General features: G+C 44.4%; 1 protein-coding gene across 1 annotated transcript; it reads left to right on the forward strand.

The window, feature by feature from the left end:
* Positions 1–11,595: 11,595 nt before the first annotated feature.
* On the forward strand, positions 11,596–60,675 carry polrmt (polymerase (RNA) mitochondrial (DNA directed)). The gene is made up of 21 exons (XM_036521317.1): positions 11,596–11,787; positions 12,444–12,542; positions 13,066–13,778; positions 14,530–14,663; positions 26,066–26,252; positions 31,441–31,590; positions 32,398–32,565; positions 32,659–32,829; positions 33,417–33,656; positions 34,661–35,452; positions 35,927–36,049; positions 36,675–36,797; positions 37,582–37,761; positions 39,295–39,381; positions 40,552–40,665; positions 51,214–51,266; positions 54,450–54,548; positions 54,939–55,011; positions 55,906–55,997; positions 56,947–57,020; positions 59,958–60,675. Exons 1-21 carry the CDS (start codon positions 11,646–11,648, stop codon positions 60,005–60,007), a joined length of 3,864 nt encoding a protein of 1,287 aa, XP_036377210.1. The 5' UTR covers positions 11,596–11,645; the 3' UTR covers positions 60,008–60,675.
* The last annotated feature ends 11,076 nt before the right edge of the window (positions 60,676–71,751 follow it).

The following is a 71,751-nucleotide window of genomic DNA, read 5'->3' on the forward strand; positions in this document are numbered from 1 at the left end:
TTTACTGTTGCTCCATTAGTGACCCTTCTTTTCACTATCCTATTATCTGGACTGTTTATTAATTAACATGACTGTTGTCAACTGGAGGGTGTTCAATTCAGCATCTTGGCTGCTTTTCAGATGTGTTCAGGTGATGATTGACAGGTCTTGGTCAAACCAGGAGAAGAAGCAGTCATTTCATGTTGTACAGTGATTGAGAGTGGAACTCTTATTGAACCCTTTAACTAGCGGGGTAAAGGTACTCAGGGTAAAGTGGGGGGGGGGGGGGTCATTTTTTATCCTCATTTCACTTTAAGATAGCTGAAATGGCTGGTTAGAACGGGGTCAGATCTTACCAATCATGTGTGTAAATGGTTTTTGTTAACAGCATAATGCAGAACACCTTTTCTGTTGTGATGTGCAGCCCCTTTCCCTGTGCACACATGCCCTCACTCGCTCTAAATGAGAGGGACAGAGCAACATGTGCACAATGAGGACAGAAAGTAGCGATGCAACATGGCAATAATTTTCAGATTATCATTCTGATTCTCTTCATTTTGTCTGAAAACCTTCTGACAGGGAGACACAACTCCGGAGCGCAAGCTTCATAGAGAATCCAACGGGCAGTGTTCTTCTCTATTGTGAGAGGGTCCAGCTTTCAGTCATGTGTGGCATCCAGGGTGATTTAGGGGTGGTGGTGTGCTGAAGGGGCGCTTACAGTGGGAGGCTCTTTTTAACAGCTCCCAGAGGCAGGCCCATTCTCTCATCATAAAACTGAGCCGGTCCACAGGCCTGGGCCACTCTTTCCTTCAACACCCCCCCAAGCCATTCCTGTCTATCTTCTAGTGCCGGCTATTATACTGTCTAGTGCAGCTCATCAAAGGCTCCCTTCCCCTTTATCAGGTTCGGCTTAGTACAAATCGCAGTCCTTCACCCCCGGTTAAACCTCGCTGCAGTCATCCTTCACTCCCAGATCAGAGGTAAACCTGCAGTCCTTTCTTCACTCCTCCCTTCAGCCTCCATCCAGGTTGCATGAGCGCATGAATCCAACTATTTGACTTAGCAGCAAAAAATGTGTGTCACTGCCAGCCTGCGCATCAGACAGGCTGGGAAAAAATGCACTTCGAGAACACATTGTCGATGTGTTCTTTATTAGCATTGTATAAAACCATTCCCCCATCTTCAAAAACACTGTAAATTCCTCTCAGGACAGCTGAGTATTCACAGACTGCCTGTGTAATTGTTTTAGGGTGCTCCAGCTCTGTCTGTCTGAGCTGTAATGGAAAACAATATCTGTCTTCCAATATGCGATGACACTTTTATCAGTGATGGTTTTACATATGGCCACCAAAAATGTGAGGAACTAGATACAAATTCAGAATGCCAATTTCAAAATGACTGGGGTCAACAAAAAATTCAAGGTGACATTTGAGGATATGGTTAAGTGTTAACAGTATTCCCTTTCAGAAGGAAACATGCTCACACAGAAAGAAAGACTAGTTTTGTGATGTGGGAGGCCAAAGTTGAAGAAGCTGTAAAATTTGGTGCATGACGTTACAGAATTCTGTCAGTCGTTCTTCTAGTGGGTCGGAAGTCTTGCGTTTTTCATTTTTGCATCATCTCCTCAGAGGGAACTCTTTCAAGGTCCAACCGCCAATCTCGTACCCCGCTGGCATTCTCACATAACCCCCCCAGGAAGTTCCGATTCCCTTCCCTTTGAAATTGACTGTAATTAAACTCACACAATCGTGCAATGTTGGAGTCGTTCACTTTAAAGCCTGGCTGCCCTAGAGGTCAATGGCAAAGATTTTACATTCATCTGAACGTCAGATGTGGTGAAAGATTGCTTTACTGTGTCCTGGATGCAAATGCTGACTCGCTGTGCTGAACAGGGCAACATACACGCTCCTGTACTGCTATCCATTCCATTACGGGACTCTGTTACAGTCAACTTCTTAATTATTTAATGGTGTTGGTGTCAATTAAGTAACTACAGAGCTGACACAAAAAAAAATCTTTGGAGGTACGGTGGCCCTCCTTAACAATTCAGCTGTTCATACACTAGATTTTTAGAGATTATTACAACAAATCAATTTATATTAAAACATACATTTACTTCATACCATTGAGATGCACAGAGGACATAATGCATTGCATTGGCCTTCAGTGTGGACAAGAGGTCTGCATTCAAAATATAAAAACTTTTAGAAGCAGAAAGGTCAGTCTGTTGTATTGCATGACCTAACATTAGAGCTAAACCCTATCAATACAGTTCTGTTTTTAAAAAATGCATGCTCATTTTGCGGACCAGTTGGTGGGGGGGGGGGGGGGGTCCTCCAATATGAAACAACAGAGTCCTCCCCAGATGAAAAAGGCTGCTTGTTGCAGAACTGAGTGCCCCCCATGCCTCCCTCCCTCTGTCTATATCGCTCCCACGTTGTGTCTCTCTGCTTGGGCGCGCCCTGAACTGAGAAATCTCCGCAGTGAGGCGGTCGAGGAGGATGTTCACAAGCGCAGGAACCTAATCTTTCCCAGCAGGGATCCAAGCGGCTCTGGAAGTGTATGAATGGAGATAATATCTCTATAATGAGGCCTGTTTTGTACCATCAAAGTCTTCAAAAGGGCCTGAAATTCGACCTCCCTCTTAGCGCTCCCTCCGTAATAGCTCCTATTATTAATTGTTTTCTCTCTCTTTCTTGCTAACTCACTGGCTCACTCCCTGTTTCTCTCTCACCCTCTCTGTCTCTGCCATCATACCTTCTGTTCTGCTGTTGTAACTTATTTTCTCCCCATGCCACTCTCTCTTTTTTTATTATTACCATGTGACTTTTCTTCATTCTTCTCACTCTTATTTTGGGTTACATGCTTTGGGTTACATGCATAAATGCTCGAACAGCTCGTACTGAGTTTCATAAATCCGTTCAGTAACTGCCGCATGACCAGCATAAACTACTTCCTTTCCAGCAATTATGCAACCCAGCTCCTTAACTACTTTCCAATTTTAGACTTCCTGTCAGCTTCACGCCAAGCAGGTGTTCATGATACCTTTGCATCGCTCAACCTGGTTGGTTGTGTAAACATCCACAGCTTCATACAGGAAGAGAGCTGGCCACCACATCCAGGTCTGAGCGATGACAGGGGAGTTTGCATATCCCGCTGCGTGACCATTGTCCATTGTTGTGTGCTAGGCGATAAAACAAGAGCGGCTATCTGATGGACTGAGCTGTTCAGAGAGTTTCTGCACCCATCCCCAACCTCGCAGGACACCGCACACAGATTTCAAGGTGATATTTCAAACCGTGACTGTTTTGAAATAAAAACAAAAGATTGGATGTGTGATAGTGCTGATTTGTATCTTTTAGATAATCCAGATCCCAGATACGTTACTTCAAGAGATAACTCTTCAAGGTGATTTGCGCTCAGCATATTCAGTGCATTTCATATGTGCTCTGCACAGATACATTTCTGCACACGTACATTTCTCAATGTGTCTTGTGTATTTGCTTTATTTTTGCTGCTTTTAGAATAGCTCTGTTGAGGCATTTGAACTTGAACTGAGACACAGTCGATACATGTCAAATGGACACTGCAGCATGTGATATTGTATTAATGTTTGTATCAATGACAAATGTTCTTGAAAGACGCATGCAGTTGACAGAATTAAAGAATAGAACAAAGACCCTATCAGGCCATTTAAAGTCCCATTCTGAAGTTGGAAAAGAGCAAAAAAAGAGATTTTTGACATCACTGCTAAATGTAGTGTTTAATTAGTTAAACATTCCAAGTACAACATATATTTTTTGAAACTTTGCAAGCTTTCTAATGGTCTGGCCAATTATGACCCAGGAGTCATATTATAAACCATTGTAAATCATGTGACCTCACTTGATATTATGACAAAGCGGGAGTGTGCCCTTTTATAAACTGGGTTATGGCAACATTTTTAGAGATGTGCCTCATAGCCATGTAATGCTCGGCGCCAATACTGTGTGGTTATAAAGAGGCTATGCATTTTTCTCCCTACACAAACAGTCAATACCACATACATACTGACGATAGCAGGTGGTGTTTTACAACTGAAGAGCAAGGAGGGCAGGAGAATTTCACAATAAACAAATATTGAATAAGTGAATACTCTTTTTTGCTTCCTTACACTTGACTTCTGTCCATTCATCACACTACATGATTTCCTACAGCAAGGAACATAAATGCAGAGCAAGAAAATAACATAACTTCACTTATTCAGATTTTTATATACCCGTACAGTTACATTATGAATTATAAATTTTTCACTGAAATGTTGAGTCGACTGACTCTCCACTGTTCCAGATCTTGTAAAACTAGGAAGTTAAATACTAACATACATATATTGCTGGACATACAATGTTGGACATTTAATTTTCATAATCTTTATCCAAATGGTAACCTGATTTAATGCTTGTGCAGTCTTACAGCTATAATCTCATTGCTTTTCACTGGGAATTTTACAAATTAGGGTTAATAATTGAATGATGATTATAATGGGTTGTTTGGCAATATGTTCCCAATAGTGGACAGATAAGTCCATTTGTTTATTGAACATTTTTTCCCAATGGTTGAAGTGTTGATTGAATATTCTTTCCAATTAGTTTATTTTCTATGCTAGGCTTCAGTATTTTTGATTTAAAATATGCATTCACATTTGCTGACTTTCTGTTTGAGAAGTAGTCCCACTCACTGTCTGGTGCATTAAACATTTCCTCATCTTCCATTTTGTGTATTCAAATTGTATCAGCTGAATGTCTTGATGAAATATGATTGCTGGACAGCCAATGTCACCTGTGGGAATTTGCTTTTTATATTCTGCAAGGACAACTGTTGTTCCAGACAGGAACCGCAGCTTATCTTGTCTGCTCTCAGTCAATGTAGATTGGCAATGTGGATGCAATATAAAGTAAGTACAGAACTATTATGTTCCTCCTGGACAACTTCCTGTTTAACCCTGATATCCTGTGCTACTGAGATATTATCTGAATTACTAACATAAAATCCAAGACCTGCTAAACCATGCGATGAAAGAAAGCCACCAGGTGAGAAGTTTAGCATTCTAAAAAAAGGTATTCAAATTAAAATGCAAATTGCATAGTACTTTCACTACAATGACAGGGGCACATTTTTCATTGATGCTGCTATTTTTTTTTTTAGAGGAAACAATGCGACTACAAAAATGACACATCATCTTTTTGTGATCTCTTTAGCGTGTATAGTTCACTTTCACAGAGAGAATGATTCTGTAGGGGAAAAATATACTTTTTCCAACTGTTTCCACAAACAAACCTACTTTTCCCTCCCTGGAATATATTTTTCTATTGAGTATAAACTCATGCAAAACTCAAGCATCCCTGCCAAGTCTCCTGTCCAGGTGAATCTCAGAACAGTCTCCATCTGCAAAACAAATAAGCAGCCTCTACAAAGGTGTGCAGGGATTCCTGATGATCAAAGTTTGCAAGAGTGGCAGCCTCTCCTCTGTGCCCTGGCCTGGCTATTATCAGGGGGATGAATAGCTCTCCTCTCTCCCTTTTGTCAGGCCACACATTGACAGTCAGTCACCCAGCAATGACTGTCACACCACCGCAAAGAGGCAGCCGCCGACAGAAAGCAGCCACATCAAAGGGGCCGTCAGGGGCCCAGCTGATGAACCGTGGCGACAAACACCTTCTGATCCTCACCTACATCTCAGCAACAGACACCCTTTGCTGTGGCCACTTGCTGTGAAGGCAACAATAACAGATACGCTTTACATAACGTTATTCACTTGTTTGGCAGTCTTGGGTCAGGGTTAAATACTTTACTCAAGAGTACAACAGTAGGGCCCTACCTGGGGACCAGGCCACCAGCTCCTTTAACCACTGTGGCACACTGCTACCCCTGAAACACTGCATCCTGTCCCTCTTCCCCCTTTTTGGATGGCCTGAGAGGGAACTTCTACATTTCCACTCAATTGCACTGAAGCTGTTCTTAATTTTTTCTGCATAAACAAATAGAACAGACAGAAATATGACAGTGTTTATTTGACAATGAACTTAGTGCAGAATTATTTCCCTCTGCAGAGGTATTTTACTGATTCTCAAGGAGTACGCTATTCTTTGTCACAAAGGTCATGCAACCTTGTGAATCGCCACATTGGGAGAGCAAGCCGATATTTAATTATTAAATTGAGAACTCAACATCACATTGCACAGCCATGGTGAGACTGTGAGTAATATCAGAGCTCATAAGATATAATTAAGGATGACCTTGACTGACATTTGAACTCATAGGATAGAGGGCGCCTCCTACAGGAATTGTAAGTGCATGGCATGTTAGCAGACAAACTCCAGTGGGTCGAGTGCCATCAAATAAATTTTTCATAATTAATCTAATCTTCAAAATCAATATAAAGATCAACAGTATAAGTACATTGCATTGAACATCAAATTCAATAATTCCCCATAGAAACATAGGGCCAAACTATCTCACACTTACACATTGAAGTCAAAAACGTCAAAATACAATCTAAAACGTACATTTTATGACCTCTATTTTAAATCTGTTCGGCCAAATGAATGCATGTGACAAAGTGTGACAGTATTTCACTTCATTAGTGGCAGTTTATCACAAAACTAGCATCACATTTCACAAAGCCTTATTTACGTTACAGTACATTAAGAATAAGAAATAAGAATAAGAAATACTTTATTAATCCCGAAGGAAATTTGAAATATTACACGACAATACATTCATTTAGCAGACACTCTTATCCAGAGCAACTTCCAGCACATCTGTACATCCATATAGTAGCAACATTGCAGTCAATTGAGAAAAGTGTGCACAGATCGCCTATAACTGAAGGGAGGAGCATTGCCTGTTGTCACTTATGTAATAAGAAATGATAACTTTGTACTGCTTGAGTTAGGTAATCACCCACTGTTTTTGATTGCTCTGTCTTGTGCATATATTATCTCAAATTACAGAAGCTTTCTCACAAGACGTGTTGTCAGGTCTCATACATGACTACTTTCAAAGGGCCCAAAGGCATGTCTTAATGACATTCAAAAATGGTTTCAATGGCAATCTAAGGCTGAAGCTACAGAGGCTTTAAATATCTTTAAAACTCTAGCATTTCATGAATTTTACTGTACCAGTTACTAACTTACCTTATCAGATTGTTGTCTGCCTTTAGAGAATAAATAACTTTAGTTGGGGAGTGGGCTTTTATAGTCTTCAGTTAAAAGCATTCACAAGTTGTATTCTTTATCAAAGGCTTCAACGCCTTGCCTTTGATCCAATGATATCCTCCAGAACTGAGCATTGGGGGGAGGGAACTGTGTATGACCAGAATGTCTGGACATACTTGTAAAGAACTATTGTCATTAGTCAATCAAACAGGAGGGGTAAAGCCAAAAACATGACCAGAGTGTTAGAGGGCCTCTTTGCTTTGGAAGAAAAGCAAAATAAATGTCAGTCTTCCACTCTCCCCTCTGCTACCTCCTCTCCATCTCCTAATGAGGCCAGCAGCTGTCTCATTAAAGCTGCTAGCTCTGTCCCAGCACTTCACACCTCCTGTCTGTCTCCTGAAAGTTAAAGGTCACCATTCTCTTACCATAACTGGGAAAAAAGTTCAATATGACTCTAGTTCTCATGAAGTTTTCTCACGAATAATGGTCTTGCATATGTTCTTGTTGGGCTGGTGACATACAAATGAAAGCTGTAAGCGGAATGACATGGCACAAGCACACATGATATACCCCTTTCCTGCCATGCTCATCAGCTAACAGGTTTTTCCAGTTTTCTACACACTTACCCCTGAACATGACCATGCATGGCATTCAAATATGTCACAACATCCCATTTAGAAAACTGTTCATGGAGTAACTTTCGAAGTTGAAGTCAATGAACATTCATATAATTATCACAGGGTATTATATGCTGTGACTGGTTAGTTTCTTTCTTTCTTTCTTTCTTTCTCTCTTAATGACTGGGTCTCCTTCAGAATTTCTGACCCCCTTTAAGTGTGTTATGTCTGCCAATCTTCATGGTTTTCACAGCGGAATGTGGTAATGATCTATGCATTAGAGGTATTTTTCTATGATGACAATGGTATGGGCAGACCTGAAGGATGGAAACTGTCACCAATCACCACTGGAGAGACTGAAATTATTTCCACTCAACTATTTCAATTTAATAATGCCATTACTACTGGCTACTTCTACTGCTATTGCTACTACTAGTAGTAATATATGCATGTTATTTTGTTTGGTCAACAATATTTACTGTCAGCATCTATTGCTATAATATGTCATAATTAAAATACGATTATTATTGTGATCAGCACTTCAACCAAGTATTCTATATTCTGCATTGTACCTGTAGCAAGAGGCTGGAAATATGTCTGATGCACTGCAGTTACATTACATCACATTAAAGCCCAGTGATCTGTTACCACTATACAATATGCATATTTTACGTTTTAGTTGACTTTTTTATAAAACCAAAACTTGTGTGAAATAATGTGAGTCAGACCCTATCTCGAGCAAACATTCCTATTTCATGAATGCCATCGTAAACTACTCAGTATAAGTGGAAGCACTTCTGTTGAAGTGAAAAGAGCCCTGCTACACACATGCACTCTGTGACAGGTGAGTCACATTCTTTGATCTCAATGTGGTATTTGTTACTGCTGTCCAAAAACATTACAGCCTTGTTAAGGCCTGGGTGATTACATTCATCCAAAAGTCAAGAAGTGCACCTAAAACTCTCAAATACAACTTTTTCTCCCATGAATAAAAAAACACCCGAAGAATAATGCCAGGTCAGGTCAGAAAAGCACATTTCGATGCATCTTTTTAAAGTATGCTACATTACATTATTGTCATTTAGCAAATGCTCTTATCCAGAGCAATTTACATATAGTTACAGATATATACATACAACTGGATATTTACTGACACAATTGCTGGTAAGTACCTTACCCAAGGGTACAACGGCAGCGCCCCAGCAAGGAATCAAACCAACAACCTTTCAGTTACTACTCCTGTGCTGATCAGTTCTTGAGATGACTGGCAACAATATGAACAGTTACCACTAGATGACATGGTAGAGGCATACCATGGCATACCTTCTGTAGGGGAGAAGGTAGTACATATAAAACTGAGGTTTTTAATCAAAATTTCCCATCGAGGTTCAAAAACTGACCCACTGTGCCCATCATGAAGGAGAATATCAGTTGAACCATGTACATGCTCATATGGGCGTCTTCATGTTTTCAAACTGAAATGGTGCTTGAATATTACTAAATCATGAACTAACGCATAAACCCGTTTGAATTCACACACTTTATTTTAACAACATCTTCACTAAAAAGATGGGTAGGGACTAATGTATGTAATTTCAGTTCAAGGTCATGTGAATCTCAATATGTTGGCAAACAAAGAACCGGACAGTATTTTTTTCTTGGGAAAAAATGTGCCCTTGTTAAAATAGTAAAGGGTTGAGGAAAAACAAGAAAAACTGGGGGAGAAAAGTAATAGTGATTCTGAATATGTGAATATTCATCAGAATTAATAAAAGGTTGTTAATCAAACTGTCCTGTCCATTTATCCTCTTATAAAATTGACTTTTCATGTATAAAGTCACTGTCAAGTAAAATGTCATTAAGATAAGGGAACAGAATAGATTTATTTGATATCTTTTCCCTACGTGTAGTGTTAATCATCCATTTTCCATAAATGGTCACACAGCAAAATACAAGTAATTTATGGCTGTAAGAGCATCTTTCCACTGAGACCAAGTGTGAGACCTGCACTGTTCAATACGGATATATTTAATTAACCATAACATAATTTCTGACTGAATACATCTTTACCAACTGGATTAATTTTCCTTCTGAACTGAATGAGCATCAGCTCATTTGAAAAGTCACACTGACAGAATTGCATTATTTAACATGTTTCCTTATATATTAGTGATAAACAAGCAATTTTAATCTCCAAAACATATTCAGAAAAATGTGAATGCATGAAATACTTGTTTGACAATTAGTCTTGAATGTAGTAACTGTGCTGCCTTGTACATTCTTGAGGAATAATTGCCGAGTCAATCTCCTCAATTATTTCTTTCATCAGTTCTTTTTTAAGTACAGTATGCCCCAGGGAGGAAAATGTTGCAAGGACAAAGATATTAGTTGAATAAAAACAAAAACTAATGCTAAACTGAATTTACATCATGTCAATCTGACAGGTTTCAGCAGAAGAACATAAACAAGAAATCATTGTCTGTTTCAACTGGCCACTTACAAAGTATAACATCTCCTTAAAAATAAAAACAAATTTACTGGTTGATAGCCACCTAAACACCTAAAAAAAAAAGTTAACTTATTGCAGGAAGTCAGAATTCAGGTGCCCGCTCACCTCCTTGACCTGGAAAATGCAGTGTGATGATGCTTCACAGGTAGATGTTGCCAAAGTGGCAGACTTCTCTCCTCTGATATGATTTAGTGCACTTCATTTGCCAATGAAATTAGGCAATGAAAATGTAAGATAAAGAATGGCATGAAAACAGAGCTGGTTTGAGATTTAACGCTCTTTCAAAGTGACTGGATGTGTGCATACGGACCCACAGAAACATACAAATTAGGTAAGTCTGCCACCTACAGGTAATCATGCAGGCAGACTCCCAAGGATATTTCCGTTCATCAATAGAAAGAATGAAATGAACAAGAATAAAACAGTGAACACCTGATTTATCTCAAGTTGCATTCTTATTCAAATCAAGTAATATTTTCTGAACAGCCATGAGAGCAGTGTATTCCCAAGCTTTTTTTTTTTTTTTTACTCTGACTACTTTAATTTATTTGAATGTGATTGAGCTTTTAACCAACATGTAGTCTGCTGAAAACCTGCTGAAAGCTGTCCTTGGAGGTTCGTTTGTGGAAATAACAGATAAACTAAATATGTCTATTCTTGGTATTTTTGACAATAAGACAGCTGCATTTTTTAGGCTAATGAAGCTTAATCAGTTGTTCAGGTAATTGTTAACCCTAAACTGTAAATTTTAGGTCAGGCTAGTCAGTATTAGTTGTTATTACTATTGCTTTTAAGTAGCACACATAAATAGTACTAATGGTGAACTTCTGTCAGACTATGTGGAACCCAGGTCAGTATTCAATTTACCGACTGAATCACACCTAATTTAAGAGTACATCTGGTTAAAGAAATAAATAAGTAAATACAAAAAAAAATTTAAAAATCATACGCACTAGGTCTGGAACTGGAACTGGGAAAACTGGACTCAATTAAACTGGAGAAACTTATTTGTATGGTTATGTATTCTTTCAAATTAAGTGCCGTAATATATTATCTACAGGTAGCTCAGGTAGGTCGCTCAGTACATATTAAAGACAGCATTGCCAGTAGTTTCCAATTTACCTTATAATTCACTGGTATCTGCGTAGCGAAAACAACTCATGGAGGAACATTTATCGCATAGAAAACTGAAAATGCCAGTCACGTTGTTGGATTTATCTGTGTTCATCTAGCCGAGACTATGTTTGAATATCTGCGTTCGACCAACTTTGTCTGGCGCAAAATGGCAGCCCAGTGTCTGCAAGTGGTAGTGCGGTAACTCACGTTCTGGACACTCATGTCAACATGTCCCTGTTGAGACTGTGTGCCTTTCCTAAATGTCGGACTGGTCGCCTGTTGTTTGAAAGAAGTGTTAAGCATCTATTGTATGCAGACCAATGCCACGTCTGTCTCAGAATACGGAATGACAACCAGAGGCGAATTGGTGGTATGTTGTATCATTCCTGCATACATTTCTTGCGAGTTAGTTGGCTAGCTAGCCTGTGCTAGTTCTAGAAAAGCACCTGAGCTTGAAAGCCTAGACCCTTACTTCTGACCCTTACTTGGCATTGAAGTATATTTGTAAGGTTCGACGTTTGACTGTAGATGTAGGATGGGAGATTATACAGGTTATATGAAATGAAAATAAAAGATCACTTGATAATTACTGTGGGGTTAATACTGGCGGTAATATATTGGGCAATCGTTAATTAGCCTAACTGCTAGAGGTGTTAGCTGTCTAGCAAGCCAAGTTTAAAAAGAACTTTTAATATGTATCTGTTTAACTAGCTAGCTGCTTTGCGTCGATATTTGCTATTTAGTGGCTTGTACGTTTTACTGTATCTGGCTACCGTTGTGAACCTTGTCTGCACATGGCATCTACAGCATGCCAGGTCGTCTGAAACAGCTAGCTGGTTGTCCGGCGTTAACATCTAACACTACTTTATCTCAACAGACAGTTCGGAATGAATTATTCCTTTTATGGTAGTATAGATAGCGCAGTTCTAGACCTGTGCGACATTTTTGTGTCTTGCATTATCCCACATGACGTTTGACATTGGATGGTGAAGACAAAAATGGAATTTGCCTATTATGTGTCCACAGAGACTCCCTGGACAATATACCGGAGAAACTATTCAGCTCTTATCCCAAAGAAAGAGGATGGCAAGAAACGATTATGGGAGCAGTCACAGTTGCTGGATGGTACTATTCAGTTTTGTCGATTTTTCCTCGTTACCCTGGAGTTATCTGTCTGTTACAGGACAAACTGAAATGTCTGTAATTTTAATGTATTGGATTTTATGGTTATATGTATAGCACTTATGTGGAATGTGAGCAGATAGAAATAAAAAAAACACAGCATCTTGACTTGACTTATTGTAGGAATGTTTTTTTTATGTAATGTTTTAAAATGTGATCATGTTTATTCAGTGTATCAACAGATTTCAACACAATAATGAAATCTTTTTGAAAAGAGTTTCTGGAGAAAATCTGTCAAAAACCGTATGTATATGTATTGGAAGTGTCTGTGTGTCTGTATACCAACTTAGAACTCATAACAAGACTTTCATGTTTGATGACATTACAGTTCTGTAGCCTTCATTATGCATACAAAGTTAACGTCCCCTGCTTTGGGCAATTGTGTCTCCTCCTCAGCAGATGGTGTTTGCTGAATCTGAAAGAAACTTTAAGCTTTTGTGTATATCTCTGTTTTCTCCTTCCTCAGTGCTGGAAGCCCGGATCCAGCAGCTACAGTCTGACGTTGTTCTAGACGTCAAGCACACAGAAGTGCAATTTGTCAAATTCCCCCAGTCTGGGAAAGGTGCACCTTCAGTGAAGGGTCAGGCCAGCAAGAAGGGAGGGGGCACTGACCCTCAGCCCCCAAAAACCCAAACAACCCGATGGATGGAAAAACTGAACAGGGAGAAGAGTAAGACAAAAAAGGTACTGCAGCACCAGCCGAAATCTTCAGAGAAGCCGGCGAAGATCAAAGTCATTAAATCCAGTCCAAAGACTCTAAGCACGGCCGTGAGCACAAAACCCACCACGAAGGGAGCCAAGGCGTTGCCCAAATCGGATGCGCCGAGACCTGCTGCTTCCTCCAAGGATGCCTTGACCCAGGAGCTCCCTAAGAGTTTGGGTCCCGCTGTGTCGTCCGACGCCTTTTCCAGGGAAGACGCGCTGGCTGAGGTGGAGGAGCTGGATGTAGAGCTGAATCAGTGGAGCTCCGCCAGCCCTGTGAAGCTGCTGGAGGACAGGGAGGGGAACCGCTACGGGGACGCGCAGCTCAACGTGCGCAGCTACGTGGAGGCCTGTGTGTTTGCTGGGGACGTGGAGCGCGCACAGCGCTGCCTGCTCGCTCACCACCACCAGCTGTCCCGGCGCAAGCTGCTCTCCATCGGTCTCTACAACGTCATGATGAGGGTGTGGGCCAAGAGGGTGAGTCGAAGCTCCCGTCAGCCCCGTACACACAAAAGGAGTCGCTTCAGGTGTCTGCAGAAGGCCTTCTCACCTTCCGTGAGGGCTTACTCCTGCTGAGACATTGTTCCCATTGTGCAAAAAGTAGATGCTCACCCCAGTCCTAAATGTGCAAAGTTTCTGTAGTGCTTGCTTCCCCCAGGTGCTTAAGCCACCAGCTCAAATGTTCTGCACCATCAGTGGTGCTTGTTCTTTGGGGAAAAGCAAAATAATCTTTTTTTTCTGTTAACTCTGTAACTTAATGATGCATGATGTATATACTGTTTCTGAAAGCAGGAGAAATAACTGAAAGAAGACTTTGCCTGCTCAGTATTCGTAATGATTTGCCCCTTACATTCCCCCATGATCTTGTGTATATTCTCCCTGCTTTTTATGAGACTTTCAACCAAAACCTCTTAAGTACAAACCTACACAGCATTAAAAGAGTTCATCTTTACTCATAATGGAAGTACAGTGTTGTATTTTGAATTAAGTTATGACTTTAAGGAAAAATATTCCATATATTATGCAACCAGTTTCACGGTACATGACTGTTAGCTGTTCACATGTGGTCTGTTTTTTTAGGGCACCCCTAATTTTAGCTGAAGCGTTTTCTACTCAGCACAAATAGACATGCTTAAACAAGCTATGGGGAAAAGGCTGCCGTTTGGATAGAAGCGAGAGATACACGGAAAGTGTGTTTATCAGTGTCCCTCTTGTCTGTGAACCTCAGGGCTCTGTGAACCAGATTGGCCGCCTGTTTGTGCTGGTGGAAGAAGCTGGGCTGAAGCCCAATCTCGGCTCCTACGCTGCTGCCCTGGAGTGCATGGGGCGCAATCCCAACTGTTCCCCGCGCATCATCAGCAGGTAGGTCCGCCTCCCAGCCTTCACCCCACCCTCCAATGCTACTGTATTATCCCAGGCTGTGATTCACAACCCCGGTCTGTTTTAGCATGGGTGTCACTGCCTGCTACTGGGTGTTTTTGTGTCTTTGAATGTTGTGTGCCTAAAAATGATCAAATGCCAACTAATTTAAGACTTTTCATTTTAAATAACTAGTTCCTGTGTAAAAATTCTCTTTGCCATTTCTTACTAATAATAGTGATTAAATTACTCTGGCACCCAAATAGCCATCTAATATGACTGTTAGCGTCTATACTGGGCAAAAGATGGCACATACATCAACTTCTCAAGACACTAAAATGCACATCATACAGAGGACAAAATTGTGATAGTGAAGTGAAGTACATCTGAAACTGAAAACCATTTTAAATACAACAAAAGAGGTGAAAACATAGCAATATATGCTATAGTAACTTTAACAGTTGTAGCTAAGACAGCAACTACAATGATAGCTTCAAGAAAAATGTGAGTTATTTAATCTTTACTAAGGTATATTGATTAAGTAAATGTGTATTTCTTGTTTAAGGCATACTTGATGTTATTTCTTTTATGAAGTCTTGGAATGCATCATTGTATTTTTCATATTATTTTATTATTTTTTAAAAAATATTGGCATTATATTAGATGCCATTTCTGGTCACAAGGTGAATATATCCACAAAAGATTTAGCTCAGTGGGCCACGGCCCCCTTTAAAAAAACTGTAGAGGAGTGTGATGCTGATGCCTCTGCAACTTCAAAGCAGCCGGTCCATTTGTTCCTCATAAGAAGTGAAGCTGGACAGTGTTAGCCAGAGGGCTAATGAAATCAAATAGCAAACAATGATCCTTCAAAAGTGAGAAAACTAGCAAGCTGACTGTAGCTATAAATACTAGCTCACAATTGCTCGCAATCTGCCACTGTATGAGGGCGATGTCTGTTGTACCAAGGTATTCAATGCAAAAATACACTTTGATGTAGAAATATAGTGATTTTTCACTAGGATAATACTAGTTACCGATAATTTTCTAGAACTACCAACAAAAGGGTCACAATACTGAGTGGCTAGATTTGGCCATATAGCAGATTTACTGTCATTTTGCATGTTTCCTGTGTACATGGGACTAAGTTTAGAGGTGCCTGTACTTAAAACGGTTTATCATAACAGCTGTTCCTGAGTCAGTTGAAAGACCTGTATGAGTATTAGTTTTCTCTCATATATAATATGGTGAATATGATTACCAAACCGACTATCCTTCATTTATAAAAGTAGACTGAGCTACAGCTCAGACTCCCCTCTGCCATTTTGAATCAGAAATAATGAGATATGGAGACACTGCAGGCTCAGTCAGATGTAGACAAGCGTGTGCTCAGTAAGCGTACCATGCAGTAGCCACACAGCATTGTGATGGACTTCATACGTTCTGTCTTTTTCCTCTCCTGTGTTGTGTGGGTGTTCAACTGTCAGTCCACACTGGGGCTGCCATTTGTAGGAATGCATAAGACAGTCACAACCGTTCACCATCTCTGCATGGTTTGTGCGTTCTTGTGGTAGGGGGACCTGCGTATCTGGCCAGTGGTGTTTACATGGTCCTGCTAAGGTGTGGAGGTGGGATTGTTGAACTTAAAACTATTTCTGGTTGCTGTGAGGACTGCAGATCATTAAAAATTACATGAAAGGCAGTTGTTTTTTTATTATTTGGATAAGTGCTGTCAATGCTCAAGTTTCTGTTGTTAAAGGAAAGGTTGAGAAACCCTGCTTTATGTATAGGCCTACCTAAAGACATCTGAAACGCGTATATTCCCTTATTCCCTTATTTATTTAAAGGACACTGTATGGAATTTATCAACATCATGCCTTTGTGTTCTCTGTTCATTCTGACAAGGCCATCAGCCTTTTCACCTGTTAATTTTGTTATGATTAACACTGGCAGCATGTTTGTGGAAACGGAGCAGATATGAAAGAATGGGATTGCAAATGGGGTTTGGCTCTGTCCCGCTAGTCTATGCCTCAAACTGCTATGTCACTGAATTCATTCAAGTAGAGTCCACATTTCATTTGTTGTCATTTCCAATCACCTACATGTCTGAAGACCTCATTTTCAGTATGGTTTATTTTTGTAATTGATATTTGTAATTTGTGATTGATAGCATTGTGGCAGTTCCTAATCGATATGCATGAATTCACCTGGAAACCTATTTTTGTTTGCAATTTGAGGTGAGTGAAGCAAGAAGTATTGCCTTTGTTTGAAGCAAACCAAAAAGATTGTTCTAAAAACAAGAGAAGTATAGCCTTGTCCAAGTCCAGCGAACACAGAGACAAGATGAGGAGAAATATGTCCTGTCACCTGAGAACGTAAAGGATTGGAATGTGTAAAACAGAAGGTGTAATGGACAGAAATTAGCAGCGTGTATGATCAAACATACAACGACCACTTTATTCAGCCCACTGTGAGGAGGATGTACAGCTGACCCACTGATGGTGGGAAAGTGCCATTCTTTTCCACTAGGTGTCAGTTGCAGTCTTTGCTTTGATCCACTGCCGCACCTGTTTCTGCCTCTGGATCATGAAGGAGTGGCATCATATTTTAGTCCTTTATTTTTCAGTGTCAGCATTGTGCCCAGCTGATGATTGAGTGTTTGAGAGCATGCGTTTGTCATCCCATCTTAGACACTTAGGAGACCCAAAATTCCCCATCTGTTCCAGTTCTGCAAATCATACAGTATTTTTTCCCAATCAAACCTTAATGCTAGCTCTCCTATAAAAGCCATTATAGTATTTTAGTCCAAAGTGCGCTATCCCTGACAAACCTTTCGTTTCTTTGCTATAAAATAAGATTTTTTTTCCTGCCAACTTCAGAGCCATATGTGTTCACCAGATTTTCTGAGACATTCTGCCTGGACCCCGTTGGTTTGATTCGACAGTCAGATGCAAGCAGATGCAAGGGCAGTCAGCTGTTTCTTTCTCGTCTTCCTCTATATTGTGCACCACAGCCTCATTCCCACACACACATAGAAGAGTACATTCTGTTACAGATTGTTCTCAGGAGCCTGGCTTTGAAAGGCATTCTTGACATTATTGTTCGAGGTGGCCTTGTGGAGTGCTCACCTTGTAGCCACACTCTGCAGAGAGACGGCCTTTGAGTCTTGGTGCAGAATCACTACCTTAAGTGGGCCTGCATTACAAGAGGAGGACAGATCAGGGGTGTTCACCACCCGTGCTCTGGGGCTGTTGTTGTTATCACCACAGCAACTGAATGGATGAAGTAGTCTGAAGGAAAACTCTTAAGGCAGAGGACACTTTTTTCATGCACCGTTTCTGTGCCCCCGCAAATCGGTAAACATTCCTTGAGAGTCCAGTGCGTCTCTGAGGTTCTGCACAGGCCGCAGTTGCGTGCCGCCTTTCTGTTGTTGACTCATGCGGCGGTAGTGGGGAGAAGCCTATTTCTCTGGAGGGTGAAACTCAGCTTTACCAGGCAGGCTGCAGCATAGTGACTCACTCCCCTCCCGCCTCAGGTCTTTGAGATGCTCCAAAAACAAGGGTGAGGTTTTCTCACCTGCAGCAACTGGGAACAAAACGGGGGCATAATAATGTGCGAAATAATGCGCTCAGTGGTGATTCATGCTTGAAAGTGATGGAAATGGAAAGGCAGTTGTCAGTCAGAAAGAGGTGGGTATCTACGGCAGAGGCCGGCCTGGAGCTGGTCCTCCGGGTGACATCATCACTGTGATACTGCAGCAGCAGTAAAGGAGATTGGCCAGAGGTCACCTCTGGATGCACAAACTCCCCAATGGTCTGGTTTTCTGGCCTTCCCATCCACAATGTAACATTGCACAAAGGAATGTTAAAGGGCACTTATCAAAAAAATAAACCTCATGGAAAGGGATTTATTGGACAGGTCCAGCATTCATCATTCTTGTAAACATTATGATAGCAGTACAGTGCCAATCATAATGTGACCAAGAATCCGTTTTGCAGCCTATTAGAGCAGTGTGGGCAGCAACCATAGAGCCCCCTTTACACAGCGGGCACATTAATGGTTTGATCACTGAGGAGTAACTCACAGAGTGCTGAGTGTAATGTAGGCCTAGTGTAATATATTGTAGAATGCAGCTCATTACGTACAGTGTATCAAATGGGATTCCCAGTTGGGTTCACTCTGAGCTCATAGAACATTACTGAGCAATTTGACTTGGTGATCAGAGTGAACACTAAATAACCAGGATTTCAGCTAACATAAAACATGTCAAGCCCATCTGTAGGTGTGATTGTTTCACCAAACATTTTATTATAGTCATATATTCAAATACATGAATTTATTTGGCTCCTTATGGTATATATTTATAACTGGAACCATATAGATTTTAGTGATGAAAACTGTACAGTTTGCAGCATACTGATAAGAACATTATCATGCACATGCTGAAAATTAGCGGTTCGGTGCATATCTTACTCTGACCTGCACATTAGTCCTAAGGGAAGTTAAATTAGTTTATGCTGAGCTCACTGAACATTCAGATGCTTAATGCATCCATTGCATGCCTAGATAATACTATCTTCTCCGTGGCCATATTCAGCTACACCTGGCCTGAATTTTTAGATTTTATTTGAAGTTCTGCAGGTACACTTGGGTCTAAAATTATTGGGACCACACTTAACCACAAAATGCCCAGGTGTCCCAATAATTTTGGACCCTAGTGTATACCTGTCACAGAATCCATTCCAATAGTGTCAGAGGTTCAATATTCCTTAGTGTGCCCCTACATGCTAGCTATTCACAGTGAAATATGGTGCTGATGAATATGTACATTTTTGTGTGAGTGCATGCTGTTTGACGTTCCCTGTGTGGAGGCTTGCTGCAAAACTATGAAAACAATCATCAAAGTACTGCTTAGCTGCATCATGGTTACTGAACACAGTTACATTAGTGTTTGAGTGTAGTTTCAGTCTTATAATCATCCAGAAAGCCATCTATATATATAATATGTTTAAATCTGCTTTTTGACAAAATCAGGGGTTTTGTGGTAGGTAGTTGGATACATCAGTGCTTTAATGAACATGCTCACTTGCCCACTTCAGTATTGAGCTGCACCGTGTCACTGTGTAGCTCATGTCTGCATCTCCAGGTCTTGCAGAGAATAAAGGTTTAAATCAGCACCTCTAGCCACACAAATGTTAGGAGATATTAAAGTGCTGTGTGCAACCTTACATGGTTGTGGGAGAGCAATCAAATCAATCAATATTCTACAACCTTCACCCCATTCTGTAGTGTTTGTCACAGTTTCACAACAGAACAAAATTCACGGCTTGTGTTATTTTGGGCTGTGTGATACAGCATGCAAAAGAAGCCGTATGGAATTTCTCTTTCACATTACAGCGAACACACTGACAGTGTGTGCATGTGGCTTGCTTTTGACTGCATTAAACTCTGATTAGTAGTGTGTGCATGGCATGCGTAACTAAGTGCATTACCTGGGTTTAATTTTCAGATACTTTCTCCATACGACAAGCATTGTGTTTGAAGCTCTAAATTTAATATTAAATGATTATAGGGTTAGTATCAGTGATTTTCAGCTGAATTAACAAAGGTGTTTATTAATCACATTCTAATGGGGGATGGAAAGGTAGAAGAGTTTTTCAAAATGTAGGTTTTTTATTTTTGTTTTGTCAGTTTACATAATTAAGGCCATGCCATGTTGCAGTGGCCTTTACTGGATTTACATTTGCAACCTCCAGTTTGGAGTAAATGGCAAACTTTTGGCTGATATATATTTGATCGCAGAGCCCTTACTGGTTATACAGACAAAATATCTCTGCTTGAAATAAATGTCTAATGTTCATTACACGAGCAAGTCAGTCAGGCATCTCTGAAGAGATTTTCAGAGATAAAGAATTTAATCACGCAAAGTCACATTACGGATTAACATTTAATTAATTTGTAAACAAAAATACATCAAATACACAAAGAGAGAAATTTAACTGAGATGATTACAGCACTTTAAAATAATGACTATTAATTTGATGTTGTGGCATTTGTTTTGCTCTCTGAAACAGGCTAAATGTAAATAGGAACATAATGCGTAACACCATACATTCCCTCTTAATGATGAGGGACTTTTAATTTGATGCTTGGTTTACCTGGAGGTCGACAGATATAGAGGTATAAAATAGGCTCTTGAAGTGGTGCTTACAGTAGATCTGTGACCATTGTCTCATATGTGTTTTAGTCACTGCCTTTAACAAGCACCAAACAATCCACAACCATCAAAAATGTAATACAAATGAGCCACCTACGGTTCCCTTAGATAACGATGCCATTGGGTGCCATTAGGCTTCTCCACCCCCCCGCCTCTCAGTGCAGCAGTGTTTTTGAGTAGTATGTAGGGCATCCTCAGAAAGCCACCTCTGTTTGAGTAGTATTAATCAGGTATGCAGGAGCAGCTGCGTCTCTGTCTGCATGGGGTGGATCAAGCCTTAGATTTATGACATGACATTTACCATACTGCCTCACATTAAACATCCCTGCAGCTCACCTACAGCTCTCACGCAGCAGACTCATCCTAATGAATGCCCTAGATTTTATCTGGAGCAATCGCTGAGCGCGGAGACAAGAGACACGTTCAGTGGGTTTCAGATGCCAAAGTTATTGTGATTGATATTTTCGTTTTTCCCAGAGAGGCTACTACTAAGGGAATGAGAAGTGTAATTGCTGTATAAATACTAATGTGTCAGCACTGAGAGAAAGTGTTCAGGCCCCCAGAAGCGACACTGTAGTGTAATTGTGCATCGTATTAATTTATCGTCAAGTGTTGGCACGAATCTGGCAGGTGTGTTTATTTATTTATTTTTTCTAAGTGTGTGGACATGTCCTTTGTTAAACTTTGAAATTTTAATTTGTTATTCATTAGTAATTCATTAGTAATTCATAATACCACAATCTTAGCAATTTGCTGATTCCATGATTTGGCCTCAATGTTTGCAAACAGAGTACCAGATACACTATATGGACAAAAGTATTCGGACACCTGACCATTACATTGTAATGACATTGTATTCAAATACATATACTTTAATATGGAGTTGGTCCCCCTTTTGCAGCTATAACAGCTTCCACTCTTCTTGGAAGGCTTTCCACAAGATTTTGGAGTGTTTCTGTGGGAATTTCTGCCCATTCATTCTGTAGAGCATTTATGAGGTCAGGCACTGATGTTGGACGAGAAGGCCTGGCTCGCAATCTCCGTTCCAGTTCATCCCAAAGGTGCTCGATGGGGTTGAGGTCAGGGCTCTGTGCGGGCCAGTCAATTTCTTCCACACCGAACTCATCAAACCATGTCTTTATAGTCTTTGCTTTGTGCACTGGGGCGCAGTCATGTTGGAATAGAAAAGGGCCTTCCCCAAACTGTTGCCCCAAAGTTGGAAGCATAGCATTGTCCAAAATGTCTTGGTATGCTGAAGCATTAAGATTGCCCTTCACTGGAGATAAGGGGCCTAGCCCAACCCCTGAAAAACAGGTGTGGCCAACTACTTTTGTCCATATAGTGTATATTGTGCAACTGCACGCTCGCTTAAAACAGTGGGATATATGGTGTGTCATGCTGTCAACTGACCCTGTGATCTTTGTCTTTGTTTGATCTACTGTCTGTTCATTTCTGTGCTGGGAGTTTGATAAGTGCAGTTTGTGCTTGGGCCTGGTGCCTTCCCCTGGGAGATGGATATGACACCGCTTGAGAGCGGGGCTCATAGTATCCATCATTGACATGGTGCTGGATGTTTCCTGTCCGAAACCCGAGAACACAGATTCCATTATTTGCGGGCGGGTCATTTAACAACAACAGAAAACCAAAAAATGAGACAGAAAGACAACAAAGCCCCCACGGTTGCATCATCCACAGGTAACTCTATACATGAGCTGTTACTGAGCTCCTTCCACCCCAGGAGGTTTATTGTAGAGCGGAGCCCGAAGCGGATCCCGCTCCCACAGGAGCCGGTCGTGGGCATCCAGACAGAAATAGAAATCTCTGCATCTCAGGTATTTGTCAGTTTGGCTTCCTGGCGGGGGTGCCTCTGCCTGCACGCGGAAAACACTATTTGTTTTCCTCGCCTTTCATCTCCCACTGGATAATCAGGCGACGGGGGACTGTTCATCCGTGCGCACATCGTAGGATGACTTCCAGGAAAAACTGGGTCACATATAAGATCAATAGCCCCCAGCAGACCGTGTCCCTTTATGTGAATGAAATCTTCTATTCCTCAAATAAGTCACGATAAGGTTGGTTATGTACGGCTGCACATATTCGTACACGTTTTATGTTCAGACTGCAGCTTGCTATTTTTTTGGCTTTACAGGAGAGGGTGTGGCAAGCTCCCTGTTTAAACACTATTGATCAGAAGCTGACAGGTTGTGATGTATTGCACAGTAGATAATAGAGTGGGCGCGAAGACACACAGTCTTTTTTTCCCAGTCCACTTCTTGCAAGGTCATTAAATGGGAAAGTGGAGGTATTGATTGTCAGTATAATTGTCATGGGTGTGGAACCCAAACTGGGGCATTTTGATGAATGGTACAATCTTCTGTCTGCAGCATCATCATCCATTCATGATTTTTAAATTTTTTTCCCACTTTGTTTTCTTCTCTACGGTAAATATATTTTTGTGGGCTGGGGAAGGCAGTTTCATGGGACCTTAAAGTACACCTACGTACACTGTACACTGGCACCTACGAAGTTGTGTTTTTTACTTATTTTACTTCCCATATTTTCATTCTTTTCAGAATTTATGTAAATTTCATTTGAAGGAAATATCAGAATCCATGAAAGAAACTTATTCAATAGGATGACCATTCCTGGTCTGCTGTGTGACATTACTTTTATCTGCCAGCCTTCCAGAATTGCTGGATTCTACGCAGGGCATTAGGAGAGACATAAACCGTGGAAGAGCAGGTTTCCTAGCCCGCGTGGCTCGGCAGGACGGCACTGTGCGCTGTCCTCTAGTATAGGACTTGTGTGTCGATGGGTGATGCAGTAGCATTGACGCTGGATATGGGGCAGTCTGGAGGGTCTGTGCTAAAGAATCTGCAGAGATGTGGAGAGGTCCCTCAAATTGGAGCATGCCCACACTCCCTCCCCCCACGCCAGATTATCTTGTTCTTGAAGGTGACGGCACAACCCAATGACAACACAGGGGGCACAGCACAGGGTGGGGGCAGTGCCGGGCGAATCGATCATTGTAAGGTGATACCGATGACATTGTCATTCTGCGGTGGTGTCTTCTTGCCCACAGTTTAGTCTTGCAGAACTCTCTCTCACTCTCTCTCTCTTTCTCTCTCACTCTTCCCTTTTCTCTCACTGTCTCTTTCCTTCCCTCTCTCCTTCTCACTCCCTCTTTCTTTCCTTCCTCTCTCAATCCCACTCTTTCTCCCTCTCTCTGTCCCCCTCTCTCTCTCCCTCTCTCTCTCTCCCTCTCTTTCCCTCCCTCTCTCTGTCCCCCTCTCTCTCCCTCTTCCCTCCCTCTCTCTGTCCCCCTCTCTCTCCCTCCCTCTCCCTCTCTCTCTCCCTCTCTTTCCCTCCCTCTCTCTCTCTCCCTCTCTTTCCCTCCCTCTCTCTCTCCCTCTCTTTCCCTCCCCCTCTCTCTCTCCCTCTCTTTCCCTCCCTCTCTCTGTCCCCCTCTCTCTCCCTCCCTCTCCTTCTCTCTCTCCCTCTCTTTCCCTCCCTCTCTCTGTCCCCCTCTCTTTCCCTCCCTCTCTCTCTCTCCCTCTCTTTCCCTCCCTCTCTCTCTCTCCCTCTCTCTCTCTCCCTCTCTCTCTCTCACTCTCTTTCCCTCCCTCTCTCTCTCCCTCTCTCTCTCTCCCTCTCTTTCCCTCTCTCCCTCTCTCTCCCTCACACTGTCTCTCCTTCTCTGTCGTTTGCCCACTGCTGAAATGGCTGTGTTCCAGCCCGCTCTCCCCCTGTGCCCTTTAAATCTGTGCCACAGCGCATGCCTGCCTTTCCTGTCTGCTCTCCGTCTCTCTCTGTTGCATTGCTCTGCACTTTGTCATCAGCAGGCCATGTCATGCATCCTCTCTCCTCCACGCTTTGTTCACTGGGGGGGGGGGGGGGGAGCTAATGTCTTTCTTTTAAAAGGAGCAGGCACCGGCTTGGCAGAATGGAGAGATGAGCGCACACATGTTCATAATAGAAGCAGTCACCTGCAAGATGTTACAATACAATCCAGACCATCTCCTTCACAGTCCAGTGGATTTGTGTATATACTGTAAATTCAGTTCATTTGCATTTATTAAAAAAATTATTATTATATGTACATTATGTATCTTATTGATCATCTACACCATAGATAGATTACATACACCTGTCCAAAGGGACAAAAGACATAATTTTGGATTGATATGTGCTTCATAAATTATGAATTGATATTGAGTCTGCAACACAGCTGCTAATTGTATCTGCGTCAGAGGGGCTCAGGCATTAAAACAGGATTTCCTTCAGAAAGTAATTACTGGAGTGTTATTTAATCACTGTCTGGTGAAAGGTGTGGAGGGCAAGGGAATGTTCTCTCATTTTCAGAGAATGATGACGAGATTCCCCCACCCCTCCTCTCCACCTGCAGTTCCCCCCGAGTCCCACTGGAGGGCACTGCTAATACACAAGACCAGTGCTGCCTCCTGCCACAGGCAGGGCCTGTTGCGTTAGAAACCGCCGAAATTACACACCCCACACATGGCACGTACGGCTGCACGCTTCCCTGTCAGCTGATGTGAATGTTAACCTTCTCCGTCTGTAAGCACATAGGTGCGTGAATAACTGGCAGCTAAGGTAGACACAGCTGCCTGCGGGTTGCGTGTACGCGTGGCTCATTTTCATAGCCGGAGCTCTCCATCTCCTCCATTCTGAATAAGATGGCCTTACTTCTGGCTGATTTATGAGCTGCTTTTCAGCATCAGTATTCCTGTCACTGTCTGCGCTCACTGTTGCCATGCGCGCTGGAGCAGGCCGGTCTTGGAGGGCACATAGCGCGAGCAGTTTCATTCGGGTAGACGCTGCGCTGTGTAGTGCAGCCGTCTGTAGGACATATCACTGTGCACTGCCACAACCGCAAACCCAGAGAGTTAAATGCCAGAACATGCCATTTGTAGGCGTGGTTGGATCTAGACACGTACAGTGTCTTGAGACAGACTGGACTTCGGTTGATGTCATTTGGAATGAATGCTCAAATCTGTCCTTTGACCCTTGCAGGTAGAGACATTAAATTACATCAAGGGTGTGAAATGGGAGTGAAAAGTAAGCACTCCAGGGTAGCGATCGTACTGTAAATGTAGACACTGTACACCGGGTCTCTCCCTTTGTCCTGTGTCCCAGATGGGCCGGTCTCAGGGCCTCTTCCCTCTCTCCACAGATGTCTGCAGCAGCTGGTGGAGAACGGGCTGTCCCTGGACGATCTCTTCCGCCAGTGCATGTTCCGGCAGGACGAGCGCGAGATGGTGCTGAAGGCCATCCACGCTGTGGAGCCCGACTTCCAGCCCAGCATGGACTCGGAACCCAAGATCTGCTCTTCACCTCTGGTTAAAGACTTTTACAGTGAGGTACGGCACTGACCCGCCCCTCTCCTGCTCCTGTGCCTGTCTCTGCCCTCTCACCCCTCCTCTGCTGGGGCTGCTGTCTCTGTGCCAGGTCAAGGCTCCAGTGTAAGACCTTGAACGTTCCATGTATTGACTGTACTTGTTAAAACTAACTTCAACTATACCGTGGTTTCAGTGTCTCGTGTCTTTGATAGAGATTTGGATCTCTCATTACCTGGTTTTAGCCTGCTGTTAAAAGCATTTGCTCACCAGTATTTTGCTAAATGTTCTGCATCTGATGTATATTCTGATATGCAGCGTAGGTATTCTCTTTTACTACAGCTGATGATAAGAAATAGGAGCACGGTGACATGTGTAGATGCGTGTTTATTTGTTGAAGCAGGACCGTAATTGCGTGTAAATTGAAAAAAGTGCCTTCAGGATATCTTAACAGGATAACAACGATGCTAACACGACGCTGGCAGAGCTGCTGCTGAGACAGAATTCTCAGAACGGCTCCGCAGAACCGTCATAAATTGAAAGTCTGTTTTACGATTTTGCACAGGGATGTAATAGGTTTAACAGGTTGCTCTGTTGAAAGCAACAGCAGGGAAGCCCGGGGGCTTAAAATCGGAAAGTGAGGGCCAGAGCCAAAGGAGGCGCGGTATCAGGGAGGAGACGCGGGCAGGAGACCGGCTAACTCAAAAGAGCTGCTGAGGGTGGCACAAACGGCCCGTGCGAGCGATATGATTGTCACTCCTCATACGATAGGCCTCCTGGTTATTTTTAGTCCCCGTGAACACTATCGTCAGAATGAGCTGCTTGCCTTTTTCACTCGGCTCATTAGCAGGGATCTACAGGAGTTGTATTTTAGCAAGCTATGCAATACGTTTGAGCTCATTTGTTTTTTAGCTTATGCTTTTTGGGGTTTCTTTGGGGGGAGTTGCTAATATATAGGCTGCCATTAATAATGTCTGTGAAAATGCATTTGTAACCAGAGAGGATAATCTAGTATGCCCTGAATATGCCGCAGTAAGTAGAACACTTTGAACCTGGGTACACGTTAAGCAGGCCACTAAAAGTTCCACACTACTTACTGTATGGTGCATTGACTTTCAAGATGGTTTATTCCAAGACAAGATGGCTTATTTGGTCTTCAGCAGATAGATTAACATTCATCTCTTTATGTAGTGACATGAGAGAAGGACGTAGATTAGTAAGTATTAAGTTAATGAATTTAGTGATGAATTTTTAGTGATGCTTAAAATATCAGAAATTTTTTATCTGGAGACTCAACTTGTTTATTTCCTTTACTTCCAAGCACTGACATTACTCACAGTTTTTAGTTAAATAACCAAAAGAATGATTTTATTACTTTGTATGCTGCGTCATCTTGGAGGTATCATTTCTATAGAACAGAACCTTCTGTTCTGCTGATCCCAGTTTGCTAATTAATTGCACGAGAACCCACTTTCCTACCTTCTTGAAGGCGACGAGACTGAAGGCAATAAAACAGAAGTTTCTTGCCAAAACATTTTTGGTTTTAGTGATCAATATCCCCCCTCGCTTTACTCAGAAATTTATCGTGCCAGAGACCTCCCTCTAAATTCAGCCGGACAGCAGCATGGTTGAGTGAGTGCGCTCCTAAAACCAGCGCCAAATGCTTGCCTCTTGAAATGTTAACGCTAAGCTGAAAAGTCAGAGTTCTGTCAGTGAGTTTTTGCTTGGTCAGTGTGGCGAGGGCCCCGCGGCCCGTCTCCCTGCCCTTTTAGCGCGGGCGGACAGGAGCGCGTTGGCGCGTCCTCCCGAGGCTGTTGCTGGTGCTGCGTTTCTGTCAGCCGCGCTCTTCCTGGTCCCCGTCGCCGCTGAAGCTGTGGACTGCCAAGGGGCCCCCAGAGAGAGAGAGAGAGAGAGAGAGAGAGAGAGAGAGAGAGAGAGAGGGAGAGAGGGAGAGAGGGAGAGAGGGAGAGGGGGAGAGAGGGAGAGAGAGGGAGACAGGCCTCAGCTGCCACCTCAGCACCATTACCGCCACTCCTCTCAGAGCTGAGCCCCGCACGGCACCGCTCCCACCCCCCATTACCCAGGCCTGTCACCAGGCCCGCAAGGACACGTGCACACGCAGGTGAGCCCTTCTCCGTCTGTTTGTCTCTCCATCTGTCTGCCCGACTTGGACAGCACGCGTGTGGAACTGCAGCAGTCACGAAATCCAGTATTGTCAAATAATATCATAAGTGTCAAAAACAGATACAGCCTTACAGTAAAGTTATACCTTCAGTTATACGACCTGAAGGAAAGGTAGTATAATCGAAATACTATAAAGAGACGCACAGAGCATGTGTTGCAGTTCTCTGACTCTCACCTGACCCCCTATGAAGTGATTGGATCAGCTTGTTAGGGCATATGTTATGTAGCCCAGAGGATAGTTTAGAGAATACAAGGCAAAGCATGAAGTCATTGTAGGATGCGTAGAAATGAGTTTGATGTGTAAGCATTGGTGGAGTCACTGAAACGTGGTCTGCCTGAAGAGCCTGTAATACAGCATTCAGAAGGCTGCACAGTCTGCACCATGATGGACTTGTCTTCACCCTGATGATTTATGCCCTGCATAACCTTTTGCTTTACTTTGGCTGCCTTCCATGCCGCTTTCTCTGAGGACACGTCTAATATCCGTCTCCTCCAGTGTCTCCAAAGTTAATAGTGCCTCAGTGCACCACATCAACTCAACTCCACTTAGCCATGAAATAGGTTCTCTCAGTATGGAAAGCCATATTTGCTGGCCCAGTCATATAGGAGAAGCCTACTCGCGAGTCAAAGTTTCTAACTTGCGTGGTATTATTAGCAATGCCTTTGATTTTACCAGGACAAATAAACAACACTTTTGGCTGGATTTCTTTTCAAACTGAGCCAGGAAGATAGTTAACACTATTTATTTCATATAAACATTTCTTCAGTTGCTAGCGGGTTAGCACAGCTGCCAAATCAGCAGTAAAATTAAGCAAGTCCCATTAACATAAAATACATGACTAAATATGCAGTTAGCAAATGGACAATTTTTATGGTGTGTTTCTTGCAGACAATATAGCTATAAAAGATGGCCTTAATAGTGGAGAATAAAAAGCCACAGCAAGCTAAAATAATGTTAGGCAAACAAAGCCGTGGGCCATTGTCTACAGCTCTGCGGTGCTTGCAGTATGCAGAGCTTTTTTTCCAACACTGCTGGAGTTGAGTGTTTATTGTGAGTATCCAGCCCCAGTGTGAAAACATCCTTTGATGTATTCAATGATAATAACCAGAAAAACGGCCTGCGGACCACAAGCCTGTTAAATAATAAATGACAACAGGCAAAACCATTCGGTACCACAAAAATGGCACTCTGTTTGACCAAAAAAAGCTGTAAATGTCTAATGAAGTTATCAGGGGCCCTCCTGTGGCTGTTAGCCAAGTCCTTAGTATACTTAAAACTAAAACTGAGCACTTCACTCCACAGAGGCATTTCTGTTTAATTAGCTCCAGTCAGCACAATGGTGCATACTCCTGGTTTTTCTCCCACATTAATTAAAGCTGTTGTTTGGTTCTGCTGTTTGCCCACATGCTCTCCACATTCTCGTCACAGTCAGTTGACCCAGTGGGAAAAGCGCAGTGGACCCACTAGCGTCCATTTACCTGCAGATGTAATTAAGCCACCCACCGGGGCGGAGTGGGGGTGGATTTGCCATGCATGTGTGAGAACTGCGAGTGTGTGTGTGTAAGAGATTCTCAACAGAGGTGCCTCCAGATAATTTTTAAAAATCTTTTGAGAAGTAAAAATCTAGATTAGATTTAAAAAATCTAAAAGAAGAAGTAGAAACAGATGTGCTTCACATATGTGTTAAGCAGTATGAGTAAAGTGTTAATTGGCTTCAGTAATTTGGACATTATACTATACTATAGAGTTATTCTAAACATTGGTCCCAACACTGTTTAAACAGCTGAGTCGGTTGAGTCAGATATAATACTATAATAGATGTAGAGTTAGAGAATTCTGAATGTGTGGTAAGTAACAAATCATTTTTATGAAGAATAAGTAAGCTCATTTCCTTATTACGGTTTCCACAGTGAGTCAGGTATTGCCTTTAATTTTCTTCCTGAGCCTGTCGTATTGATCAGGAGCTGATAATGCGCTGTGCGTGGCAGTCTTCTGTGTTCCAGACTCCCAAGCACATCCTGACCTGACAGAAGCCCTCCCCTCACTGTACTCTGTCATTATTCAGATCACACCCACTCTTTGCCAGGGCAAGGCTGAGAACATGCACGCACTGACTTCTCTCACCAAAACCGGAGGCAGACAAGCCATCGATTGCCTCTGCTCTCCTACATTTTTCAGTCTCTGTGATTGTAGAGAAAAGAGTGGTTTTGATGTTGTGCTTTCTTCATCATCATAACTCTTGCCAAGATCCATAACAATTAGTTTGTGTTATGGAGTTATGGTGGCATAGACAATGGTCCATGTTTTAACTGGAGGGTTGGAGAAAGTGGGAGCTGCAAACTTATGACTTTAAGGAAATTATATTAGTGCAAGCAATAAGGATCCTACGTAACAAAGGACTGTTATGTATGAATTATCAGTATTTTACATTTACCATTACACATACATGTACCTAGTCAGTTTGCATGAGAAAAAAACGGTGACCATTGTGCTAGTCATGCATTATTAAGTGATCCATGCAAAAGGACGTCATATATTAGCCTATATTCTTTGTGGATGTATACTTTTAAAGAGATGCTTATTATTACTTGAATTTTATTGTTTATCATCTTTAAAAAATTGCAGAAATGTTCCATTAGAATCAAAGGATTTCCCCATCAAGGTGTCAAAATGTTTGGCTACCAATAAGAAAGTGATGCTATTATGAGCCAATTGGAGACATTTTTTAAAAAATTCATTGTTATTATTGATCTTTAAATGGTTTCATTTAAAGAACAATAGTATGATTTCACAAGGTTTCATGTATTTAACTCCCATAGGGATCACCAACCAACTAATCAGTTTACTAGCTAACTAGTTGGGATCAGGGCTGCCATGGTAAAATTGTATGTTTGTCATGTAATTTTGAGCTAATATCCAATTTGGTGATGTGACACCCATTGAGACGGTGGAGTAATCAGTGTGAACCCTAATGTTCATTCTGCCCCCTAGCCTGACTGTGCGCGCTACATATTTTCTGTGTTTCAGAGGGACAGTGTTGAGTATCCTAAACTGGACTTTAGCCTGGCGGAGCTGCAGGAGAGATTCGGCCGCCAGCTGGCCATGGAGCAGGCAGACACCGTCACCATTGAGTCTGTGGAGGCCCTCAAACCTGTCACTGAGCGTATGGCCAAAATGGTATGTCATCCACAGACATGTCCTTGTTCAGTCTCATAGACCTAATGTTTTGGCCTTTTTTCAAGAATGTGTACGCTAATTCCAGTTAGTTCTTCTACTCTGAGAAAAGTTTCATTTAAATCTTCATTACAGAGGTTGAAAGTTATGTATTCAAGCCAGGTGTGAAACTTCTCAAGGAATGCAAGAGGCTTCTGTGCTGGCATTTACAGTTTAAACTTGCTCAGCGTCTCCTGACAGTGTGTCAGAATTGAACTAGTGGAAGATCCCGGGTGGTCATGCAACATTTACATCCGGAGGAAAGGTATAATAATGTATTCTAATGGAGCCCTGCTGAGAATATTGTGAGTCACCTTCACTACCACAGGCCAGCTTGTCAGCTCTGTGCCGTCAGACTGCCCTCCTGGCGGCAGGAAAAAGGTCCTCTGGATGAATCTATGACCCACTTTTAAACTCAAGGCTGTTTCCTCTTCACTCTCTTTCTGTCTCTTTCTCCTCTCCACCCCCTTCCCCCCCCCCCCCCCCCCCCCTCTCTCTCTCTCTCTCCCTGTCCCTGGGTCTTTTGTCTCATTCATTCTCTCTCACCTTCTTTCTCACCTCCTCTCTTTGAGCTTTAACTTCTTCGTACCTGTAATTGTACTTTAATGGTCACCATCTACACAATGGCACAGTTCACACCAATCTGAATTAAAATTTCAGTAGGCAGTCACCATGGTACATGGATTCCTTATTATTAAAAAGTGCAAATCCTAAAAACATATCTAATTCTAGCTGTCAGATATACACTGGATGCTGTTGTCCTTGTCTCAGAGAGAGCAGCTGGACGATCTCCGCTCACACTGGCACAAAGCACTCCTGAATGCTCTGAGGGAGAGTAAGCTGATGTTGGCTAACAGTGGCATGAAGTACTGGAAGCTGAACGTGTACCCCTACCTGTGTCTGCTGGAAGACAGGGAGTATGTGGATATAATGCTGCAGGTGAGAATGACCGGCTGACAGCAGGACACTTTCCCCATTCTTGTGTCTTTGTATGTATTTATCACTGCTCCATCTGCTCCCGGTCTCCCTCAGGGTCTGTGCAGCCTGCCTCCTAATGGGGAGTCCCTGCTCATCCTGGCCAGGGACCTGGGCAGCAGGGTCTACAACAAGCTCTGCATCCGGCAGAAGAGCCAGAGCCACATGGCCGACAAGCTCAAGCGCATCTACGATAGATACGCAGAGCTGCTGGCCAAGGACATGGAGGTACGGTGTAACGGAGCCGGCCGACGCTCAGCAGCAAAGGCTCTCCTTTCACGTAGGATCCTGCTGCTGCCACCTCCCCCTCCCTCTCCCACTCACTGTGCAGTCAGGGACAGACCTGGAAGGGGAGCCTTGTGTTGTGACGGTTCATTCTGCAAATTGATATCATTTGCATAATTGCTGTCATCACTACCGACTGCAATAGTGGGGCTCTCTAGTTTATTGCGGTTATTATTTTGTTTGAGCGCCACAGATGATGAGGGTTGTTGGCTTTGGATGTGTCTTTTAAGTGGTAAGGAGCATTAATCCAAAGGTCTTTGGTTTGATTCCCTATTAGGGCACAGTTCTTGTGTCCTTGAGCAAGGTACTCAAGCGGAAACTTTGAAGGTTACTTTGAGCAAGACTATGTGTTAAATAAAAGATATTTTGCTGAAATATTTTGTTCTAGAGACAATTCACAAATATGTTAATCAGACTTCCAAAGATCATTCATTGGCAAGTTGATGATCAATTAATCAATGGCTCTACCACCTTACTAGAAAGCGCTTTATTGTTGAACTGTTTCTTATGTGTTTCCTTGAACTTTCCAGAAGTGCAACGTTTTGCCTCGGGAGCGCTGGGTGGAGCTGGAGGCAGAGATGAGCTCCGGCCCCACCCTCCTGGGCGACGACTCCCAGTGGCCCCACATCCTGCTGGCTCAGCTGGGGACTCACCTGGTGGATCTCATGGTGCGCGAGCTCAAGGTGCAGGGCAACATCCTGAGCCCCTCCCAGGATAAGAAGCTGATCCCCGTGCTGTACCACATGTACACCTTCCGCAGCAACCGAAAGGTAAACGGCACCCACCAGCCGGTTTTCACTCCTGACAGTTCACGTACCGGGAAGCAAAGTGAGGACATCGTTAATTGTATTTCATGACAGGAAATGGTCCGTGGATGAACGCTCTCTGATCTGAGCGGAAGAGAATAGGGTCAGTCGGTGTCGCCCGTATTGGATGACGTTGGTTTTTGAACTGGGCAGTCTGTTGTGGCTCCCAATTAAAATGAGCTCTCTCTCACACTTCAGCGCCTTCAGATTAGCTTTCCCTGCCCACACAGCTCATACGCATCTGAATTATGGAAAGGCTTTCCTGCGAGAGTGGACGGGGTGCAGTTGGGTAAGACGAATGGCTTCAAAACGAATCCCTTTTTTACCGTGCCCTTAATTGGCTGGGTGATTTACTGCCCTGGGACACTAAAAGGTTGACGGTAAAAATGAAGACACTTTCTATTTTCTCCTCCTAGTCCCATTCCCGCGAAAGAAATGAGCGCCGTCTCGCAGCGTGGTCTTGATAGGCTTTGACAGAGGAGCGCGCTGTGGGTTGCAGAGCTCAGCGCGGGCTGAGGGCAGGCCCAGTAGGACGGTGCTGTAATGATTTTGCTCGTCATGTGGAAGGTTGTGTCACCGCAGGCCTGATCACTGAGGTGTTCATCAAGGCATCTCCACTTGTTTTTCCTGAGCGTTCACGCTTCCCTTGAGTCCATCATTACCCGCCTTTAAGCAGCGCAGCGTTTCGGGCTGTGCGCTCTACGCTGCACGGCCTCTGCTCGTTTAGGTTGCGAAAGCTGTAGAGATCAGATTCTCTGTCCGTCGGAACAGAATGAAGGAGCAGCTTTCCTTTGCCTTAATAGTATTTACTTTTAGATTAGACAAAACACCAGCATCCTTTGCATATTCTTGGTACTGATGTAAAAAGGAAAGCCTTGGACTGGTGCATTAATAGAACGAGTTCGTGTTTTGTTGAAAATGTCCTTTCTTTGCTATTCATTTGTTCTCCGCAATGTTTTAATTGATAGATTGGCTTCATCAAGCCGCACCCAATCCTGACACAGATACTGTCTGAGGCGATGGAGACCAAGCTGACCTTCGACTCCTACGTGATGCCGATGCTGTGTCCGCCCGTGCCCTGGACCTCCCCGAAATTCGGGGCGTACCTCCTGACGCCAACCAAGCTAATGCGCTCGTCAGAGGGCGCCGTCCAGCACCAGCTGCTCCTGGAGAGGTGCCAGGATCAAGACCTCCACGCTGTGCTGGACTCCCTTATCCAGCTGGGCAACTGCGCTTGGAAGATCAACAAGCCGCTGCTGGACATCATCATCAGCATCTTCAACGACAAGGGCAGCGAGAAGCTGGACATCCCGCCGCCGCTGTCCGAGGCCCCCCAGGTGCCCCGCTTCAACCCCCTCGACCAGGCGCAGACCCCAGCGGAGAAGGCCTTCATGAAACGGGAGGTGGTCAGGTGCAAGAAGAGGGTGGCTGAGATGCACAGCCTCCGGATGGACGCCCTGTACAAGCTGTCCATCGCCAACCACATGCGCGACGAGGTGTTCTGGTTCCCGCACAACATGGACTTCCGGGGCCGCACTTACCCCTGCCCGCCATACTTCAACCACCTGGGCAGCGACGTGACACGCGCCATCCTGCTGTTCGCCGAGGGCAAGCCCCTGGGCCCCAAGGGCCTCGACTGGCTCAAGATCCACCTGGTGAACCTGACGGGCCTGAAGAAGCGCAGCTCGCTGGCGGGCCGGCTGGAGTACGCCAACAGCATCATGGACGATATCCTCGACTCGGCCGACCGGCCTCTTACTGTGAGAGCCTTTTACCATCTTTTTTTACCAGCTCAGCAAGTTTGAATACCACAGAGCACTCTATTGTCCTGCAGACAGCCTTTTTGTTAATGAGCCCACAGAAAGTTGTGCTTCCAGGAGGAGTGCACAAGGACTCTTTGGAGTCTTGGTTGTGAGGATGATAAAAGAAAAGATGTATCAGCTAAAAATACCGCTTCCAAATTGACCAGCATCTATTTCCAGCCTTAGATGATCACAGCTGTGACGATGTTTGTTCTTCACAGTTTATTTTTAATAAGTTGTGAAATTTCCCCATTTACCTTCGCAGCAGTTTCTTCCCACTTCTGGCTCATCAGAACTTTTTCACGTTTCTCAGGGTCACAGCTTGCTAATCAGCTGGTGTCTATTTTCGTGTGGACAGGGGTACAGTGAAGGTCTGTGTTGAGCTAGAGGTTGCGTGACACGCATGTTTTGTGGTGTTTGTTTCTGATGCAGGGGAAGAAGTGGTGGATGAGCGCGGACGAGCCCTGGCAAACCCTGGCCTGCTGCATGGAGATCGCGAACGCTTCGCGGTCACCTGACCACACGCAGTTCATCTCCCACTTCCCTGTGCATCAGGTACGCCGCCCCTCAGAGCGTGATTCAGCTGCGCTTTGCAACGCGCCATAAGAGACTTGTGCGTGCGCTATTTTTGTCAGCTCCTCTATCGAGCTTGCCGAGGCCGCATCAAAGCCATTGTCATTAAGGAGTTGTCACTTGTCACTAATTGGCATTCTTATTCCAGTTGACCCCGTGGCTGTAGGAAGCTGCGTCTGATTGTAGAGACCTCAGCTGGCCTGGCTGCTGGCTTGACCTCCAGTGCAGCTCTTTACTGCATGTATTATCTCTCACTGGGAGGGCGGAGCTGGTGCCTGGCAGGTGCATGCGGTAGTCGTGCCCAGTTTAATGCGAGGAGCTGACTGTGTGTCTGGTGCACGTGTTGCGTGGCTTCATCCTAATTCCACTCATATGCTGCCTATTTTTTATGCCAGATTCATGTCCAGATGTTGGTTTTTAGTATGCAGGTGACTAGAGAGGAGCATCCCACTCACACTGGACATGTACATGCTAGAGAGTATTGGCGATATAATGATGTTTGATAACTTCATCAAAAGATCTGGCTGTTGCTTTACCCACCCTGTTTCCCTTCTTCCCTTTGTCTCCCCCTCATCCCTCTTCCTCTCTTCCTCTCTCTCTCTCTCAGGATGGCTCATGTAATGGCCTGCAGCACTATGCAGCCCTGGGTCGAGATGTGATTGGCGCCACCTCTGTGAATCTCATGCCGTGCGAGGTGCCCCAGGATGTCTACAGTGGCGTGGCGCAGCAGGTCAGCATATGAGCACCAGGGGGCGCCGGTCGGCAGCAGTGTCATTGATTGCCCGAGGTCCCCCATTCATCGTTGTGTCTGCTCCTCTCCCTCTGCCTTACATCAGCTAGTGCAGCAGGGGTCAGTTATATGTGACTCAAAATGCCTTGACAAATGAGAGCCATCAATCCAGCTATTTTAGTATGTAGCAGAATTCAAAGTGTATGTTAATTTTGGTGAAAAAAAATAACCAGAATGTATAAAGAAACAGTTGTTGTAATCTATTGAATGATTGATTTCAGTGCCCAGATAGGCCAAAGATGGTTTGCATAAAAACATTGCTCCATGCCAACATAATCAAGTCACACTGGCTGTAGCTGCAGAGTGCGTTGAGAAGAGCTCAATGAGCCCAGCGACTGTCAGAATAGTGCTGTGTCAGTGTTCAAGCCTCTGGCTTAATCTCGCCGTGCATCTATAGCACCACCGGGGATTCCTGATTAAAACCAGATGAAATGGGGTTTGATCTATGGGAGGATAAACAGGCAGGGGACTGTCACGCTTCACTAAGCACTGCTCTCTGGAAGGCTCCTGCATGTTGAACGGTTCGTTTTTTTTCCGTTCCCCTCCACAATGACTTAAGGTCACACCTCCAGCGGGTTCACAGAAGGAAGGAACCTGTCTGTCCGTTTCATCGTCAGGAATTGTGTCGGGGGGTGAAGGCCCGGGGATCTGCGAGGGTGTGCGGAGTGGTGTGGGGACGGGGCAAGCTCACGCGTGCTCACGCCGGTCTCTCTCGCCCCGGCAGGTGGAGGAGTTCCGCGCCCGCGACGCGGCGAAGGGCGTGAAGATCGCCCAGGTCCTGCAGGGCTTCATCAGCCGCAAGGTGGTGAAGCAGACCGTGATGACGGTGGTGTACGGCGTGACGCGCTACGGCGGCCGGCTGCAGATCGAGAAGCGGCTGAAGGAGATCGATGAGTTCCCCGGGGTGAGGCCCCTCCCACGCAGGGAGAGCAACGAGTCAGGGCGCAGCATGACAGATCTGTCCAATCAAAACAGTCCTTCTAAACGCGCTGCGTGTTCATTTCCACCTCTTTCATCCCAATAGATGAGCCTAATGTGAAATTGCTGATTCCAGAGTAGGTGAAAAAAGAGGAACATGGGCATAAAAAATACAACAAAATACATCATCAGTACAAAAACATTTATTAAACCAGCAGACAGCAGCCCGCTTAGTGAACTGTTGCCGTATGTTCAATGACTGGCCATTAAGAGTAGCCCAGAAAGAATGTAGTATTTCAGTGCCATCAGTACGCCTACCACCTGAAACCTGTGGCTCTTCTCCAAGTATGATTTGATACGGGATTTAGCGTAAGTTACTTTTTAACTGAAACTGTAGACTGAGTGCTGCCAAGCTCCAGTAACTTTGATTCCTTCCTCCTAAAATGGCCTATGGCCTACTGCAACCCATGATGGGAGGAAATGGTAAAATCAGTCCAATTACGGCTAATAATTAGTTCAGCTAGGAATCTGTGAACAATATAATGGAAAATCATCATTACCCCACAGTGGCAGAGAAAGCAGTACTGCAGGCTGGGGAGCAGCTCTAGAGACTCATCACACTAATGATATTGATGGCTGTAACGATCATGCAGATTATTACAGCAACGCAATGAAGTCGGATGGTAATTCTTATAATTACTTTAATAACAGTGCTCTTAAATTATGATAAATGCTCATTGGTCCACAACAAAGAAGGGTGCGGATGCGCTTCATGGTGATGGTCGCAATTTAAAGTAGTCGTCCAGTAAGCACACAGTGCGATTGGCTTATGATGCTATAATGTTGTGGTGTTTAACTTTGAGCTCCCTGGCCCACCGTTGTCCCAGGCCATTCCTGTTTATCTGGCGGCAGCTCTTGACTGTCGCGGTAGCTGTGGTGGTGATAGTTCACGAGTGTGGCTGTGGGCTGTGCGCCCCTGGCTCTAGAGTTGCCTCTGATGAGCTGCAAGGTGGAGCCAAGGGACAGGCAGCAGCTGTGTGTTGGTGTGTCGCCCTAAGGGCAGGCCTTCTCCAGAGAGCCCGGGGCCCGTCTCTTTCTCACACACACGCACGTCCCTACACACAGCAGCTCCACCGCAGCCTTAATGTCACTCGTTCACACTCTCTCTCACACACACACACACACACACAGGGCACAGGGCACAGGGCACACGCACACACACTGCGCTTAGGGAGGAAGCAGCTTTATTAAGGCCTCCTGTATGTGGATATTAGAGACCAGGGTCTTTCAGATGCATTGAGTTCAGTATCAGAGTCCTGTATTTTTGCAGTCTGCTGAAAAACATATGGGTTGAGTTAGTAAATAATAAATTAATTTAATTATTTATTTTTTTCCTCCTCTCCTGCTTCAATGTGAGCTGATGTCATTGATATAGACATGCCGCTGAGATTTGTGTTGTCCAGTGTCAGTGACTGGAAATGTCCACAGCCTGTGTTCATAGTGCATTCTGTCTCCCCAGGAGTATGTGTGGGACGCTTCGCACTACCTGGTCCATCAAGTGTTTAACAGCTTGAAAGAAATGTTTACTGGAACCAGGGAGATCCAGGTATGACACACAAACACAAAATCAACACACAGTGGCAAAGTCAACACGCAAACACATTATAGATACGTCATTCAAGGAACAGGTCTGTGGCCCACTGTCTGGCCTTTGTCAAGTGGAAACAGAAGTTCAGTGCTTTAACCCTGCACGAATCCATCATGTACGCTCACCCCGAGGTGTGCAGTGTGCATATTAAAAGCCTGCACCTGCTGTTGGGTCATGCATTAAATCCTTAAAAAAAGAATGATGTTGCTGGCTTAAGAACCAACCACCCACGGCTTCTGCAGCCCCCCCAGGGGCCTGCTCAGACAGCCTGATCTAATGTGAAAAATTCCCCCCTCCATCTGCAGGATAAGTTAACTTCTAAATGGGTCAATCCACGCTGAGTTGCACAGCAGTGTATGCAGGAGAGAGCAGCAGCAGTTAGGTAGACGATCAATCCCCTCCCCCCCCTCCTCCATTGCACCTGGGAGCGCTGGAGTCGAGGGGGAGGGGGAGGTGGTGGGGGGGGGGGGGGGCGGGTGGGCGAAGAAGGCAGTGAGACAGTCTGATGAATGGGCCAGGTTTGGGCCTGACTGGTCGTGGGATTTGAGGAATTTGTCTTACACCGAGCGTGGGGAGAACCTGTAGGGCCCTAATAGGGCTCCCATTTCTTGGCAAATCTGTGTCAGGGATGCGGGCCGGGCTCACACTGCACCTGGGTAGCAGCAGGTCCCCATCTAGAGCTGAAAGTAATTTCAGCAACAACTGTCCACCTGTGTACACAGCGCTCTCAAAGCCCTCTGCCTAAAAGACCTTCATTAACATTTAACAGATGAAGCCATGTAAACATCCCATTGCAGATTTAGCAAATTACAGCTTCAGACCTGTCTGAAGGCTGATTGAATGTCTGATTTGCAGTAGTGCAATTCTCAGTTCGAAGAAATTCCTTGTCACAAGGGAATCCACTTCAGGCATATGCAGCTGTTCCACTGGGGTCGTAATCATGCCGTATTGAACGCCGTCATTTATACCCAGATGTTTCCAGACCCCGCCATAGAGACGTAGTTCTCCTTACCGCCTTTAACAGTAATGTATGCAATGAATGATGAAACTTTCCTTTGTCTCACTGAGCCTGGCTTGCTCTCTCTCTCTCTCACACTCTCTCTCTCTCTCTCTCTCTCTCTCTCTCAGGACTGGCTGACTGAGAGTGCTAGACTGATAGCCAAGTCAGGCAGCACAGTGGAGTGGGTGACCCCGCTGGGCCTGCCCATCGTTCAGCCTTACCACCGCACCAAGAACCAGGTGGTGAGTACGAGATTCGGCCTTCCAGCAAGGTCACAGTATTCCCCTCGGCTGTACCCAGCGTTCAGCATTCAGAAGTAAGCACAGCCAATGTGCTGTATGGCATTTGAATCAGCATGCTCATACTTTTCAGCCGTTATTACTGTCAAGGGATAGTGAGTGCTCTTTTATGCTGCTTTGGTGCCCAACAGCAGTGATGTCTCCGGTCACGTTTCCACCGTAAAGTTGATGGAAATTACTGGGGGTTTCACTTTAAATTGAGCCACCCCCATCTGCGTGCTGCCGTCTCGGCAGGGCGGGCTGTTTTGCTGCGGTGTCGTGCCGCGGTGCAGCGGGAGGGGGGCCGGCACGCATGCCTCCACCTCTCCTGTGACCTTAATTACGAGCAGCGTGCGGTTTCTGAAAGGTCGCGTGCCGCTGGAAGTGAAACAATGGCCGTCCTCAGCAGTCGCTTTTCCTTCACGGTTTCCCTCGAATCTTGTCCCACGGTGTTACGATAGTGGAACGGCACAGCGGAGTCCCTGCTGTAGAGGCGTTAAGCAGAGCTTTTTCTCCATCTCCCCGGAGATCGTCTGACAGGGCAGAACTCTGACTGGCATCTCTTAACATACGTTTGGCAGCGGGTGATCACGCATCTCGAGGATTGGGTGGGGTTTTTTTTTTTTTCGGTGTTACAGAAATAGACATCAGCAGTGTCTGAGTAGCATTTGCTTGGTGCATGCGTTTGCTATACGTGCTTGCTCTGCATGTAATTAGTAAGGTCACGTGGGGAATCGTGGATGATGTGGGTGTGTGGGGGCAGGATTTGCTCTTTCATCTGTGAAAACTGCATTTGCTGGTAATGCTCTGCGCGAGTTCCAGCAAGTAAACAAGGGCTCATGGTTATGCATGTGCAGAGCAAATGAGATGCGCGGCGCGGCCGTTCATTCAGGACTTCCTCGGGGATGTGCAGTGGGGAGAAGGCTGCATGCGATGGGGCGGGGCTGGAGGCGCGATATGGGCGAGGTGGGAGAGCGCGAGCGGCCCAGCGCATCTCCCCGGCCCAGCCCCGCATACATCAGGAGGACACTCTCAGCGCGTCACCGTGGGGCTCCTGTGCCCTCCGTCCCTGTCCCTACCCCAGCCACCCCATTAGTGACGTCCAACAGGCCTTTTCACAGGCCCGCGGTCCCTCAGGTCTCCATTGGCAACCACCGGAACTAATGTGTAACAGTCCTCCAAACGGCTTTGGGTCTGCTCGCTGCTAGTTTGCACATGTTCGGTGTGACGAAGCGGTGACCTTCACCGAGAGCAGGGTCCCATAGACCCTGGTAGACGTCCTTCAGCAATATGATGGATTCTTCAGAACAAGCCGAAAATATAATTAGTAACTTGAAATGCATCTTAATTTAAGAGTGAATGATGTATAACAATAGCACACACATGTACAAACATATATATATATAACTTGGGATGATGTCCAAACATGATTGTTGTTGTATGCTATAGCTACTGTAAGTGCATAATTACAGTACACACAGGGCATGAACCACAGCCAGGTTTAACACACAGCACAGCACGTTATGCCTAAAGGGGTGGACCCCTCCTCTTTTTCTGCGTGGGGCAGGGTCCAGAATCACAGACACCCCTGGCTGAGAGAAACGTACCTCATGTGAAATGTCACACAATACAAAGAAGGCCTGTCAGTTTGGCCCGGCCCTGTGGGCTCTTGCAGGCTGGCGGTCCGAGTCAGACTGGAGTACCGGAGGAGGCAGACGGTGAGCTGCTCCGCGGCAATGCCCAGTCACCGATAGGCTGTGCTGTCCAGGGCGGCGTGTTCTCGTTCTGCTCTGTGATACCAGCTCATTACGTTTTATTGGACTTTTATGGAATTTCTGATGAAGCTCGCCATGAATCAGAGGGAGCGGCATCTCCTCATGAATTCTTCATCGCTTAATCGTTTTTAATCACGGAGAACTGCGCCCGCCACCCCATCTCATTTGGCTTCCTCTCACAGAGCGCAGAAGCTCACGGAGGAAAGATAGACTGTCCAAAAACACGTGGAGAGAATCCAGGGGATGTTCTCCTCTGCACAGCCAGGCGGGCGCCGGGAACAGCTACCGAAGAACATCTGTGGAACTGGGAGGAGAAGCGTCACAGTGCGTCAGCGTGTAGAGCATCTACACAATGTGTCAATATCTACCGAGTGAATCAGTGTCAGTCCAGTGTGCCATCAGCTACAGAGTGAATCCGTCTTCCCAGCGTGTCAGTATCTACAGTCTCTATCCAGTGTTTCATCATGTACAGAGTGAATCAATCCACCCAGTGTCTCCAGTGTGTCAGGATCTACAGATTGAATCAATCTTTGTGCTGTGTGTCAATATCTGTGGAGTGAATTAACGTCTATCCATTGTGTTGGTATCTACATAGTGTATTAGTGTCTTCAGAGGGCATTAATAATATTTACAGTATGCTACATGTCAGTGTCTGTAAAGTGTGTCAGTATTCGCACAGTGCGCACTGCTGGTTCTGCAAGATTTACTGTCTCTTGCACTACAGTGAGACAGACCCCAACCATATGTAAATGCCCTCCCGCCCCATGTTGAGGAGTGCTATATTTCACCGGCTAACACGGCGCAAGGCTCTCCTCACTTAGATATATTGGTTTGTCTTAGAGGGACATACTGTTCATTGGACATCACAGTTGCTTGGGGCTGGTGAAATATTTGCTCTCGTGGTCGATACCAGTGGCAACAGTGCAGTAGCTTTGGCGTGGGACTTATTACACATCAGGTTTACATGCTATAAATTGCGTGTCTTAATCAATTGTCAGCAGCCTGTGGGGTCACGGGCGAGGGCTGATATTGTAAAACACCCCGCTATTTTCAGCTCCACACTCTCTCTGCAGTCGGTTCTATTTTTGTCCTGTGCTCAGTGGTGCTGCTACCAGGGGAGCGCGATGGAGTCTGCAATTCCTCTGGAACGGCTTTGCAGGCCAAATTAGTGTCGAAGAATTCAGGCCGCCATCAAGAGCCGTGAAAAAACAAAGGCCACCTCAATGCCTTCAGGTCCTTGTCCCTCCAAGGCCTGTGCTCCAGGGGTATGAACAAGCGTTGCTTTTGTTACCCTGTATGTCATTATCTTCACGTATATCTACGGCCGGTGGACAGAACGTGGCTTTCAAGTTCATTTGTGTATCCCTTGGGATCCAACAATAATAATGGATTCCTCTACCATGGATAGAATATACTAATAGGGCTATAGTGTATGAAGCATTTCCATATGAAAAGGAGAAAAGTCTGTGCTTTTTATGTGTTTACATCATTTGCATTTTAGGATAGTAAACTGGATCCCTTTAGTTTCATTTGGAGAATTATCATCATAGGGCTGCATTGTCAGAGACGAGAAAATTTCAGTCAGATTACCACGATAACGCCTGGCATCATATTAATATTGTCTATTTTGCTGTTTTTCATAACAGTCAGATCAGCATTAACGGGAAATACTTCCAGTCAGTGTCGGTGGAATGTGATTTCATAATCAGTTGGAACAATGGGCGCTATGCTAAGTGCCCAAGCACACTCCTGATGGTGTAATGAGATATGGTAAGTGCAGCCGCTGTGATGGTCCTCCTTGAACGGTCTGAAATTGCAAGTCACCACTGAGACTCTGACAGCCCTCTCTCAGACAGTTATGGCCGCGTGGGCGAGTTGTGTAGGAATATGCAGGCAGTCTAAGCAGGGCTATCAGGAGCCACGGCATGTGCCTCACCCTCTTAGCACAGGGTCTGACAGCAGCCTTGAGTTTGGATGGCTGCAATTACTAAACAGCTGCTGGGAAACAGAAAGGCATTATACTGTAGCAGACTGTATGAAGCCTTATAAGGGAAAAAAAAGCTCATCTTACCTTCTGCATTTTGCTTGACTCTGTGTGCATGATACACACGTAGGAGGCAGTAATACATGTTGAATAGTGATTGATTTCTTCTTTACGTGTGTTAAAGCTTAGGTCCTGAAAGTCCCGACGTAGGTCTTTAGATGCACTTTCACTTTTGCTATGATTCTTAGAGAAATTCGGTGTAGGCACCCTCAATTCATACCTTGGCTTAAGATCCTATGATGTATCGCGTCCTGTGAGTGACAGTAATTGCCCCTCTGTGTGCCATACAATCTGGAAGTGGATATCGAGTTGTTTTGAAATTCTCGCCAGCTCGTCTGAGTAAGGTTTCACGAGCGACGAGGGACTGCCAACAGCCATTGAAAAATAACCAGTCAATAATAACAGAGCTCCCCAAAAAATAAAGCATCGGTTTCGTGTGAGTTGTTAAGTGTTTGCTGTAGAACTGCAGCAAAGAGCAACAAAAGAGCCAAGAAATAAGGAAGATAAAAGGCAGAAGGAGGAGCACTTAGCTGAAAATATGTGCAGAAGCTGGGGAGAGCTACCAGTACAAAGAACAGGAGTGCATTAAGTGAAAATACATAGCTGGGCATCTAGATGGACACAGCTGGTGACTGTGTGTGTATCGGAGTAACAGTAGGAGATTTATAACCTTATAGGGCAGCATCAGAGAGCAGTGGGCAGCACCATGTGGCTTCAGACTTGTCCTGGGGTGATTCTGCAACACCAGAAATTATGTACCCCAGCGTTGATGTGTATCATGTGAACTTGCTAGACACTCACTAGACATTTTTCAGAATCTTGGTATGTGTGCTAGGCTCTGGAAGGCAGTCAATCAGAAAATATGTGAAAGTCTTACACCTCTCACCCACCTGGCATGCGGTTGTCACAGAGCTGATACTGATGGCATCTCAGTCCTCTGAGTTTGCCCGTGCCTCCCAGAGGCAAACCATTATGTATTCAAAGAAATCCTTGCCCCACACGCCAGCCAGAAAGATCAGAGATTTCCTGGTCTATCTGCAGCCATCAGCATTGCTCGTAACCCTATTCTAGGGACACAGAGTGTGTACCCACTGGGGTTTGACTTGACTTAACATAACTTCCGAAAAGGTCACTGGCAGCTACTGTTAAAACTGTAAGCACTTTGACTCAGTCTTTGTATTCCCATCAATCTTTAGCTCCTTTTTACACAAGAAATTAATGAGATGGTCGGGGAGTGGAAGAGATGATATGCACATACCAATAAGCAAACAAATAAGCAGTTAGAAACGAGCCTCCTTTAATCAGCCAGTGTGCTGCCCTATTCCTGTTGATAGAGAGAGGAAATTACACCAGAGACCCCAGACTGTGGACATACATCAATGAGCCTGGCTAATGTGATTGTAGGCTGCTAATCAGATTATGGGTTGCTCAAGCTGGCCCGAATTTTTTTTTTTTCCATCCGTCATGGATCAAACGAAAGCAGAGTGTATGGCACTGGGGAGAAAGTCTGTGGATTGTGGGATTAGGGAAGGGTTGGGCACCATTGTTTTCCAGGCATCCTTTGAGGGCTGTGTGGGTGTCAAATCCCTCTGAGCAGTAAGAAACCCTCACTACACCCTTTTCAGAGGTGAAACTTAATTTCCCTTCGGAGTGTTCGCATCCGTGTCCTCAACCAACTGTGTCAGGGGGTACTCGAAGGGCACAATGTCACTTTGTCCCACTGGAAGAGTTCTCAAAGTATTCTAAGCAGCAAATCTACAAGAAACCTAAAAAAATTCTTCATGCTCTCTATCTGTAGAGTGATTCTTCCTCCTTCATGGTCAGGTCATCAAAAATGGCTGTTAAAAATTCACTGACAAAACACATTGGCATCGTCATTGAATGAGGTTCAGGTGCAAAGTACCTCCGTAAGAGTGATGAATCGCCAGGTGCCCGATTTTGGTTGCTCTTGCAGAATTCTGTGGCATTTTTGGGTTAAATAACAAATGCGGCTTGAGATTCAAGGACACTTTGGGGGGGAAAAAATAGAAAGAAAAAGGGCAGTCATAGTATTCTGCATCTCTCCAGGAGAGATGAATAATTAGGCAAGGCTCTATCTAATCTCTGCGCTCGCGATGCGCTTGCTGATGACAGCAATCAATAACCAGAGTGTCAGTTGTGCAGAGTGTGCGTGGTGAATGGCCAGGTTGGTACAGGTTACAATATGGGGGTGGGGGTGGTGGCAGAGATAGTGTAAGGATGAATTATGGGCTTGTCAGTGTCGGGCACAACATTATTACACTACAGCATGGAGAGTGAAAAATCAGTCTTTTTTGTGCTTTGGGTCAGTATATTTCAGGATGACTTGCAGGCTTAATGCACAAATGTACGTAATGCAATAAGGGGTTTGTTATCACAGCTTGTCACTGGGATGTGCAAAGCATCGTCCTGCAAGAAAATTCACAGGTGGGTTAAATGTGTTTTATCTGTGCTATACAAAAGCAGAGCATTAATGGTCCAGAGGTAACAGAATCTGGGGCAGATTCATTAAACGTTTGAGGGGTGTTAAAGGCTTGAGCAACTGGCACAGAACACTAAAAATACTCCAGATATTTAGGCAGTGGAAGGGCTTTGTTGTTTTTGTTTTTTTGGTTTAGCTGCATATGTATCCTTACAGCTGTTCAGATGTGGTCCCTCAAAAAATGAAATTTTGAACTAACGAATAATTATGAAGTAAATCATCAAATAATTTTGTAAGCAGTTGCTTGATTTATAACTACAGGATATTTTTAAAGCGTTGGGAACAGCTGGTGAAAAAAGCTCTAGAAAAGACAGACGCTTCATCACATGCAAAAAGGGGTTGTTTGCATCACTAGCAATTGGCTTACTTGATTTGCACTTTCTCTCCTTTACAAATGCATGGAGTGAAATCACTGGAGAAATACAACTCCTTAAAGCAGGCAATTTCTGTGCTCGCTAATCTCTCCTCGCAGGACCTTGGACTGCACCCTCCACCAGCTTGATTGAGAGCTTCGCACTATGCTCTGAAACCTGTGTGTCCATGGACTCACACAACACGCGTGTCAGATGCTGAGGGAAATTTACTGCGCTTTGCTCCTATTTTTAAACTGATTGTAGGCCTTTGTAATAAATCACACTGGCCTTCATTGTGCCTTGAAGCAATCGACAGGAAGCAGGCACATCTGGGAAGGTGCACAAGTGTGAGACTACGGGGGGGGGGACCCACCCTTTGTGCTCCATGAAGAGGATTCATTGCATCCAGCTCTCGGGATATCGTCAGAGCAGACAAGGCTGGTGCCCCGACCAAGGTCTCCATCAGATTGGCTGTCTTCTCAACGGGGTAATCCCTGCCATGCTTCTGATCGAATCCAGATACCCCAGAGTCTTTATACCTTATCAGGGTTTTCCATAATTCCTGCCTACCTCATAAACTTTAATCGATAGATGCTAAGCAGCTGCTGTTTCTTAATTAAAACTGGTGTGCAGTGGGGCAGCTAGTGTTTAACTCAGAGTGGGCTTTTATAGGTCCTCTGAGGTCCCCCCTCTTTAAGTATTGGCATTAATAACCCATACATTCTTACTGCTGTTATTGTCATTGTGGCTTGGTTGCCTGATTGCGTTTCGAAACTGATTTAATGTTAAGGCGATAAAACTGTCTCCCTTGGTAGTGATTTAAAAGTCTCGCAAGAAATATCTTGTCTCATTGCTTCATACTTTTGAGATCCTCACCTGAGGGGAAGAGTCGGTGGTGTTCTTCAGTTACTGTTACTGTAGGAAAGAGTGCACAGATATTCTTAGGGATTATACATGGGGATTATAGTAGTGGTGTGTTGTGCTGTACTGTGCATGTGTGCTATGATATGAAAAATTGTAGCGCGGATCTTGTTACACAAAGCAAACTTAATGTCCCCCCAGACCAAACATTTTCATATCTGTACATCAATGAAAATTGAGATCCAAAGTGTGCTCAGTACTAACCATTAGTAAATAGTTAGAACTAAACTCTGTGCCAAGGTAGCTGTTTTATTTTTCATCAATGAAAGCACGTGTTGCCCATTCACCCGGGTCTTTCATATGTTTGTAGTTACAGCATATTTTTAAATGTGTTACAGCACATTTTTAAGAGCCATAAATGACTATTCCTGGGGAATCTAGGCTGTAGAGATCACCAGTGAGGAAATTCCCAAGATACTCAGGAGGGTCAGGAGGGCATTAGTAAAGCCAGCAGTAACCTAAAGTGACTCCTCTGCACTTCCTGTCTGCTTAAGACCCGCATATCATTAAGATTTCCCATCTCCGCGAAGGACCCATTTTCTGAAAGGCCGAGGGTTGTATTGTATTCTGACCTTATCACTTCCCCCTTGAGTGGAGAGTGAAAAAAGAAAAAAACTCCTCTCCTTTTTCTTCTCAGACATGCTGTCTTATAGGAGAAAGAGGAGGGGAAGAATATTAGGAGCATCTCATTAGTGACCGAACTGTACAGGGCCCAGTGGGATACAGAATCCTAGCTTATTAACATTGAGAAATGCAGTGAGGACTCCTCTCTCTCTCTCTCTCTCTCTCTCTCTCTCTCTCTCTCTCTCTCTCCCCCCCTCCCCTTCTCCTTCTCCTTCCCAGCCCCTGCTCCCTGTGCCTCATTGTGGAATAAGTTGTTCTGCTAATAATGGGATCTAATACATTCATAAATCATGGTGATTGATGAGCACCTACTGCTAAAGTTCATTGTGCATTCCGCTTGCCTGGTCTCCTATAGCCCCCCACATACCCGCACACGCACACGCACACGCACACGCACACGCACACACACATACAAACACATACTCCCAACTCCTTTCCCTCAGTACCTCCCAGACTGGCTTTCTCTTTTTTCTCTCTCTCTCTCTCTCTGCCTCTTTCTCTCTCACATCCAGGCATTCACATACTCCCGTCCATTCACTGTTCCTCTCCTCCTTATCACCTCACACGGCCCTTTCAGGTATTTAGTTTTAATTTTATCCTGCCCTGATTGCATGTGTCAGTCCCAGCTCTGCCCCCTGTCACCTTGAGCTGGGAGTCGTTCCTCTGCTTTTTGCTGAGGGCACTGAAGTGACAGTGAGGGGCTCATCTGTGCAGTAATGTGGTGGGATTTCTCCCAGGCGTGACACCTCAGATGTGGAGGGCAGTCAGTCACACACAGTAATGGCTCTGGTTGGACGGGATGGGATGGGTCCCCTGTTCCCCGTCCCCGTCCCCATCCCTGTCCAGGTCCACTCTGGACCAGGCTGTAAGTCCGTAGCACTCATAGGGGACATCTTGCATGAAATACAGGTAATAAATGATTTCAGTTAATTTTTTTTTTTTTTTTTAATTACAGCTCATTTTTCTGCCAGTTTCCATCCTCCACTAATTGCAGTTACATTTGTGTCTCTGGGAGGAAATCAATAGAGCACTCACAGGTCAATATAGGGTGGAAAGTAAGAGAATGGACCTAGGGGTTTTTGTCAGACCCACTAAATGTTGGATGGGATCACAAAGCAGGCCTGGGAGTACTGTATTTCAGCTGTTCCATTTTGACAGGTATATTACTGCTGGACATGAACAAAAAGCTGTTAAACTCGTTATTGAAAAAGTCATGCGCACAAGGTTTGTAATTGCTGATTCTTGGCTGAGAGAGAAGTGTCTTCTATTTTTTGCTACAAAAATAGAAAGGTTGGCTCTGATTTTGTGCCCTTTTGAGTTTAAAATAAAAGCTCAGTATTTTTCTCCCAACGTGACTGGATTCATATCTATTTGTGCATTACACACATACATGCTAATTTTCAGTAATCATTGGCCCGATTAATGGAGGAATAAATGCACAAAAATATTATGTAATTATGTTGTCAATGGATTTTCAGTTATGTTCACTCTCAAGATTCAAGCACATTATATTTAAATGAATGATTCATGAGAATGAGCAAGTGAAGGAGTTTGTGTGCTCCATTAGATTAAAATGATTCCATTTAAATATTGGGTGTGTATTTTTCTATCAAAGGAGGAGAATTTCAGCAAACACTATTTTTAAAGTCTTTCGTGACCAACCTTTACAGTGAATAGGGAGAAGACTTTGCTTGAGGAAAACTCAAATCTGGCTGTGTTGTTAATGAATTTGTAAATTACAAATTATTAATCACAATTAACATAGCTTTTCCCTGTAGGCCTTCATGTTGATTCATTGTTGAAAGTTTAGTGTTGTAGTATCTTTTATGGAATAACCTCAGTTGCATTCACTTGTCCATGCTGCTTTGATGATGACAATAATGATGATGATATTAATGACTTATTGTTGTATGGTAAAATATGATGGGTATGGTCAAGGTATATTAAAACACTACCATTTACCAAACAGTAAATGACGCTGTGGCAGTGACCACTCAGTACAGTATACCATAGGGTCTTATTATTTTATGAAATAGAATGTATTCATACTTTTTTTTCTCAGCTCTGTGTGTGTTCCCTGTTCTGTTCAGGAAACAGTATGAACCCTTCTAACAGGCTTTAAAAGCTTATATACTGAATTTAAGCAGTCTGATATGTCATTCCTTACTTATCTGGAGCATGACGCGCTAGATGTGTCCTGTTTGTTTTGTGTACCTCCATTTAGGGGCGAGGCCTGGCATCCGCAGGCCTGCTGTCTTTATCTCACCCTAACCCCTCTCTCTGTGTTCTCCACAGCTCAAGAGCAACATTCAGGTCCTGAATCTGCAAGTCAATCACGATGCCAGCGAGTAAGTGCGCCCCCCTCCACTGTCACTCTGATAGCATTCTCTCAGACGCTCAGCCTCGAAAGGAGAGGCATATGCTTGCCCCCACGGCTTGCACCCTCCTCAGTTAATTATTTATCTCCTCTTTCATCCCAGCCAAACACCACAGTCACAATCCGCTGCCTTCATCTCAGCCACAGCTCCCCTGTGCCCTTGCATATATGCAGAGACCGGGTCACGTGTTGGTGTTTTCAACCGCCCCTGCTCCAGTCCTGTTCTCACAGGGCTTCAGTGTGGAGAGGTGAATGAATTCTGCTCGTTAGCATTCCAGTCCAGCGCCCGCTTCCTTCTCATAGGCTCACTGTTTCCTGATTTATAAATCTGCCTTAATCATTATCAAGTTGCCATGAGCTCTCAAGTGTGACCTTTGAGTCATCATAATATATACAGCGAAACAGTCAACACTCACAGCCTCCGTGTATTCCTGGAAAAAAAAGGGCAGCATATAATTCAGCCAGCCGTGGTAAGTCTGCCATTACCCTGTGATGAGAAGGCAGCGCAGCCCGTTTCCTGTCGAGCGATCACCTGTGGTGTAACTGCTGTCTCGCTAACTGGCCTCTGATCAGTCGTGCCTTTTTGGGGCGCAGTAGGGTGTGTGCTGTTGCCTGCCTGTTTGGGGAGCCAGGTCCACTTTTTAATGCATGGCACTGGACCTGCCCCGCTGGACCTTGACTGTGCAGAACAAGCGGGATGAGTCAGAGGATGAGAACCCCCCCCCCCCCCCCCCCCCCCCGCAACTGCCCATCCCACGGGCCGCTCGTTACAAACGAGCATGGAGGCAGGCATTTGCTGCCCAAGATTAAAACCGAAGAGGCCCGCTGACAATCCTGGGTGGCATTTGTGCTGAAATGTCACAGCTGAGTGTTTTGTGTGTCATTTGCCGCAAGGAGGGTCCTGGTGAATGCGTGATGAGCGGCCCTCTCGGTTTGGCAGCCCCGCGCCTCCCGCCTGCGATGGCATCTCAGAGGGCGGGCATCCTCTCAGCTCTCTGACCTCCCATTCGGACCCCATTCAGCTGGCTTTCAGACTCGCACTGCATCCAGCTGAGGGGCTAAATGCTAAGCTCTCAAGGAACAGTGTAAAAGCACGGAGACCAGGGCGCCATTCAAGGCCCATGAAATATCCCAACCGACCGTCTGTGGGGAAGAACAAATCCCTTTCAATTTTGCACTGGCCACACGGATTCCAGCACATGCACTCTGACACGAAGCAGCTTCTCAGACACGTTTGTCTCCCTAGCTTCCATTGATTTCTGCTGATTTCGAGGTGCGTCAGAGTTTGCATGGGGTTTTTTTTTTTTTGAATGCGCTGGACGTGGCCAGAGCCGGCCGCGCTGCGCGAGGCTGTGGTTGACTGAGCACAGAGTCGATACCCCGGCACCAGGGCTGGGCTGCACCACGCAGGGCACCAGTGAGGGGCGCTTCTGGCTCGCTGCGCATAGAGGACGGCCTGCCGAAGCCCCCCGCCGGAGAGCATCGATCCCCCTCCTGCAAACAGCAGGGTTAGACCGGGTCAACCCCACACCACAGTCTGCGCTGCGTTAGAAGATCTGAAAAAACATTAAGGCAAAAACCTACTGTTGTGCACATTTAAGTACCACAGTACCGAAAGCCAGAGCCAAACATTAATGTACCCCAAACCCAGGAGGCCAGACCCAGTATTTCAACAGAACAACCTTGTGTACACAGCATATCAGGGGAAAGGACACCTTTTAACTATGGAGGGACTGAGAGGGAATACACTTGTGCCGATACTGTAAGCAGCACTCAGGAAAGATGAGGTGGAAGAGGAGTTATTCTTGGTGGCCAGTTGCCCCTCAGACCCATGCTGTAAATATCTCTGGGAGAGGACGGGATTTATCCTGACAGGAGTGGCTCTGACAGGGCGAGCAGGGAGAGAGGCCCCTGTGCCACCCAGGCTGCGGACACGCAGCTCAGACTGACAGCCGTCCACATCCTCCTGACACCTCTCTCACCGAGAGGCAGGCCGACGCGGACGCAGGGAGGGCGCGTTTCCAAAATAAAGAGCACGGGGGCCTGCCGCACGGCTCTGCTCAAAAAAAAAAAAAAAAAAACATCCTGAGACGCATCAATATTTCAGACGCTGTCAGTTAATGTGCAGGACGGGTCCTCGTCCGAGTTGTCAGCCGTGTCAGGCTGCTTCTCTGCAGCTCTCCTCCTCCCGCCCCGTTACTCACCACGCACAACTTATGTCTTGGAGCCTCCAGAAGCGAGGTAATTAACAGCTCAAAAAGCCCTTATTAGAATATCTAAATAAATGATGAGGCTGCAGCAGCTCTCCCTTGACCACGAATGTGCAGACGTTTCCCAGGCAGCTCTCCCAGGCTCGGGCAGTGGAAGTAACAGTGCCCCGTCTGTGGGGGGGGAAAGCGCAATATTAATAACCCTGAATGACAAGCGCACTACCAGGCGCTTTTTAGAGCTCGGCTTTTACGGAGCGTCCCCCCGCGGGAGGGCATGCGGAATTTTGTCACTCTGCCCCGTGTGAGCAAAATCATGTCACAACCAGGAGGGTCACAGGGGAGCACCTGTAGCTCCAGTTTGTCCTTGCCGGGCAAAGTCAAGCCATTATCCCCCTGCAGCCCGAACCCATTAAATCACAGCTCCTAGGGAGGATTTGGGTGGCAAAGACCCAGACTAATGAGGATAATGTGTATGTACACTGATAGCAAAATTGCCACCAATGTTTTTTCTTTTCATCTGAGGTCGGCACCCATTTTGCATTTTTAAAGCCCTCCGTGGTTTAGACACCCAGACCGGTGCTGCTAAGCCTGCAATATGTTTTCTCATCTAACAGATAAAATATTGAAAGAGGCAGATGCATAGCACCGAATGCCGTTGGTTGTACGAATGCGTACGCACATCAGTCAAAGTCATTTCGACGGCTGCTGCCTTGTTTTTTTTTTTTTTCTTTTCGTCCCATCGTACCTCGTTCTCTGCTATTAATTGAATGTGACTTACCTGTGAAATGATTCTTGGGTGTTTTTCAGTCTCAGATGGGCTGAGAAATGGAAAGGGGGGAGTCAGTCTTCAGGGGAATGAGATGTTATTACCCTAAGCAGCGGCCTGACTTTGTTGCTGGCGACGAGCTGTGAGCTGAGCTGCTAACCATGTTTCCCCTACGCAGGCGGCCGGACACAGTGAAGCAGAAAAACGCCTTTCCTCCCAATTTCATCCATTCCCTGGACTCCACGCACATGATGCTGACCGCACTGCACTGCTACAGGTAGGGGGCACGCCTCACTGTCCGACCCACGCTTCAGCTGCCATTAATAACCTGCTTTATTAAAGTGACTGTCTCCGTTTATGCAACTCACCGCTGTGTGCACCAGTCAATTGTGGATTTTATTCAATGCTTTCATTATTCATTTATTCATATGTTATTTTTTTTCCAATGGGCAGTGTGCTGCTCAGAGTCTTAGAGCCTCTTGTACATGCTCCCTTCCCACACCCTACATTACGTTACATTACATAACGTGTATTTAGCAGACGCTCTTATCCAGAGCGACTTCCAGCATAATAGAAGTAAGTGTATGCGGTCAAGTTAAATGAGCGACATAACTCTAAATGCTGTGGTGGTACCTCTGATTCTCCCTGCCATTTTTTTTTTTTCCAGTGCGGGGCTGACCTTCGTCTCCGTCCACGACTGTTTCTGGACCCACGCCGTCACCGTGGACACCATGAACAAGGTATGCCCAACACAATGTCCTTAAGAGGTGCCCTGTCAACCAGAAGTGTCCTTGATAAACAGGACAGCAGTTTCCCATTGCCTAGTGCGATGTACTTGACAGTTCAGCTCTGTCCCTGGGGGCCACAGTCAATTATGCTACACCACTGCCTGGCCATTTACACATTGCTTTACAGCTGTTGCAAGTTGCTGCTGCCATATGCTTGAGAGGTAGATCATGTCTGAATGGTTCATTATGAAATATGAATTGCCGTGTTGGGTTTTCCCAGGTTTCTCTGGGTTGTCAATAAGATTAAATCGAGGTGATTGGTTTTTGTTGAGCGCAAAATTACTGTAATGCGATTGGGCTGCATTACCTTATGGTTGAATAGAACTGCAATTTGCATTCTGGCTCTGAGCAGTAAATGGTATAAAATCAGCTTGTTTGCGGTGAAGTTATTTCGTATTAAATCTAAATCAATACTTTAAACTCTACACAGACAGTTGTCCAGAAGGGCAGGAGTGGTGCTTTGAATAATTTGGTCAATGTTCTGTCTCTGTGTGATGAAGACTATAGCAGCACATCAACCTTCTTGAAAGTTAACGATTTGTTTTTTGCTCCAGGGGTGCGGTAAATTGCTCCAACAAGGGGGGGGGGGCGAGTTAATGACCCAGCCAGTCCCATTTCTAGCCTGTAACCCACCCCTCCCACCTTCCTTTCCCTGTGGAGATCGGTCTCCAATCTGCGCAGACACCCTTCTGTTCCCACTTCCCACACGACTGAGGGCTCGCTCAGGCAGCCAGACAGGCCCAGCGAGAGCATCCAGGGAAACGCGGCGAAGCGCTGTGCTCCCGTGGTAACCGCCGTGCTCGGAGGCGTGTCGCTAAATAGCGGGCGGCTGTTGCTTCGTTTCAGGTTTGCCGGGAGCAGTTCGTGGCCCTGCACAGCCAGCCCATCCTGCAAGAGCTGTCCAGATTCCTGCTGCAGAAATACGGCGCCGGCCTACCGTGAGTCTCAGTGAATGCACATCTGTCCGCTCAGTGAACGCTCCGCTGCTGCGAGTAGCACAAGCCACGCCTCACACAGTCACATGCACAGTGTACCACAGAATCACTGTATATGCTTTCTACACACAGGTGCACTTTATTAGGTAACAGGAATATCCCATGTTCACTTGCAGACAAGACACAAAAGTATGAACGATGCATCAACATTCATAAATAGTCCCTCGTACAAGGATTTTAGATGCACGCAGGATAACAGAGAGATGATGTCGGACCCTCCCTGAGGATGGCGTCCCTCGAGTGCATGCTCTCAGCCCAGTCCTCTCCAGCCTCCTTAATATTTCAGTGTCTCTAATGAGTTAAAGTAAATTATTGAGCTGTTAGATCATTGCTGTCAAAGGAGGGCATCGTCAGTCAAAAAAGCTGCAAAAGGAGAAGCTGTGAACACAGGGGGAGAGTGTTCTTACCTGTATAATCACAAGTAGGAACTCTTTGCTTTAAGTAACTTTTAATGGGATGACCATTAGTATGGGGCATCCACAGGGAGCTCACTGTGTACCCTGGCGGAAAGGAGATCCAAGCCCAGGTGGAGGCCTCTACAGCATGACCTGCTGGCTTGTTAAGGAGATTTGGGAAGGAGGCAAATGTGCTGTGTGATTGTAGTTGTTGTTGTTGTTGTTGTTGTTTTGTTCTTTTGAATGACCTGCATGTCGGGTAAAGCGCACCACTGAAGCGGTCCTTTTGCTTTGTAATTGGACCCACAAGGCAGCTTGCATCCCCCGAGTCCCAGCATGGCCATTACTACTCTTCAGTTGTGTTGATGGTGGAGTTGGAGCTTGGGGACATAATGCAGACCCAGCACCCTTCCACTTTGCCGGCAGGGATAGAAATGCGCTTCACATCGTTAAAACAAAGAGCACAGAAATCCCAACTTTAATGACTTTTCTTCCAGGAACGATAGGAGAAACAAGAAGTTTCTGGAGTACAGGAGGATGCTGATGCTGCTGTCTAAAGTTCCCCAGACTGGTAGGTGTTTCGGAACTCCATGGTCTGCGCCCTCGCCCGTTCCTCGGGGTCTGCGGTCGTTGCGGCGGAAGGGCTCACGTTTCCTATGCGCTCAGTTTGTTGCGGTGAACAATGTGACAGTGAGCAGAGTTCTGTGAAAGCTTTGGCACTTACACAACCGGCATTTCACTTAATCAGTCGGCAGGTTTTTGGCATCACCAGGTAGTTAATTCATTGTAAAGTGATGATCGTTAATCGTGTTGCATGTTTTATCCTCTGATGTAACTGCAGCTGATGTGATCTGCTGTCTCCTGCACACCTCCAGTTGGCCTCTGTAACAGAGCGTTATTAAGCCCATTGCGCTAAAAGACCAGCCACTGGTTTCATTAACAATATACTCAACACAAGGGGGATCTATGACTGTTGTCGATTAATTATTATTTAAGCTAAACATAATTTCATACATTGCTGTGCTGTAGTTTACTCCACCCTTGCACGAGTACAGTCAGTATGTATGTGACAAAACCACCCTGACTCTTTGGCTTTGTTGTGCAGTGTTTAAAGGAGGTAATAAAGTATTAAAAAAGTTACTAAGTAAATCAGGTAACATTAATGCCTACGCAAGGTCACTACTTCTGCGAAATGTGTGCATGATTTGGCAGTGATCACATTTTGCTCATTTTAAAATGACTGCCCTGAAAGGTTGCATTGGTATTCTGCTACAGTGCTGCCGCTAATGAAATGGGTTTTGAGATGGGGACCGCGCGAGTTAGCTGTCCTCTGTGTGCTAGCTCACTGATGCTGCCCTGCTGCGTGCCGCTCTCCTCCCCAGCAGAACTAGGTGACAAAAGGCACCTTCAAAGACTCTGTCGGGGAAATGCCATTTTAAAGGCCTACCATTCTACATATTCAGCATGCAAACGGGTAATAACAAATGAGTCGACTAGGTATTTGTGAGGGAAGCACTTAAAAAAAATGTGTAGAGATTTTAATGTGTTTTCATTGATGTCTGTTATTTAACTGGGAGGGATTCTCAGCAAAAGAGACATTTCTGCGAAAAGGGATCTCTTAGTCAGTGGGATTTAGCAAGCCACAGTGGGTCAGGATGGTCTCTGTTGTGATCAAAGCTGTACCCCAGCTGTCAGCCTGGTGGATTCAGTGTTCGCAGATGTGCGTACACACACACACAGATCTGCAGAGGGTCTCATACTTCTGTATTTCAGTCAGCATACAGGTTTAATGTATCGCAAGCCAGAAAGTACTTAAAAAAGGTAAACAAAAATAAAAACATTAACCCACGGCAACAGGCAGATTTAAGATTAGAGAGATGGGGAATTTGTGAAGTTGTTTTGTGGTTGCTCTGGTATGGGCAAATGTAGCAGTTATGTGATAGGAAGGCATCAAGGATAGAACAGTTCAAAAGGAAAGTTAAAAATTTCAAGTAGGTAAACAACAGATAAGCACATGATTCAGTAAATTATTCCAGCTGTTTCTTTACTGAATGGTCTACAGGGAAATGCAGCCACAATCTGAATTGCTCCGTTCCACAAAGAGTGCTGCCTTAAGCCTCATTTAAAGCACTTCCTGGAGTTGAACATGGTAAGCACCGGTTTCAGTCCACGCAGCTATCCGAATATCGGATATTGTAGTTCCCGCTCAGGAGCCCCAGCAGGACAAACGCAGAATCTTCTTTTTTAAAGGTGTCAGATGTAATGGGCTTTAGTGTGTTTAAGGGTGCAGTTGTCTTGCAGAGGTACAGCGTGAAACATGATTCACCCTGACACAGCTCTGATAGCTGTCTCAGCACCCAGGGGCTCCCAGGCAAACCTGTGACTCTTTCTGCCCTATTTGCACAGCCATGACAATGAGCTTGTTTTCTGTATGGAATTTTTCTTTTCTTATCCTAAGGATTTTTTTCCACTCCCTATGAAGATCCACCTCATGCTTATTTTGTGATGGTAATATGTCATATAGTAGTACAGGAGTAGTGTAGTTCATTGAATATTCCCACCACAGCACCTGACCACGCACTTCATATTGCTTTGTGGCTTGATTTGTTTAGATTAAATACTCAAATTAAAATTTTACCTGTACCTATCTCAAATCACAGCCATTCCAAATGCAGCAGTTGGTGGCTATACAAAAATACCCAAGGAAAGCGTTCCCTGGGAAAAGGTGGCTGGAGTGGCACAGAGGAGGGTTTGACTACGTCGTTCTCCTGTTACGAACGAACTCCTCCCTGGCAGCTTCAGCATTTATTGACCTGTGAGCCCCTTCGCAGAGATGTCAGGAGAGAACTGCGGGCAGTCTCTCACAGGTGTTCATTCAGTGAGGTCCCCCTCAGAGACATTATGTGAGAGCACCTGGAACACAAGCACAGGTGCCCCAGTGAGAGCACTGTGTATTTCCGGCTCAGGGGAGTTATGGGATTGGCAGTAGGTGCAGCAGTGCAGCACAGTGTATCCTTCTGGAAACTTCAGACTGCACTTCAGATCAGAGCCATTTAAACTGGAGTCAGACCTCTGCTCGGTTGTTACCAAGACACAGGTCTAAAGAATAGACCAGATTGTGGGACAATCTGGCAGACAGATTACTGACAGTGTCCACTGTTGCTGCCTGTCAAGTCAGCACGCAGTTGCAGTTAACAGGCTCGTTCAGTGTGTTGTTGAGCCCATTGCAGTAATAACATTGGGTGTTGTTACCAAAGTGATTATCCCCAGATCTGATTTTCTAATGATCTGTGAAAAGACCTTTAAAGGGCCCAGACTTTGCTTCGCAACAGAAATGAATGTGTAATGAACTGCTTCCAGGACAGTTAGCTGAGCCTGAACATGACAAATGGTGTTATAGTGATTCTGAAAACTGATTATAGTAGCAATTGCTTACTCTCTCAGTTGGCCTTTTTGTATCACGCTAGTCCCTAAAAGAGATTCTTAACAGTGTGTTGTCTTTCTTCAGGGGATTTTGACCTTCAGAGGGTGAAGGAATCCACTTATTTCTTCAGCTGAGTTGAACAGCGGATGGAGAAAATGGCTCAGACTGACGGACTGACGCGGGCAGCCTTGTCTTTTTCAGCCATCAAAGGATTGATCCTGCTCTGTGCAGCACACAATGAGGAAACCCGCGAACTCGATAAGCTGGTCTCTGAAGAGGCAGGCTTTACCGGGGCGGGAACTGGCTGGCTCCAGAAGCCCTCTCTCACCGCTCTACATGTTTTGGCTTCCATTACAAAAGCACACGAATGCGCGCGCGTGTGCGTTTGTGTGTGCGTGTACACGCACGCCGGTCCTGCCCTCTGCGTGAACGCTTCCTCCACGCTGTGAGCCGGAGTCCCTGGGGCGGAGGGCAGGAAGGAGCGAGCGTACTGAGGGGGCCGCTCTCGCCGCGGGGGCTCAATCCCACCGACTAACACCGCGGCGATTAACCGCACGATCCTGGCTCTCATCGATCCCGGGACGACCTGCCCAGAGAGATGCCCATTCTGACATTTAAGCTCAGACTTGATTTACTTCAGAGGTTTCTGGTGGAGACAGTTCGTCTACACGCACGGCGTGGGTAGGGCCATCAACGCCCACCTGCCCTTTGAATGTGATACGGTTCTGTGGTTTCTTTTTTTTCCTTTTCTTGTGCAAAAGCCATTATGCACTTTTCAAAATGGGTAAATATTTTTCATGTACACCAGAATGAGATGTTTTTGGGTAAAAATAAATAAATAAATATATCATGCTTTTAAATGTGTGCCAGAAAATACTGATGTCTGTAGACCAGACATCAGTGCATTATCTGTAATCCTATGATTTATTATCTCTAATCCTGCACTTTCAGTGCTGTATACGTAACCTTACATCATATGTCAATACAGGGTAACATTTCAAATGATTATGTTTTGTTAGATAACCATTTCTGCAAATAATTTATATACGCAATTTGCAATTAGATGTTAGGGTTGTACACACACGGAGAAATTGTGCCAGATTACATAATATGGGGACTAAAAGATGCACATTTCAGATTGAATGGTGCTGATTAGGAAGAAATGGCTGCAGATTCTTCTAAAAATAGTTATTCACTCAAGATTTTTTTTGATGGATACCTTCTGCTGGATACCTTACCATTATCAGTAATACAGTTTTGCTGGGTGAAGTGGGCAGTTGCCTGCACACACTGCATGGTGCAGTATGGTCAATAATACATTAAACACCTGATGAAATAGATCTTCACTTAAATATGTATAAAAATAGCAGAAGTGTTGCTGAAATGTTTGACCATCAGCTGAGATGATGATGAGATGGAAGTGAGTCGTTGTTAAACTCGGAGCGCAGAAAAGGTAGGTAATCTTTTTGTTCCCTTTGTTACTCAGGGCGATTTGTGTCTGTCAGAAACAGTCAGACTTACACTCTCATTTGCTGTGCGTTGACTTTGATTTCTAAAGAGTAAGGATTGCGTGCTGCGGCAGATATGTTGTACGGTGCCGTTCTGAAATTTAAGCAGGAGAGACACGTTGCTGAGTTTGTGTAGGGGTCACACACATTGACCTGTTACGAGACTACAACAAGAAATGGATGATGTTAAGTAGCGCACATTTTCTCCACCGCAACATTCCTGAGTTAATGCATTTATTGCAGTGCAGCAACTGATTTAACCTCCTGAATGTGGACTGACGTGAGGATAAAGTGATGGGTTTCATGTGAACGTGCAGCATAGCCAGACACCCTTACCTTTTCACTGCAGCGGACGTTGACACCAGCTGTTTCCGGAAATGTAAAGCAGTTTACCTTTGCTGTGTCTACACTAAGGTATGGCTTAAGAGAATTTGTTTGCAGAGAGCTCTGAAAATTGAGCTTGCATGCTAATTGCAGTATAATTTATTGGTTCCTCAGTCTCAGAGGAAATTAGGAGCTCACAATGAAGGTTTGAGTAAACTATAATTACACCACATAATTTCCTTCACAGTATTTTCAGAGTGATTGTTCTTGCCAAGTGCATACAGAAAGCTACCTGGGCTACATGTGAAGGATGGAGTTTGAGTTATGGTCATGATAGCAGGTTTCACTGGGGGCTCTGCGCCTCAGTAAACAAATTAAACTTAGTGGCAGAATAAACACGTTATTCATACCACTGCCGCTGTCAGGGGCAGCAGGGACTCAATTACATTTTGCTGTGTGGGTACAATATTAAAATGTGCTGTCAAAACAAAATTAAGTAAACCAATTGGAGTTTTATAATACTGCACTTTAATCTATACTTATTGTATGGTTGTTGTAGTGCTGCGTGCCTTGCTCTATTTGCTCGCAAATTTAACTCATTTTTTATGTGATTGTACCAATTATTTTTTCATGGTTTTTTTTTCATGCTTCTCTATTTAAGCCAGTCGATTGTGTGGAGTGTTATTAGGGTTTGCTTTAAACCTGAGGTAAATCCTTCATGGGTCGCTGACTTCCTGTATTAATCAGTCCTGCTGTGTACTCCCACAGATTGCTCCATTGTGAGACTCGACACCAATCTGTTTTAGAGAATATGTGCTTTGCGACTTATTCAAATGTTTGTCAAATGATAAATAATTCCTCAAATAGTTCTTCCTTGTGTACAACAAGGTCGGGTATTGACGGTGAGGCAAGTGGTAGAATGTGAGGCCAGTTCAAGTGTAAGCACTTTGTGCCTGTCTGGTTTACTGTACGTGCTTGAAAAAGCCTCTCGGCTCAATGTTTCCATTTCCCCAGCAATGTTCAAGGGCAGTGTTGCTTGTCAGAATAATGTGCTGTAACTGTCTCAAACACTTTAGCTTTCCACACTTTAGCCTCTGACGCACGAGTCACAAGCACTGAAGAGACGAAGGGGAGTGCGGGAGGAGCCCATGCACTGACGCAGTCAGGCGTGCACCGTCACCCCGTTCCCTAAACAAGGACATTTGTTCATTCGCTGTTTCCCCTTTCTGTTTTTTAGGACGTATTTCCTTTTCTGATCTGGAAAAGGAGAATGCAGTTGGCAGCTTCACATGCAGTGTAATTGTGTGGCTCAGTGCAGTATTGGGGGGGGGGGGGCATGAGGGAACAGCAAACTAGCAGACTGACAAATTGTTCCCTTTTCACACGGAGTCCATGTCCGATCTCATCAATTTGTGTTGGTTGAGTCCAGGTTTGGGGCTTCTTTCCTTGAGATTTCAGATCCTCTACAGCACCATGGGAGGTTGATTGCAACAGATAAATCGAGAGATTTGTACTCGCGTGCAGCACTACAAATAACCCAGAATAAAAAAAAGACTGTGACCAACACCGCATAAATGGCTGAAGCAGAGAGATTGTGTACAGCAAGGGCTCACAGGTGTTCTTTTCCACTAGGTCTGCAAAATGGGAGAGAAGAGGGTCTTTGTAACTGAGCATGGCCATGGACCACGAAAAGCTTTAGTAAGATGATGTAAATTGAAATACTTTGCCATATAGCTCCTTTACAAAACCATGCCTGTTTAGGCATTTTTAAAAAGAGGTTTTGGTAAACTTGCAAACGGCAGCATCGGTCACTGGGGAAAGCAGCATTTCAAAATAAATGCACACATTGTGTTTATTTTCCACCAGGCTACAGTTCTGTGCATTTCATTGCTTTTAACTCACCTTAAGCCTCTGATAAGTTCTACAATACTGGCTGTGCTATCGCACCTAATATTTTGGTTTGTACTCTTTTGTTGCTGACACAGCCCTGCAAGTTTCTGTGTGCATTTAGCCTTCACTGAGCTGGGCACAGCGGGATGGATATGCTTTGAAAGAAGTGTTCCACAAAAATCAGCTTCACCTCACTTTTCTTGAGAACATCAGTTAACTTTTGCTTTCAAACTTGTAGAAAAAAGAGCTATACCGAAGGCTATGAAAGAGACTTTGTCGTAGTCCTGCTGATTTGCTGTCAGAATTGCTCTTAGGGAAGGGGAGAAAACTGAGTATTTCAAGGGGCACTTCAAGGAAGACCATTACAGTCTCAGACCATGTTGATGTGGATTCTCAAACGATACTCAGCAATCAGAAGCTGCCCTAGAGGGGTGAGGGGCCTACCCATGATTCTGACAGTAATCAGATTTGTCTGTGGTTGATTAACATTGTCAGTGCTGCTAGAATTTGTACTCCTTATGGAAACACCAAGATGAAATGGGGCGCACATATCATCACAGATGCAAAGTCAGAGAAATGTATGCAAATTTAAATACAAGCCCCTCATACCCTTTGTCCAAACAGAATAAAATTTGTACCAGTGGTCTACCATCAAGCCTTTTGGCATATGGACAGTCTTCAAGCTCATTTGATACTACAGTGTGCTGGCGCTGAACAGCACCATGATGCAGACTTAGACCCAAGGGTGAAAACAGTACGGAAGTGTCCCCCTTGAACGCTGAGACACTTAAGCCAAAATTGAGTGTGGCTGAGGAAATCCAGTCCAGCGGTAATGCGATGAGTGACTCCAGCGCACTGAATCACTTGCATGGCTACACAAGCCATCGTGAGCGCAAGGAAGCGCTTGATGAGGATGTTGTGTGTGAGAACAGAAGCCTGCAGTTCCTTTACTGTAGCCAAGCTGCTGTGCAAGGCACTCCCCCTCCACTCCCTTTTACAGAGCCTTCCTGTCTGCCTGGCCTGCCTCCCACTAATGATGGCATGGGGCACTTCTCAGGACAGGAGGGAGATAAAGTGAGGGCAGGGGGGCGCTACCCTTGCCTGACAGTGATTGGATAAAAGTAAGATTCGTATCTAGGAACTCGCAAGGGAGAGGTCCACATACAGGGAAGAAGAAGCTAAACTTAGACAATGGGAGGGGCCAAAATAGCCAGAGCAAAACTCAGAAGGGGAGAGAAATGGCATGAGAAAAAGGGCAACAGCGCGTGTGCATTAGGCTGTGGTTTTATGCACTCTAAAAGAGGGGCCTATAATTCACAGGGAGCCATCCTTGAATGAACTCCGAGCCTCCCACAGCACTGCTGTAATACTCCTGCCCAGTGTGCTGTCAGTGCCCACGCCTCAGCGGGGGGGCAGAGGTGCTCATGCACAGCCTCTCTGGGGGGGGGGCCACACCGAGGGGCAGAGTCTCTGGGCAGTGCTGGGTGAGCCTGTCCTTGGGCTGACCTTGTCTCCATCGCACACTGACGGGTGGCTCACAGACACAGATGCCTCATCACCAATGCAACAAGGCTGCTGTCTGCAGAAATCCGCCTCTGATAAATGCAGGGAGAGAGCGAGAGAGAGAGGGGGGGAGGGCAGGGCTGGGATTGTTTTTACTCCGCGTGACTCTGCAGGTGTCTGAGTGTGTTTATATATTGTGTATCCATACATCACCCATACATCAAAGGTGTAAAGGTGTGAATGTCCCGATTGCTTATCCATATTAAGACAAAGCAAACTGAACAGAAGTGAGGGTAAGTGAATCAACACCCTTGGGAAACTCAGATAAATCAGTTGCTTACAGGACAGTTCTATTGTTTGAAATCAGTTGAAAAAAGTTACCATCTTACCATCTTAACATGCACTTTTTAAACTTTTTAAACATGAAAAAGGCTGAACTCCAGAGCTACAGAAATAATTCAGCAGGAAGGATGAAACAACTACAGTTAATATGCCAATGCACTCATGTTTTATTGCACAATAATAACTGCATTTCTTTCAGATGTTAGACAACATTGCTTCTCGATAACTGGCCTACCGATAGCCAGTGCTGTATTCTGTACCAGGTGAGTTTTGGAGGCTTAAAGTTTAAATGGACATCAGTGTAGACTGAATAGTTTTTCAAGGTTGCTTCCCGTTCTCTCATTCTCTTCAGGCCACATCCTCCCAGCCCAGAGAACATACTGTAACATTGCTGTATCAGGATATGGTATAGCGGGACAAGCATGGGGCTCAGTGACAGGCAACGATAAAGTTCTATGCAAAGGACATAGCACATTTGAAGTGCTGGTAACTTCGGGTTTGTAAAGAGACTGAGCACCAACTTGTCTTCCCAAAGTTGGAACTGCAGAGGCATTGCCCATCACAGGAAGCCTGGAGCGCCTGCCTTTTCCTTAATCACCCCACCCCCTTGCACCTCCTGTCTGGACCCATAATAACACATCATGCCTAGTGACCGCTATGGGTCAGTGTCTCAGGATGCTCCCAAATGCCATAGGAGCAAACACACACATAGACACTACTTACAACTGACACACTGGGAACAGATACACATCTTAAACCAACAGACTATGAATTACGTTATTACTATCATACACAGAAAAAGCAAAGCTTTTTGCCCACTCATCATTTTAAATATGGTCTTGTAAGAACACTAGAAAGACACTGCATGAAAATTTGGGAGGTCCCATGTCAACTGCCACCAACCTTTTTCATGACAATAAGAGGGGCCACAGCAGTGCAGGTATTTGGGGGTGGATTATAAGGAATACCAGGCAGGGGGATTTTTATGTGGACCGTTATTTCTAACGATTCAGGTTTTGAAGTGTTCATCGCATCGTTTCAGCCATTCTTTCAGACGGTGACACCTATGGAAGCGCTGTTTCACCAGGCTCATACTTCTGATATGTTTGGAAGGCAAAACTTCACTAGAAATAATACTTTGGTTAGTTCCTTGATTTCCCTTCTGAATTGACTTTGAGCTTGATTATATTCCTCTTGAATTCCTGTTGATTATATTCCTTTATCATAGTCTCTACATTATTGCGGGTTGGGTTCTATACCCTACATGTCTGTATTGATGTCCAATAGACTCAGAAGTGTATGCACAGCCATGCATGTTTAGGCTCAGCATCACATTGCAGAATGTACTCGGGTGATACACAACTGTTGGTCTAAACTGTACAATGTGCCCCCACAGCTTCTGTGTATACCATTATTACAGTCGAAAGTAGGAGATGAGGTCAGTAGCTACAAAACTGATATCTACAGAGACCCTGAAGTAGGGACCTTGCTCATTACATTTACAGCTTAGGGAATCATTTCCATATGCATTTTGATGCATATGGCAAAAAGCACAGATAAACTGAAAACTTGATCCCATGGTAGTCCTCACATATTGTTTATTTGGCTCCCTTTTCACATGTCTTGCGATGAAATACAAATCACAATAGGGATTTGCAGCTGGGGAGTTTGCATTTTACAGCCACACACAAAAAAAAGACTATGTGTAAACTAGCTATACTAGGCACTAGGTATATACAGTACATGGGCATTGGGGCACATTGTAAAAAAACTGCAGAATAAAACATTTGCTCAAACAAAACAACAAACAAACCCTGATTCACTTGAACACGTGTACCCTCGGTACCTGCTATGATACAAGTCAGTCACTGTCAACTGGTTTCAGTGTAAGACACTTGCAAGAGTAGGCAATTCTGACTCCTTCACTTTATTGCAAGTTCTTTCATACGCAATCATTTAATTATTTTAGCACTCAAGGACAGGGCAGTCAGTTAAGTGATTAAGGGCCAATGGCGGATCGATTGCATGGAAGCTTTTGCAATGAAACAGAACAGAAACTGCCTATTCCTGCTTGTGGCATTCGAGTTTCTGATCACTGCTGGAAGTTCCCCATACCCCTTTACTGTTAGTATTCATTTCTTCATTCACTTGCACATTAAAGTCACACAGTCCAATACAGCAGCTAAAAAGGGCAGATTCTGGTATTGGCATAGTAAAGAATATGCAAAAAAAACCCAATAGATTACACAGAAATTGAATTTATGCACACAAAGAAGTACCCATTCAGGTGATTCACCTCAATCACATTGATGTTTGCAAGTGTTATCCTTTCTTCTGTAAAGAAACCAAGTGAATGCAAATGAATGGTCAATTTGATCTACTGAACTTTGACAATTAGAGAGCATTGTCGCGGAAGTTTTTGCCACAATATAGTGTTTGTCCAGAAAGGAAATAATATTAAAGAAAATATACAACATCTATATTTGAGTGTTAAAACTGGCATAAAGTGGGGACAGGTTTAAAAAAGGAAACACGGGTTAATTCAATTAGAACCATAAAAGCCCTTTTAAATTAACATTCAGAAGTCCTTCCAGGTTTTAACTGTTGCATTTTCAATAATCTTAAACTGATCTTGCCATACTTACAAAACCCTTACCAACGTACAACACTGGTGGCAAAATGTGGCCATTATGTGCAAAGCAACAGCAATGCTTCTGTCACTACAGCTGTGGAGTCTCAGATGTTCTTTGTACCTTAACCACTCAGATATGGGGGTGGTAGATTTTAAGGAGTTGTTAAATGCTTGGAAAAACACTGCTACCTGTTTGTACATTTATCACAGCAGATTTTTTTGTTTCATCTTGCCATATAAAATCAGGTGAATAAACGTGACAAATTTAAACATGATTGAAAACATGAATTACACATTCTGAAAAAGTTAGCAAACCTGAGTGAAATGTCCATTATGATCACTATTTCATCTTCCCTAACACTAGCTGTATCTGCATCCATCAGCTTCTCCTTTCATATACAAAAAAACTATGACTTATAAAATGATCGTCTAGAAAGTTTGGTGTGGTGGAGAATGTTACACAATCTCAAAATGGGGTAATACAGTCAATTGAACACCAAAGTAGTCAATGGGAAACAGTACTAAAGTGTAAGATAAACACTGTCTTGCCATAGAAAACCAAGCTATTTTAGCTTTCTTAGAAGCAAGTACAGGTTATCATAAACTCATCCAAATTCAGCAGATATTTACACACCACAAGCCTCCATCAATCAGCAGAGTTTCCCTTTTAAATTTATTTGTTGTTTTTTTTATTTTATTTACAGTGCATTTGATGTTAGATTTGCTGTTCCATCCTCATTTACATACATTCAACATAAAAGGCTACAGATATATAAAGATTATAGCTGCAATGGTTATTGTATATGTCATTAAGATCTTTGTAAAATTGTCACCCCCATCCTCTTCGATTGAAATGAACAGATAGAGTGTAGAAGTAAATATTCGAGTATTAGATCAATATAAAATAGCAACGCACCCCCACAGTCAAGGGCTCAGAGCTTCACGACGTCATTTAAAGCATCAAAATTCTCCACTTGCTCATTGCACACTAGGATACACCGTAGTGCCAGATACTACTCAGAAAGTTTGGAGGAAATATAAAAAACACTTCTCCCTGCCTGTGGAAAAACACAGGAACTTGTGCAAACAAAAAACAGCTTTGCGCTTGTCGTTTTCACTGACATGACTGACATGAATTTGCTTCAGGTCAAGGGAAGTCACTTCAGGAATGACTGTGCTCTACTTTATGCTCCTCTTGTCAGTGTGTGCAAAATCACCACATATGGGGTTCCTAGCAGACCACATTACCAATGTGCTTACAGACATGCTCCTAGCTCCTAACTAAATGTAAGTATTATAGAACAGTTACTGAAAGAAAGAATTTCTACTGATTCACAGGAGCTGGTTTGCAAAGCACACAGGCCTGCAAGCTGAAACTGAATGAAGAGAGGAGTGGGTTGTCTTTTTAGGACTTAATAAGGTGCCTAGAAATAGCTGTGACTTTGAGGTAAACTCAAAAGCCAGCGAAATGTCATCTCAAGCCATGCTTGCCTCCAAAAAAAAAGATTCAGTCTCCTTTGCACCAAGACAGGGGCACTCTTCAAAATTGCCTGCCTCATATCACCATGTGAATTTGCATTTCATTTGCAAGGTTCGGTAGCATTAAATCTCTGTGGCGGCCTTTTATAATCCGTGTTCCGGCTGATTTATCCGTCGGCTTTGCGTGTTCATTTCCTACAATTACAAGCAGGCAACACTAGAAACAGAATGCAATACATCCGCTTCTTACTGGCTTTATTCTATTGGGCCCATGCCATTTTTCACATCCTTTCAGTCTTACAAATGCCTCAGAATGAAAAACACTGAACTCTAGTTCAGCATTTGCAAAATGTTTTCTGTCGATATGGTTCAATGGTCCCACAGCTTTGCAGATCACATTCAGCTGCACAGCTTTTTTTGTAACCCCTCCGAAAAAAAGACAACAGGATGAGATTCATAGACAGAGTTCTAATTGATTTGGGTCAGCACAGAGGCAGCGATGTTCAAGTGGTTTACATCACCGAGAGGCTCACTGGGATCTTGAATCCCTCAACGAAACCTGTCGAAATACGTCAAGAAAACTATCATTTACGGGGTGTGTTACAGAGACCAGTAACAAAACTGCTTGGTGAAAAGTGCTTTCAAAATATGGTTCACAAAACATATGGTATACAAGTCAATCAATACTCACTATGTCTTCCACCAGGTCCAGACTTTCTGAGTAGCACTAGGCATTTAAGTACAGCCTTATTGCAGAGATGAAAATAAATCACATGATATATACAAGCTGGAGACAGTTTTCAAGGAGATTCCACCTATTTACAGAGGACTTATATATGTATATATTTATATATTGCACTATAAAATCACAAGATGCTTACAAAAATAAATAAGTTAATAAATAAACTCTAAGCTAAAAAAACAGAATGTGTTTATTCAAGTTCTTGGCTTAGTTGCTATTTAGGTTTGTGCATGGGAGCCACACAAACCAAAATCTCATAACCACGGCTATGCTCATTCAGTAAGCAAAAAGTGCAATGTCATTGCATTTTTGTATAAATACAGTTTTTTGAAAAAGTAAAATTAATTTTGCTTTATATCACTAATTGTTTGATAGCTTTATCTGTACATTTCACCAGTTGTGTGTTTGACCAGACCATCAGATATCTTTAATTAAAAGTTGTTACATATACAGAATACCATAAAACACACCTAACATGTGTTGTACACATTTGTGCTCCCTTGCACAGAACTAAAAATCAACTAAATATTGCAGAATCAGACTCTACCCCCTATTTACAGCACTGTATCCATGAGTCATTAATAAATCTGTACTTGCCAGCACTGTGTATGATTATGGTGATGTTTCTTTTTTCTTGTTAGGGTGTACATGGAAGGTAGATGACTTACAAGAAAATGAAATGCTTAATAGGTCACTCATATGTGAAAAGTTGACATTACAGAAGATTTTGACTAATCACCATCAGAATCCTCTAGAGAGATGTTTGGCCTCTTTCCCCCGTTGCTTTAGTGGGGTAAATTTATCAAGGGATAAATACACTGGCATTTGATGAAAATGACTGCCTCCTGCCCTCCTGTTGCTGTATTGTACGCAGGAGTTCAGGTTCAAATCCCAGTTCAGACTGAATTCCAGCTCATTTGGAACATCAATGTAAATTATCCCAGTTCTGATGCATACCCTCAGTTGTGGATGACAAATGGATATTTTCTTTAAAAAGATGATCTGGCAATTTCTGGCATTATTCATCACCACAAGTGTGTCTCTTGCTCTGGTCATTCTTGCACATTCTGCTGTACTCAGTCAGTTATTGCTTTGATGATTTGTCTCACTTGGAATTTGGTCAGGAAAAACACACCAGACCAGTGGTGCATTCAGAGGCAGGATTTACAGTTGTGCTCAATTGAATCTAACACCTATCAGAGGGGAGCAGAAGGATTTGATCTCATTTGATCCGCTTGCTCTGACAGAAATATAACAAAATGAATCTAGAAGGTCAAAATAGCAGCTTTCTGAACGGGTTGAAATGATTCAACTACAAATGCCTGCAGCAATAGGAAGTCCTGGTTCTTGCGGAAGGGTAGAAGGACTTCCTGCACAGACCCTGGGAAGTGCTCCAGAGCTGTAGGCAAGGGCTGAGGTCCAGTCTCTAACACAGCGCACCTTCTGTATTTCTACCTG

Source organism: Megalops cyprinoides, chromosome 2, assembly GCF_013368585.1.
Source record: "Megalops cyprinoides isolate fMegCyp1 chromosome 2, fMegCyp1.pri, whole genome shotgun sequence".
NCBI lineage: Eukaryota > Metazoa > Chordata > Actinopteri > Elopiformes > Megalopidae > Megalops > Megalops cyprinoides.

Coding starts and splice junctions, on each gene's coding strand:
- polrmt (XM_036521317.1), top strand. CDS start 11,646: ATGTCCCTGTTGAGACTGTGTGCCTTTCCTAAATGTCGGACTGGTCGC. Junction 36,798..37,581: donor ACAGTGGCGTGGCGCAGCAG/GTCAGCATATGA, acceptor TCGCCCCGGCAG/GTGGAGGAGTTCCGCGCCCG. Junction 55,998..56,946: donor AAATACGGCGCCGGCCTACC/GTGAGTCTCAGT, acceptor CTTTTCTTCCAG/GAACGATAGGAGAAACAAGA.